The following is a 51,503-nucleotide window of genomic DNA, read 5'->3' as shown; positions in this document are numbered from 1 at the left end:
TTCTCAATTACCTAGAGTCGCTTCATTTACATCACTGATAAAACCGAAGTGGAAGAAACCGTGATTTGAATTTCTGCGGTATATGAAGTCAATGAATACATTTTTTTAGCATCACTGGCCATTTCTATCAATTCAAATAAAAATAAAAAATTGAGTGAAATTAATACCTGCAAACGTCTCCGAACTTCTTTCATCTCTTCGGTCGTCCGCTGTTCTTTCTGTGAACGATTCAGGAGTATATTCCATAAATCATCAGGATCATCTACGACAAGTTCCACGGATAAGTCCTCATCGAGTGCATTCTCACATGTACCATTAAAATTTCGACACATAATTGTGCAATTTAATCCACCGAAAACATCATCACATTGAATTTTAAATTTTTGAGGTATATTTTTAGCCCCATATTTTTACACAAGCTACCTTCTCTATGCGGCACTTTTTGACCCATGCTAAAAGCTTTTCACGTCATATTATGTGTTGAAAATTTTATAAGATTAAATCTTGAAGTCTCCATTAGCTGAGTTTTTGGCCCAAGAACGGATAAGTAACGAAAATAGGTATGCCCCAAATCTAGAAAAATCATTCCAGAAATTGTAGTAGTACATTCTTTAAATTTTAACTTTTTGCATTATTTACAATATGGATTTGTCGAAAGCGTAAATAATGCAGGATTGCACTATTACAACATCATTCCATCCATCCATATCCGTAGTTTCTTTAGATATACAAGGAAATTTCAACATCATTTAAGTAGGTTGAAAATTGCACTATTTTATTACGTCGTTCGTTGTCTACTAACCTTTACGTAGATAAGCACACCTGGCGTTTGGATGTCGCAGAGCACCAGGGCGCGCCATGGGAGCAAATTCTACGTATGTATGTTGACAATTTTATAAGATTGAATTTTGAAGTCACTTCAAATGATTTTTTCGTACAGGAACGGATTTGTTACGAAAATATGCTGGAAAATCGCGATTTTCGAGCTTTTCACGGCTTTTCACGGCTTTAAAACCGCTCCCAATGGACCTATAATGAAAAAATTGGCATCATTTTTGTCTTAAAAGTAAGCAGCATTAATTTTTAAGGTAAGACTATCCTGAAATTTTGCGAAAGAACAAATTTATTGCACTCAAATGGCGAAAAACCGTGGAAAATCGCGATTTTACGAATTTTTAGAGCTTTCCACGGCTCCAGCACTCTACCTAATGGACGTATGAAAAAAACCGTTCCGATCATTTTCATAGGAAATTTTATCAGCTTTATTTTTGGAAATAACTATTTTCTCGAAATATCGCACTGGAACAGAGATATCTCGGGAAAACCGCGGAAAAACGTGATTTTTCGCGGTTTTTCCGATTTTCCGGAGTTAGCACAAGGAAAATTTGTTGGGAAACCAAAAATTCGGATTCAGCGTAAAAAATTACACAGGAATCAATCATAACCTGATTTCACCTAAATTTTGCAAGGTAAACCCCTATTCTATCCTCTATTGCCTGGGCTAATAGAGGAATGTCAAAAATGTCAACCGCCTTTACCCCATCAGGATATACCATATTTTTTTGGCTCACCAAGTTTGTGGGTTAAAATTTCTTAATTTCTCTTTTCTTCTTTTTTGAGGATGAGGACCTTGAACATTTCTAAAGCATCCCAAAAGAGGAGCGCTTTTTCACATCGGCTTCATTTTTTGACAGCACACTTAATCCTGTGCATGTGATGTCGCATACGCCAACGACTGAAGGGGTCCCACTTGCCAACTTTCAAGTCAGCAAATTATTGCTCTTACTTGGCCAAATAAAGGAAAAAAAGTTGATACCATTGATTTCCTTAAACTAGAGGGTATTTGAAAGATAACAGTTTCTGGAATTTTCATTATTCGCGTTTCCTCAAATTTGCCGCCATGTTGAATTTTCCGAAATTTTATTTTGAAACAATGCCATCCAAACTTGTGACAACGTCAGTTGTTTTTCCTTGCCTTAAAGGGCACTTTTCAAACTTTTCATTCCAGGTTTGTTTTTGTTTTTTCGGTAATCGGGAGCTCAACGGTGATTTTTTGAAATGTGGTCAATTTAAAATTTTGACCGGCTGTAACTTTTGAACGAGTGAACCGATTTTAATTTTATTTGCGTCCTTTTTCTTGTCTTTTTAAGTTCTTTTTAACCATGTCTAAAAAAATGCGGGTTGCTATTTGAATTTTGAAAGTTGCCCCCCTTGGGGCCCCCCAGGGGGGTCCATCAAGAAAAACCCCCCATCGAAAAATTTCCCCCTCTGGATGATGAAGAATGCCACAAACCGCGACCTTCTATCTTTTTTGTTCAAAAATTATACCCACTTTTCAGTTACTTTACGGACACCCGATAGATAGGTAACGGCTCGAGGTCGAAAAACCTTTTTTTTTCCGAGTTAAGTCAGGCCTCTAGATCGATGGGTGCGAGAACGACCTATAAACGGGCCTTTAAACTTAAGGGCCTAAGGTGCTAGTTACCCCTTTCTTTACTCACTATCGATATTCTTTCATTTTGCGTTAATCATGCGTGATTAAAATGATTTATACTTCATATTGCCACCAAAATGACTGTTGGGCGTATTAATGGCCTATAAACCGTTTTTTTAAATTAAATATATTAGAGTGTAAACCCGCTCGTCTTTGACTCATGAGCCCTGTTCACAACACTTTTGTCACATGTCCACGGCTCACGAGTTAACGGTCAGTTCCTTTTGATTTACTGTCAAATCCCGCTTTTCAATTTTCTCAAAAGGAACTATATCCACTTTTACATTGTCTCTTAGGCAGTCTCCACAAGCACACCCCATCTTTGCACTGGCGCATAGTTCCTTTTAGCATAAATACGTCCAACTGTCTTCAAAAATGCGTGTTTTATCGGAGGAAATTTAGCAACTATCAAATAATCATCCGGCCTTTTTCCTTATCACGGCAAAGTAGGACATGTTTTCTTTTTTTTTCCTCATTTGGCAACTAATGAGGGGGTGAGTAAGAGTAATGGTCCCGGGGCGTGATAGACGGGCGCTCTGAGCTGAGCTGACCGGGGAGTTATCGGCACCGAAAAGCTTCCAAAGGTCTGTTCCTCGAATCGGTTCCCTTCGGCCCAGTAATTTATCAAGGCCTTATCTGCGTGATCCAGTAGTCCTCGAGTCCTTTGATTTAGTTTAGGTTGATTATGAAACATTTGACTTCGTTTTCCTCGATGGTCCGTCGCCTTTCAAATTTCGCTGAAAGCTCGATCGGCCCGACGATTTGTAAGTGATGGGACGATTTAGTGACCCGGTCACATCGTGTTGCTCCTCCGTCAGGAAGACAAAGCGTTAATATCCATGCTCCGAGTCGAGAAATAAGTTGAGCGCGGCACCAAGAATAGAACACAATTAACTCAAGAACGTAACACTTGAATAAGCTCAAAGTTTCGACTTTCATAACTACTCGGCGATTAAAAACATGTGATGCCGACGCGAGATGAAATCGAAAGTCTATCCTGCGAAAACTTTCGACTTAATTGCTCTGGGTGTAAAAATAAAATTATCTACAGAACGTCTCTCTTACGAAATTTGGTGGAGACAAGGAAATACGAGTCGCTGGCTAAAGTAGAAGTCTAATGAGTAAAAACGGAACCACACCAGAATAGAATAAATCATCTTATGATCCCCCCAAAAATATAGGTACTTCTTTTTTGATGTAAAATTTTTGGGGCTTCACAAAAGCTGACTTTAACTCGGTTTTACCATGTATTTTCGTTAAAAGGTTTTACTTTGTTAAGATGTTCATGGTCCATTTCAACATCAACAAGTTTGAGTTGACGGAACGTGGTGCACGGACTTTATGTCCACTTTTGTTACGTCCACAGACTTTTCGTCCACAATTTTTACGTCCACAGTTCTAAAGCCCACACTATTGTTAAGTCCATTACTTAAACGTCCACTAAGTTAAGTCCACAAATGTAAAGTCCACTAAAATCAAATTCAAGCGTCATATTTTAGTCCGTGTGTAAAATTATAGTGAAAATATCGAATTGAGAAAATTAAGAGAGAATGAGGTGTTGTTATCGTAACTCATATTTTAAATGAAATGTTAATTTCTTCTTTTGATTCATTTTTTCAAATTGTCTTTGATAAATACTTGGTTTCATTTCTATCCTTGAAATTTCCGATATAAAATGGACTACATTTTGCAATTCGGAACTATAATTTCTGGCTCACTTGTAAAAACACTTATGTGCATAAGGAAACTAATGGCACATTCGCTGTTTCTAAACTGAGCCGGAAATTATAGTCCCGAATTGCAAAATGTAGTCCAAATATGCCTTAAATGTACATTCTTTTTTTAAATGAAATTGATTACTTCATTTTAAAAACATTTATATTTTAAAACGTGGTAAATATTTGTAAAACCTTTTCCAAGCAATGGCATCGATATGAATCTCAATGAGCCGTAGTTGTGATGAAAGAAACTATACAAAAATTAATAAGAGAGGAAAAAAACTAAGAAGCAGGTAATTTTTTGTTTTTAACTTATTTGTACATCGAACTCATTGAGTCAAATACGTCCAATTCTGAGCGTTTGGTTGCGCTTACACCTCGCTGCAGCACAGTAAAAGCCCAAAACATCATCATATACAGTATTCAAAAGTCACGCACCACTAGCCATGAATAGCCATTTGAAATGTTGAGTCATCAGTGCCAAAACATAACTCTCGATAAACGTCTAAACCGCAAATCGATATCATAATTAGTACGTTATCTGCGTGACGAATAACTGTATATAAGCTCCAAGACCTCCTAATTTTGCGTTACTGGTGACGCTTAGTTCCAGCGTTCTACCGGGCCGATTTTCATGATTTTTGCGACTATCGACGGGCAATTGTCTCTAGATAAGCCAACTCTTTTCACATTTTCAAAATATGGCCCAGGTTTTGTTATATTACGTGGTAAAGTTGCAAATTCTCCCATTTAAACAATGTAAATTTATACTTTTTGTCATAGTTCGTTTGAGCGTTCTACCGGGCCGATTTCTATGATTTTTGCGTAAATCGACAGGTAATAGGCCCTAGATGAGTCCGCTCTAATCAGATTTTGGAAATAGGACCCAGGTTTTTTTTTAAAATCACGTTATAAAATTGAGTGAATTTACGGAATGCTCCGGGACTGCTACCGCTGTGCGCGGGAGGATGCGCAGTGGTCGAGAAGGTTGCGCAGTAGCTGGGTAGCCTGCGCATCAGCTCTACACGTATCTACACAAGATTCACGCCTTGTACCTTCATAAGAGCGGTGGCCGAGTCGTCTAAGACGTCGGATGCATCCGAATGCATCACGGAGTGGGTTCGACACCCATCTCTTGACTATTTTAAGTATTACCTGATTATCATTATTCGTTGTTTTACTGCAATATTTCATCAAGCAGTCATTCCAAAACGCGTCCTTTTGACTTCAAAAAAAAAAAAAAAAAAAAAAAAAAAAATTCTTTATTCATCAAAACCAAATATTATTTCATTCTGAAAATAAAGTATACCTCATATCGTAATTTTTTAGGGGAAAAATAAAATCAACATTGATAAGGGGTAAAAGGGTAAAAATAGGGCCGCGAAACGGCCTATTGACGGCGCGAAGCGCCTTCAAGGGGTTGGGCCGCATAGCGGCCAGTGGGCGTAGCCCCCTAGTAAAATAATAAATTTGAATGCTTTGGAAATTATTAAATTTGACATGGAACCACTATTATCTTAAAAAAAAAAAAAAAAAAAAAAAAAACATATTTTCCAGTGGTACATATTTCTTTTTCATCAGTTTAAAAGGGAATAATCAATGCAGAGAGTGCATCAAACATTTCAAAATCATGAGTTGAAAAACGCTGACCCTGCGAGTTTAAATATTAGAGCCTAACACAGAACGGAGCGGCGTGTTAGCAGCGCAGAACGCGCACTGGCGCCTACAAACCTAACGGGATACTTCACGCATTGCGCAACGCTTGAAGTATCCCGTTAGGTTTGTAGGCGCCTATGCGCGTGTCACGCTGGTTGTCTGCCGCGCCGCAACGCTTTAAGCAATTATTTCGCGTCAGAGGCGTTGCAAAGTATCCTGAAGACGCACGAAATATCTAGTTAAAGAGGACTTTCAATTTTGACTGCATCTGTTACTGAAAAATATTTAATTTGGCATTGGAGCGTTTCCTAGGCTCCCGCTTTGGTTTTCATCTTATTATATGCGTACAGTGTACACATGAACATATCGACGGTAAAACTACCAAACCACGTATCTCGTTTGCGGTGTTTAAAAATCTACGCTCGCATTTTATTTTTTTGAAGTCGACCAAATCAATATCATTCCTTGAAATTTTCACAGAATTTTCTCCGCACAAAGAGGAAAAATCACAGAAATTTTCAAGACTAGACGTTAATTAGTTTTTCATTTAAAAAATAAAGTATGACAGGAAGTCTGCGACGTCGCAAACCGAGATACGTGGTTTGGTAGTTTCACCGTCGATATGTTTTTATCTGCTCTTAGAGTCTGTTCATGACTTGATTCATGAATGAAATAATTTTAAGAATGAAGGTAGTAGTAGTATGCATTTATTTTTGAGGTGGTTCCTGTAATTTAAATGAGAAGAAAAAAATGTGGACATAACATGTCCACAATTTGGACAATTTTGGACATATTCATGGTTGGACATTAAATCATGTGGACTTAATAAAGACCGGACTTAATGTTTAGTGGAAAAAAATAGCGGTGGACATTTATTTAATGGACGAAAGGTAGGTGGACATAAAGTCCTGGAAGCCGGAACGATTGTCACGCAAAGGGTGATGATCGAATCATCGTTGCAAAGAAAAAAATCCATTATCATTGCCAATTTGGGTACCTACTTATCGATGATTCCCGCAAATTCTGTATAGTTCTACAGTCCTCCTTGTAATTTTACTATGTTTGTGGTTGAAAAAACACTAAAATTACCGGAAAGACGGTGGAACCCGTGGAATTACCAGTGATTATTGAACACTAAGAAGAAAACTTCTTTTTTATCGGACTTTATTTTGTAGAGGTTGGCATCGTTTTTACAGTAAGTTAGTTCGATTCGTTTCGATTCGATTCGTTAGTTCGACTCAATTTAACAGAATCGATTCTATGTACTGACCATTTAAAATTTTAATCCTCTTGTGTGACCTTAAAGGCCCTAATAATGTAAAAATTCCTCCTAACAAATTTTTATAGGGTGGAAAAATGTAATATCTTGGTGCGTCTTTTTATTCTAGAAAAGAAAGAACAAGTAAATCCAGACCATAAGCGTTTCGGCGATCATCAGCCAAGTTTGATAAGTTTTTGCTGGCCAATTTTCTTGGATACGCCTCTCCTTCGGCTATCATTGTCCGATTTGATTGTCCGTCATTTACCTCGGCTCAGTAACGGATACGTGAATGAAATACTAGCACCATGCTCATTGTTGCCGGTTTGTACATTAAATCCGCTTGCTACCCGTTTTTAGTCCAGTGTACAAACTACCGCACCATTCGACGAGCGAGTGTGATAATGACACATTGCTACCACTGATCATTGTATTGATATTCCAGTTTTATACATTCAAATGTGTTTGTTCCTTTTTTTGAGAAAAATATTTAATTTACGACCTAAAATGTTGCCACTTTTGGCCCGAGGGAGTAAATCTCTCTCTGTTTTCATAAAACTCCTGAAATTTAAATGTCTCTGCCTTTAATCCATAAAAAACAAGTTCGATTTCTATCTCTAAATTTAATTTGATCCATATGCAACCCAGTGCAATTTTGAGAAACAAATTTTCGTGCATTAATGTTAAAGAAAGAATATTAATAACAATTTTTGAGTATAGTAAGTTCTTTAACCCATTCAATACTGCAACCCCGGAATGCGGAGGGCTAACGTGATAAATGGATGAAAGGTCATGGGAAGTAATTGATCACTGCACAACATGTTTATTCGGACTTTTGGTTATGAAATCATTTTAAAAACAATGATATCCAACCGCTCTTCATTCAAATCGATGATTATAAATAAACTTGTGCATGTACTTGAGGTTAAAGTCATGGAAAAAACTGAAGTCATCGTTGCAGGAAATACGCACCCTGGGGGTATTTCGGCGACGGGGTAACACCATGTTGGAGGGGAAGGGGGCTTAAAACATTACACTAGCCCACTATTTGCTGCCCTTGATTACATTTTTGAAAGTGAAACATAAGCTGAGCTTCTTCATCTGAGAGAAATGCTCCTGCAAAGTAAACTAAGGCCAGCGATAAAAGTTTTGGTAGTTGTCATTGGCATATTTCCAGGTAGTTTTTAAATAAAAGTTAAGAAAAAAATAAATAAATGGGAGTAGTGAGGAACAGATAACATATAACGATAATTACATTTCTTCTCGAAGAATTGTTTTTTATTTTGATGCGGTGTTTTACGTGCGTCTACAATAAAACTATTACAAATAGTCTATCCCCTTCGAAAAATAAACTGAAACGATAGTTTGGTCTAACTACTATTTTTGGAAACTATTTTTTTAGTGGAAATTTAGCAACACTGATAAAGAAGAAGCCATGAGAGGGGGTGTCACTAGTTGTTATATATTTCGAGCACGTATTTCAAGGTCGCAGCTTGCTCTCTGCGAATAATTCATCCACTGTTTTGCCAAGCCACAGTATGACCGAAACTTTGCTGTTGAGTACAGTCGACGATCATAGATGGACGCACAGACTCGGTGGATACTTACTCCGGTACTTAGTGAATTTGCATAAAGTCATAAGGAAAAATGTGAGGCCAGACAGAATAAAACATCATATTTATAGAATTTGAAAAATCCAGGTTTGATTGTCCATTCACGCATGACAATATGGTTGGTAGCTTTCTAGCTGTCCGATGATATTTCGATGACATTTTTTTAAAATCCATTTGTGAACTGACAGTATTGATCGGTTTTCGTTTTTCTTCTCCTCGTTTTCTTTACCTACTCTTTATGTTTTGATTTAATGCTGGTTTTTTTTTTGTTTTTGTTGTTGTTTTTTTTTTTTTTTTTTTTTTTTTTTTTTTTTTTTTTTTACTGCTGTGTTATTTTCACAATCCTTCCTTCGCAAAAAGCTACAGTCGTTGAATAGCAAACATTAGTGTACGTTAGGGGAATTTCTTATGTTCACGCACAAATTATTATTCTTTGATTATGAGATTAACCAGAAAAGTGAAAAATCCAAAGATTCAGAAAAAGAGTTCAAGACTGACAAAAAACCGCCGAAAAACATGACATGGCGGAGCTATGGGGCTTTACGCACATAGTAGGTAAGTGAATCATCGTGAACGAATGAGGGTTTTTGAAGTAGATCTGGAATATTTTGGCAGAGACATGTTGAAAGGTTGGTTGCTGGGTTCTTTTTCGTTGAGTTTGGTCCAATGCCAATCGTGGTCTGAATGAAATACACCCTTTCTGAATGGAACCCAGAGTTTATCTTGATAGCAATCCTCGCTTTTTTCAACCTCGCAATTTATTTACACATTCCGGCCTCCCTCGATTTAACTCCACAGTTACTTGAACGGCCTTCGATTTTTTATTTAGCTATTACATCGCTTTTGCGGGGCGGAAAAAAATGTTTCCCTGTCTCTGCACCAGTGGAACGGTAATGAACAGGCGCCGAAGCCCGCTTTTTCCGGTCACCGGCGGTAACGGTTGAAATCACAAGATTGCCATCAATTTTTTTTTTTTTTTTTTTTTTTTTTTTTTTTTTTTTTTTTTTTTTTTTTTTGCTGCAATTTTATAATTTTCGGTAATTTTATATTTCCATTAATTACAGTTTTAATGTCGTTTATTCAGTTTTATTTTTCCACGCCCCCTTTAAATGTGTTCCCCGCGAGGAATTATTTTTGAACTTTTATCGATCTTTTTTGCTTATATAGTGACGTGATGCAACCAAATAATTGAAGAGATGAAACCGAAGAAAAGAAAATTAAGAAGAGGAAAAAAAGGAAAAAACAAATCAGCTGGCATTTTTTTTCATTTTTTCGTAACTTATTAATAAACATTTTCCGGAAAAACCATACTACTCAGGCACTGTCAGTAAATTTATATCTTAATTTATTCCAATCCGATTCTTCTAGGAGATCGGGAAATATGGATGGTCTCCTATTAAGTAAAGGACAAAATGGAGGGAGGTATTAATTTTCGTCCTTTTTTCCTTTTTTCATTTTCCTCCTTCAAATGTATTCTCTGTAAACTGGTTAGGTTTTATGTAATTTTTTCATAGGTGCATCTTAAATTGTTTCTTTTAGAAAATGAGGCGCATTTTTAGTTGAGATGAGGTTTTGATACATAACATTTTATTGATGAAAAACAAATAGGTTCCGAAGCATAGTCACGATGTCCTCTATTTTGCCACAGAACAACCAAAGAACAACTGCCAGATTTTTTCATCATCTCTGACAACACTGTTTCGTCACTCGCAAACCCCAAGGCAGCAATGTCTCCACCAGAAAAATAGATGACCAAGGAGCCCCTTGGAGGTATTTATGTTCGCCAATTAATAACTACCGCACGGTTTTTTTTAAGTATTAATTAACCACTGACATCACCCACGGGTTTCCGATTGTTAATTTTCTTTTCCGTCTCTAAAACGTTTCCGCTTTCTATAAAACATGTTGTCTTGTTAACGTTGCTAACCCTCAAATCCTCATATCTACAAATTCAACAGTGCTACTGCTGGAAGTCAGAAATAATTGCCACATTTGGTATTATTGAAGGGTCACATCATCAGTCACATTTTTCGTTGCTCTTCTGACGGAAGGGCATATCTCTATTTCTACATGAGCCCTAGAAAGCATGGAGTTACATGGATAACAGAGCTCATGAAGAAATTGAGATACGCCCTAGTGTCAGAGGACCGACGATTTACCATCAAGCATCCATGAAATAATTCTTAGGGAAATCCAAATGTTAAAAACTGGTTGAAGTGTGGAGCTGGCTCGTCATTTTCAACTCTGATGTTACATCTGCACGTATGCTTAAATTCAGCCTTTTCCTCCAGAATTCAATCATCCTTCAATTATTTGAGCCGATTTAACAGCAGTTTAAGGTGTCTCCTGCGAAAGTTCAAAAAAAAAAAATCCATCCCTTTGCCACCGTTAAAATTTTGATCCCAACATTAACAACTATTTCAAATGCACAACAATTACAGTAAACATTAATGCTTATGTATTCGTATGTTCCAACAACGAATGTGTAGAGTGCGTCTGAAATAAAAAACGAGCTTGGAAAGTGCAATAATGAAGGTTAGAAATGTATCACCCTTTCTATTACGATTTCTCTCTTTTATGTTGATTTTGCTAACATTTGGTAGCTTAAAATGTTATAATTTTTTGTTAGGAAATCGAACTTGGTCGTGAAATTATTATTCATTTTATGTTTTGACCATTGGTACTTTTATTTTATACTAAAGTGATACTGATGAGTTAGCTATTTATGATCTTCCAAGAGAAAGATTTAATTCAAGAAAAAGAGCCAGGCGTGACTTGATTCACCCTATCTCTTACCAAAATTTGCAAGGCAATTTTTAAAAAGATCTCATTTATTTCCTGGAACACATGCTCCCTTTTTCTATGAGCCCCATCTAGTTGTTTTTTTTTTTTTTTTTTTTTTTTTTTTTTAGTTTCATCTGGCTACTCGTGATGGGAAAATACGTTTAGGGGGTGTATTGTTCAGTGTTCGAAACTCACAGGCGCCAACGCGCCAAATGCGCCTAATAAATCGGTCATTGCGCCTAAAAAATGAAGGCTCTGCGCCAAGGTGGTCCCTAAAAGTTGCCCTTACCCTTCCCCCAGAAAAAAAATCCCAAGTTTCCTGTTTGGAGATTTTTCGAAATGTCTACCAAGTTACAGTTACTTGTCCTGTAACTAAAATATCTTGCGTCTAACTTTTCATTGAGTGCACTGTGATATTTAGGCAAAAAGCCAATTTGGCCCCTAAAAATCGAGCTTGATGATCCACGTGGCTCCTGAAACTCAAAGATGAGTTTCGAACACTAGTCTTATCTCAGTCTGCGCATAGATCATCCTCTCTCAGTGTAGAATGAAGAACGACTTTCCTGCCTCTCTTTTCCTGTTACATTCCTCTCTACCCATGACTTTACAATAAAATCAAAATTGGAAGGGAAGCGATCTGTTTTAATGTTAGGCTCGTGTCGTTACTGGTCAAGATTTAGGTCATTCAGAACCGTAGGCCCACGCTGGATTTATCCGGCGACGGAAGGTCCCTAAAAGACGCGCAATCAAATCAATATGCGGGTCGAGTGCCGAGCGTTGTCTCTGAACATGCGACAATGACTGTCAAGTGTCAAGGCGACAAGAAATCGGCCGGCCGACCATCAACGCTGAAATTGAATATGGGGAACGCCGCCCCGATTTCGGATGGTTAAACGTCTATCGATTTGTAGGGGATTTTCATCCCATAAAAAGGGATGTAAAAATCCCGATTGAAGTATCGGAGAGGAAGGCAAGGCAGTGATGGCCTGAATGATTGGAGGCAACAAGGGTACAGAATAGAGTAAAGGAGGGTCGCAATAAACAGGATCGGTTTGATTGTTAGTTTTTGTGGCTATTGGCGAGATCATTGTGTAGTTTTGGAGTTCAAATATGTGGTCAGAGAATCATTTTATTAAAAAAAATGTAAGAGTTTGTGTGTGTAACAATTTGAGAGAAAATTATTTTGTTTTCCTCGCATTGTGAAGATGGAGTGGCTCTAACAAACTCATCGAAGTCTCAAAATTTCTCTCATATCTCCTTATTTAACCCCGGGAAAAAGTTCCAATTATTTGAATATGATGTCTCCTTTTTCTCATATGGAGTACCATGATTCATGAGGCTACTACTTTTGATGTTGGTAATAATGGGTCCTATGTTTTGCCAGCTTTCCTTTTGGCAATTCAATTGTAATATGCCAAAGCAAATATGTGAGTTAGTTCCACATCAAAGGAATGAGATATACGTTGCCTCTGTCAAAATGCCCCTATTCTTTATCAGTAGTGGCCCGATTGTAAAGTTAGTTTGTTTCGCCGCTTTTTCAACTCTTCGGGCCCGCTTACTTTAGGGACTATTAATTATAGATCCGCTTTTGTTTCTTAAAAGGCTCCTAATTATGCTTCTTTTCCCCTAAGAAACAAATAAAATACTTCATAATACAACTTTTGTTCATAATTTCTCATCGTATCTCGGCAAAATAACGGCAGATATGAAATAGTTCATTTTGATTTATCTACATAAAATAGAAATTAAAAATCTTGCAATATCGCAAATTGAGGTATGAATGATTTTTACATCACCATTGGTGATGAAAAGATATGCAACTGCCACTGCTCACGCGCTAGAGTGCCATTTCAGCGATAATTGTGATCTTCTGTCATCAAATCGTGCTTATATTGTTGAAGGCGCTCTAATAAGCAACTATTCCGCCACCACGGTATTGCACCGTATCTGACGAAAATGAAGGCGCTCCAACGTACGTGAATTGACTGGTATTATTAACCACTGTGCAGAGTCCTACTAATAATCCGATTAGCGGCTCCTGTTCGATCGATTTCTGTGAAACTAGGTATCAGACAGAATTTTTTGACGGGAAACTTGAATTTTGAATCACATTTTCAAAATCCGAAAATTCAAGATAGTGGACGTGGCCTTAAGTGTCATCTGGGCTTCTGTTCGGTCAAATTTTGTGGAACTTCACGTAAAAATGGAATTTTTCGTCAAATTTTCAAACTTAAAAATTTAATACACCGAAAATGTGATTCGGTAAAACGACAAGACCGCTTTTTCCGTGATGACATAAACTCAAAATTACGGCTTTACCCGCACTCTATATATCGACGGCGTAAGTCCGCAATCACATATCTCGTTTGCGCTGTCTATAAATCACCGCCTCTAGGTATGTTATTTTTTAAAGGAGAACAAATTGGCATCATTCCTTGAAATTTATGCAGAATTTGTTCGCTTAGAGAATCAAAATCACGGCAGTTGTAAAATATTGCCGTTGAAAGAGTAGTTTTCCTTTTGAAAAATAAAGTATGACAGGAAGTCTGCGACGTCGCAAACCGAGTCATGAGATTGCCGATTTACACCGTCGATATAAGGTGATCTAACGTGGATGAATAGGGAATAACCTTAATTTAAATGCGATATGTATGCTACAAATGTATTTCACAGCTTATGTTTTACAAATAATGGGAAAAGTGCGGAGCTATCCGGTGTCAAAGATGTCGATGGTGTGCGTTGTGCATGTTCCGAGTGCAGCATTTGTTTTTTGTGGGGCGGGGAGAGGAGGGGTGATTTTACCAGTTGAAGTGATCGTGAGGATCTTCCTCGGAGCAAGTGCAGCCTGGGCCGTGGGGGCCATGTGGGACGATTATGGAATCAACTCCGCCTCCGCCGCCTCCGCCTGCACGTCCACCACCGCCTGTTCGTCCACCACCGTTACCACCGTTACCGCCGTTACTGCGTCCTCCGTTTTTATTTTTTCCAGCTGGTGCAAAAGAATCAGTCGGGTCAAGGTCATCATCTAGTATTAGGGTACGAGTACCAGGTATTCTTCTTCTGAAATTATTAAATCCAACGACTCTTAATCGGACCGCGTTAAACAGAAAGGAACCAAGCCACATCAGCTATTGCCAAAGTTAACCGGGCCATTTAGTCTTTTACGAGAGGACGTTCGTGTGGATTCCTTTGAAATTTTTAAGGAATTTGCTTCGTACTATGGAGAAAATCCACTGAAATTTGCACAAAAACCCGCACAACCGTTTTCATGTAAAAATTTAAATTGCCCGGTTAAATTTGGCAATAGCTGATGTGGCTTGGTTCCTTTCTGTTTAACGCGGTCCAATTAAGTCTACGCTCACACTCGTCTCGCTTCTTTCGTGAGTTTCAATTAAACTCGACTTGGTTTTTGATACCTGGACGGATTTACGCCAAGTGGAAAGATGGAGTGTGCTCGCCGTTAGTTGAGGGCCATGAGAATGAATGGGAATTTAAAAGCCGGTTTTAAAAACTGATCCAGAACATGATCGAAGAATTCTTCGCAGGTCATATTGATCGAAAATTTTCCTCCATTCAAATAGTTGAATCTCTTAGAGACGTCGATTTTGTGTGATGTAGATCGCCTCATTTACAATGTATATATTAAAATACATATAATTTAAATGACGGGAAAACAGCGTTGTCAACTCGTAAGAATTGCCATCATGAAGCTCAGTCCTACATAACTCAGCTTCTGATATATTCAATCAGGCTCAAGTGCTCATGCTTGTTTTGAGACTCACTGTAAAATTGTAGGTTGGCGCCCTACTATATCACGGATAACTTACCCTGAGATAGGAGTGTTTCTTCGGGATGGGCGCCAGCTCCTGAAAATCCAATAAAACAGTATCAGTAAAGTGACTCATTGTAAGGCAGAATTTGTGGCCCCGGTTGGTCCACGAAGACTCAAAATCGAGTCTCTGATGCCAGATATAATAGATGAGCGCCTCACAAAGATTGCGGGGCATAGACGAAACGGACTGGTAAAGCAAAATCGGAGATGTGGGCTTTTGATGTTTATAGTTCAAAGAATGTCATTTTGAGAGAAATTTTTTGAAGATACTGAGGTGAATTTTTTAGAGAACGTGAAATTTTTGGATTATAAATTAACTTCACGCTATTTTCAGACACGGAAAATAACCCAGTTATTCGCATTTTATTCCTTGGGAAACTGGGGAAAATTTCCGTCGAAGTCTCCGGATCTGATTTTTCGCTCCGATGAACCGCAATATACGATAAATGACAATTTTAAGCATTCTAATACGCCTCACCTCATCAATAATTCAGGTAAAACACGATTTGCCCAACAAAAATTACTGAATTAAATCTCCGGTCAAAATATTAACGTGTTCATTTAGCATCGATAATGAAGTGTTCCATTTCAACCCGATGATTTTCAGACTGTAAACAACGAGCAACAGCAATGCCGAAGCTTTGAAATTGAGAATTTCATATATTTATACTGCAAAACTGTAACGATAACGTTTAGTGAGTGATTTTACTCAAGCAGAATACTGTTTAGGTATCTCATTGAATTTATGTATCGAAAAACGTTACTACGAGGTCTGTTAGATTAGAGACCGGATTTTGGTCATAACTAGCCCACAATGCGTCCAAATTACGTTTTCTTGAGCTTTACTGATAGCTGAAAATATATTTAAGAACTCTACGTTCACACATTTGAAAAATCATAATTAGCTTTGTTCGTATGTGGCTTGAAGTACACTCAAAAAAAGCTCCGGCCGTGGAGGCCATAAGCAGCGGACCTGGAGCACGGATGGATGGGCTATATGGCACTACCGTTCGCCTACGCGCCTGACGGCCGGATGCTACGTGCGGGGACGATGCGGAGTCCTACGGACATGAAAACGTAAGTCGCGGCCTCGAGCGGCATAGGCAGCTTGCGCTCTAGGCGCTACTTACGGGCTGGACGGCCGGCGGAGCTCTGCGCGCCGCCGCTGTCCGCGACGTGGTGGATTTTTTCGGAACTACAGCTGAAATTCACCATTAAAGTACATACTTAGAAAAGAAAAACTTTCCAGCAAAGTTTTAAACATTGAGTGAATTATCTTGTGTCAATTTCTGAACAAGATTTTTTTTCTTTCCTTCTTTTAAAAATAGGTATATATTTCTTTGTTGATAGTTCATAACAATTTAGTTTCAGGAAAGTGATGGATAATTCAATGTCTAAGAAGAAAAAGAGCATATGAACGTTAGCTTGTTGATCATGTTTCAGATATCAAGAGAGATTTGAACTCCTTGGCTGATAGTTCAGCAAGTCAATTTGAGAAAAGAGATGAATCTTAGAGAGAGATGATGCTTATTGAGAAAGAAAATCAGCATATGATTGTTAGCTTATTCATCGTGTAGGATATCAAGAGAAATTTTCAAAAACCTAACTTTAATGTTGCAAGCCTTCGTAGAAATAAATAAAGCACTGGGGAAGCACTGGAAGGAACAAATGTAGATAGATCAAAAATTCATGCTACCTATTTTAAATGTAGAACAGACTGTCCAAGGTATGATAAATTGCTAAAACTCATTGCAGCGAAAAAATGTAAATTGAAAAATCATTTATATCACTTGGCAGCCCGTTCTCAATAAATGTAATTACTTTCACTCAATGAGAATTCAGCATTTGTCAAAAACAAAACCTGGTTCATCCCTCAATAAAAAATACGAATGCAAAGTAGGAAATCACCCAAATGATTAACAAAGGAAAAGCACAGGCGTAGGTCTAGGTACTTACAGATTTTTTACTCCTTACGACTAGAAAAGCTTCAGAATCTTGAAAATGAGGTTGAGAATATTTCAAAGTGTAAATTCAGTAGTAAAAGTTGACAAAACTTCAAGATATAACTCTCCGCAATAACTACCGGATACAATTTCCACAAAATATTAGCGAAGAAATATACCACCGAAAATTGTCACACTTGTTAAAATTGTAGATCTTCCCTTCAGCAAACTGAAGCGCGATTCACACAAAATTTTACCACTATTACAGTACACTGAGCTCCCTAGAATTGGGATATGGAATCAGAGAGATATTCACAGCAACAATGTTTGCACTGGCTCTTATCGGATAATCAACGCAGGCAAGATTGGCTTATAGCTTCCGCTGGCGGACAGCTATTTTGGCAACAGAGAAGGGAGGTGTTGGATGTCGGAGAGTGAAATACTACCTACTCTCAATTGAAAACATTTAAGTATAAGCCAGAGATTAGATTGAAATGGAATAAAAAATCAACCCAATCTTATGAGCAAGCAAAGGTGGCACAATGAAGTTGCAATCGGTAAATAGACATTCTTGTGTCTACATTATCAGTATTTTAGTGTGGCGGTAATTTACTCTGTGGGAAGATGCGTGGCAGGTAATTGATTGCTTTTCTTGGATTTAAGTTCTTTCCCTTAGTAGGGGGAAAATAAGTGAATTGCAAACGAACTTACAGGAGGAGAGGATATGAGCTCAGTGTGTAGGTAAAACTGACAATTTTCACTTAACTCTCGTCGCATTTCCGAAAGTATTTGACAAGCGTTATCACACAGAACTTTAGAATCAATCGTGCACCGCACAGAATCAAGAAAATATATCGAAAACCTCCAAAATTAAACGAAAAAACGAACACACGTAATGAGCAATGACCAACAATGACAAGCAATTTACTAGATTCTAACCTCAATAAACAACGCTGAGTGGTGGCTGCGATCGCTCCCGAAAATGTTCAAGGCTGGCGGCAACTTTAAATTCACGCACTGAATAACATTGACGTAAAATATTATAATTTTCTGCGAATATACACGTAGCCGTCTCAATTTTAATCTGATGGTGACGCCATTTTCCGAAAACTGAATCTCACCTCACTGCCAACGGCCGTGGAAGCGGTTGGCTCCGATCCTGAAACCCGTAACTTACGCTCGGCTCCTAACCGGTCTTACGGCCATGAAGGCCGCGCGGGGTCCACGGGACACCGGCCGCTGGGTCCAGTACTAGCTGGCGCACAGCGCGTTAACGCCGGGATCACCAGTGTCCAGAGCAACCGGGTCACAGGGCCGTAGTTTTTTTTTTGAGTGTAAGGCAACCTCAAGGGTGTTTTGCGATTTTTATGTTTGACCGATCTTATCTCTCTTTTTTCGGTCTTGCACTACATTTTTCAACCCACAAGGACGATTGGAGTTTCGTCTCCATATCGTAGCCGTACACTAAAGTATTGTCACCGAAAATTATCCTATCCAAAAATGTAGGATCATTGTTAGAACGTTCAATCAGCTAAAGGGAAATTGGCATTTGGTTGAATTTTCGTTCAACGGACAACAATCAAGGGGCAAGTGTACCTGAAACTCGATGCGTGTCTACAAATTCTATCAAAATTGTATGTACATGGCCTTCAGAAATATTACTCTGTTCAACAAGCTCGAAACGACCATTTTCGAGCACTTTTGCCCGCACTTCTTCCACGTGACAAATGTCAGTTGCCGTTGAGGGTAGATTCCCATACTCCTCATCTTCGACGAACTTTTGACCAGTTTTGAATCGTTTAACCCACTTAAAAAGTGGGAACATCTCATACAATGATCTTGGTAAACTTTACTTAGCATACCAAAAGTTTCGGTACAAGGTTATACCGAGTTTAAAAACAAAATTAAATGTTGAGTCTTTGCTCTATCAGTGATCGCATGCTGAAAATCGCAAAACGCACCTGACTTACTCGTATTCAAGATGACACAGAATAAACACTGATCAAAATAAACAAAATCTGTAAACGTAGCGTTCTTAAGTATATTTCCAGCTATCATAAAACTCAAGAAAACCTAATTCGGACGCATTGTGGGCTAGTTATGACCAAAATCCGGTTTCTAATCTAACAGACCTCGTACATTTCTTAGGAGTTACTTTCAATGATTTCCGTTGCTCATATCGTGCTCTACGTAAAATTTTGATGAGGGAGCTGGTATTATAATGTTTAAATTCGCACCCTAACAAGATTGAGGCTCATTTCAGAAAAATTCCGGGTCCCTTTTCTCCGTATAAAAGGCCCCCTGTGCATGCGTTATTAATCAATTATAATACGCCAGATTGTTTGCATATATTTAATCGCTCATATTAGACGTGTAGCCGTCATGCCCCGCTGTTTGTATAGATTTGCACTTTACGGCGCTTCACTGATGAGTCGAATAATGCGTTGAGACTTGAGTGAAACAGTTTAATCGCTTGCAGTTGTTCGGGAGTCCCCCGATGGTTAGATTTTAGCGGTTAGCACTCAACTTCCTTTTATCCCTGCATTAATTGGTTTTACCTTGGTTAATTGACATGCAGGTCACATACGTGAGCGGAAACTTCCTTGCACTGGTCTCAAAAGTTTAAGTTATTAAGAGTGTTTAACTCTGACCTCATAGGGGCAGACTCTCGTATTGCGAATTAATCTTTATCCATAAACTGTCATTTTAAAAAAGGACGCAGTAAAAATATTCAAATATTTCGAAACACTGCGTGGAAAAAGAGGGTTAAAGAATAACAGGGAATAAAATTAAAAGTCTCGTGTGAAATTTCCGAATGTCTCAGGGTATCTCAAATACAATTCAACAAAAGGTTTGAGGTAAAAAATTGAATACTTGTACTCATATCATTGATTTTTTTTGTCTCATGGAGAAAAATGGGAGGGGAGGAGGAGGGAGAGAGAGAAAGAGAAAAATGTATAAAATTCGTGGCAATTCAGTGCACAAACGGAAAATATTTGTCAGTGAGTGGAATCATGTCTAAACTAAAGTCCCTTTATAGGGAGGGTTGAGACAATGCGGCTAATGGATGGCACAAACGGGAATAAAGTTTACACAAATTGAACGATTCTCGTACCGGTTCATCCCAGTTTATAATCTTTGCAATTGGTGAAAATTTAATCTTTATTCCCGTTTGTGATACCGTGGAGGCTTAAAATACGGGAGCCAAACAGAAATAGATTCCTATTGTCTGTACTCTCAGTATACAGGGACTCAACAAGTCGAAACGGAACTTGGTCATGGCGGAAAACTGGTCTTGATCACTCCCGGTCCTACGGGTTTGCATATTAAATACAAACCTATCCATAATGGAGTTTTAAGACCCCAAAAATGGGGAAAAGACAAGACAACAGGTACTGAGAAAGGAAATAAACGCACTTGTGGAAGAGTGGTTTGTGAGTACTGAATCCCAAAATCTCCTCGTTTCCGGATGAATTCTTTGGGGCTACGCTTGGAAGAGCTCTGAGGGGTCTGGCAAGCTGACGTCCATTTGAAGGCTCTCTAAAAAGCACGGAAGCTTTCAAAATGCTCCATCAACTTACTTTTTGAGGAGTCAGTGGTGGAACTAGAGAGTTGCAGAGAAAAGTTTTCGTGATTGGTGAAAATAAACTTGGTAAATCAGTCAGAGGTTACGAGCCTAAACTTAAATATAACTGAAGCAAACGAAAGTGTCTGTTTTGGTGAGTTTTTCCTAATAAAAGCATGCGACTTTAAAAAAGAATGATCGAAGTGGAAAACATTTGGAAGGAAGATTGGGCTTTATGATAGGTGAACTTGAGAGGAGGAAAACGGTGAAGGGGAAAAATATAGTTAAAAAATATAAATATAGTTGTGAATCGAGTAGTTATCTTACTTTCTGAAGGCGAGAACCATTCCTGATTTCGGTGGCATGCTCCATTCACCAGAGGTAAGACTGTCGTAACAGGAAGAGCTGCAAGTTAAAAAACAAACAACAAAAAAATTTTAATAATAATTTTCAAATATACGTATGAAGTGCAATACAGTTGGAATGCTTCATGGTTTATAAAATGTAAGCGTAGAATGCATTTTTGATGAAGCCTACAAAATTCGTTCTTTAAGGTTATGGTATTTATTAATTTGAGGAATTTAACGGGTTTACTCCAAACGCATACTACAAAAGTCTCGATCTTTATAGTCTTATTTTTCCCTCAGTAATCACTCGAATGAAATCCCTTTCTGAAAAATATAAACTTGCAGACGTTTTGAAAAGAATAAAGTGAAAATCGATACAAATGAAACTGCATATAGAATCGAGACCGCGAGACTAAAGGGATACATGTGAAACATCATCGCCGCGAATTCTATCATTATACATAGGCTGTCCAAAAAGTACCGAGACTGGTTCTATAACTCAAAAACCAAGATAGCTAGAGGCTTGATCTTGGTCTTATTTAAAAGATCAACTCAATATCTGTCGATTGAGACCAAAATCAAAACTTTCGGTCAAATATTTCAAAAGTTACAACACTGTTTGTAGAAAAATATATGGACCCCCTACCGTTTTTTACGACTATTTTCTCTTGCCGGGAACACTCTCTAAATTATTGATGATCAGTGCACGGTTCTTTTGCAACTAATCATGGCGAAATCTAATTGATTTGGAAACACTGTCAACCGTCGTCGTCCGACTACGGGTATAAGAGTTCAAAATTCCACGGGAAAGAATGAACCATCGGTCAGCCACCCCTAAAAAATCCAGGAAATTTTCGGCAGTTGCTGACAATTCACATTGCGTGCGTGGTCTACGCTGCAAATAGTGAGTGATTTTGTTTCTGTGTTAGATATTTTTGATACCTATATGGAAAGAGATAAAGCAGTGGTATTAAAAATTTCGAACACAGAAACAAAACCACTCACTATTTGCAGCGTAGACCACGCACGCACTGTGAATGGTCAGCAACTGCCGAAAATTTCCTGGATTTTTTAGGGGTGGCTGACCGATGGTTCATTCTTTCCCCGTGGAATTTTGAACTCTTATATCCGTAGTCGGACGACGACGGCTTGACAGTGTTTCCAAATCAATTAGTTTTGCCATGATTAGTTGCAAAAGAACCGTGCACTGATCATCAATGATTTAGAGAGTGTTCCCGGCAAGAGAAAATAGTCATAAAAAACGGTAGGGGGTCCAGATATTTTTTCTACAAACAGTGTTGTAACTTTTGATATATTTGACCGAAAGTTTTGATTATGGTCTCAAATCGATAGATATTGAGTTGATCTTTCAGATGAAACCAAGATCAAGCCTCTAGCTATCTTGGTTTTTGAATTATAGAACCAGTCTCGGTACTTTTTGGACAGCCTATGTAACTATCGAAAGTAAGAGCGCCTTCAAAAAAAATAAGGTTGTTCCACCGCAACTAATCCAACTCAAATGTGCGCTTATTGTATCCAACATTTTTGAAGGAAAATATTCCCGGGAGACCAGTCAATGGGTGCAGATTATGATATTTTGAAACATAGCTTCCGCATTGCATGCAAATAATATGATCGTAAAAATATGATAATGTTTATCATTTTATATTGGCGGTGAAACTTCCAAACCACGCATTTCATTTGCTGTGTTAAACAATCTTCATTCGTGTTTGATATCATTAAACGAGAACAAATCAACATCATTCCTTGGAGTTTTTTTGAAAGCTGCCTCGCGCAGGAGAAAAAACCACAGAAGTTATTAAGTATTGACGTTTAGTAGCTCTCCTCTTAAAACTTGAGGTATGACAGGAAGTCTGCAACGTCGCAAATCGAGATAAGTGGTTTGGAAGTTTCACCATCGATACTCGAAAACTCGAAATGCCAGCGAGAAATCAAATTAAGAGAAGTTAAATTCGTATTTTTCTTAAGGTTCTTTATTTCATTCAAAATCGCGCTGAAGGAGACCCTCAGAATAAGTGGCCGGTTGAAAATTGTATTTTACGAATTGAAGATAATCGGGTTTCATTTAAAAAGAGTGCATTCTTTAGATTATCAATGTACTAAAGGCTTCGTTTGACATTCCGAATGGTTTTTGATTATACGGCATTGCTAACACGTAAGAGTAAAATGACCTGGTACTTACACGTTGCTGCATTCGGACTGCAAGTTGACACTTCTCATCACGATTTTCCGAGGGGAAGCCTGTGCCAGATCCGGGATCTCTCTTTCCAGAACAAACGGATCACTGAAACCTTTGCCAAGATTCATTATGGCCAGGTAGATGTTATTATCGTCCTGTCTGTAAGGGAGAGTAATAACCAAAATCAGTTCAAATAATTTCGAACGCAAATGAATAGTAATAAAAATTCACAAGTTCGACTGAAGGAAACAACTTTTTGACTAACTTTACAGTGACTGTGTGAATGAGGAACAAAATATGTTTGCATTAGGGGAGGCCCGTCTACCTTAAAACTCTTTTTTCCTCCGGTCTCGTCATGTTTCAAGACGGCTCTGGGTAGAACTAGAGCATCCAAAAAATATTTTACCAGAAATATGGTGACATAAATATTTTTGAGGCTTCTTACCTTGTGAAAGCGAAGACGTATTCGGTTAAATCGTACATTTTAAGTTCGCCATACATGAAAGCATTTTCTCTCTTGAGGGCTGCGAGACTCTTAAAGTTCTCCAAGTGAGAGGTCTGATATTTAGAGCGTAAAGTTCTTTCCACCTCGACATTAGTGCGGTAGTATTCGGGGTTCACCGGTACCCATGGTTTGCTGGCCTGCGTAAAACCTGGTGAAGTGAAAGAGGGTAATCTTGAGGATTATGGCTTAATTAGCGGTGCTAGGTCATTTTTCCTAATTTTTTTTTTCCTACTGCAAGTTTTCCTAGTACTTTTTTCCTACTGGTGTTTTGTCCCATTACAGTAAGTCCTACGAGTGAGATCTCCTACTGGCTTTTTTCCTAAGGGTGTTTGTCCTAATAATGATAGAAACGTAAAGATGAGTAGAGCAGAGAGAAATTTTTCCGTCCTAACCTCGCAACTTGTATTTGTCTCTACGAGACACCCTTACTGATAACCTAAATATTTGATAACCTGTACTTTTCTAATCAATTCACATTTAAAATTTTCCGTAAAATCCATTTTGTAAATTGATTGTTTCTAAATTTTCCATGAAAACCCTTTTGTAAATTGATTGTTTCTAAATTTTCCATGAAAACCCTTTTGTAAATTGATTGTTTCTAAATTTTCCGTGAAAACCCTTTTGTTAATTGTTTTTAATTAATTAATTAAAGGAGGAGTTGCGTTTTGGGCCTTTTCCGGCCCCACCTGGATTTTGCTAAATGTTTCATATTTTCAAAGTACTAGTCTTAGGTAGACTCTGTGCCAAATATTAGACCGATCGGAGCCCATGCAAGGGCGCAGCAGCGCCTCAAACCCAAAATCCTGGAATCGAAAAACAATTATTTTCGTCCACTTTTTCGACTGTTATCACTCTTCCAGCACATGATTCTTATGTATTTTTTTTGCGTACTTTTCTTTTCTGGCCTTTTTAAAGGCCTCCGATAAATTTTAAGGGGCCTTATGGCCCATTGTTGCCATTTTTGGCCCATTTTTAGGGGTTTTTTCCATTTAACACATTCAAAACTCAATTTAATCCAAAAACTGTGTACATTTTTGAAAAGTACGTAAAGAAATGAATAAAAAAGGTTCAGTAAAATTTTTTCCTATGTTGCCAAATTTCCGAGAAAATTGGCCCCAAAGTGTCAAAAACGGCAAAAAATCGATAAATCGCCGCGTCTAAGGTTCAAGAAAGTGGAGTACATTTTTCATACTCTACCAGATAACAGCTCTTATCCATCCATACAACATACTAAAATATCATAGTTGTACCTGGATTCCCACGATGTGAAAATTGACCGAGATGTCGATTTTAGCGGCCTTTTTATACTTGAAGGCAGCTCTTTTGAATGTTTTTCGACCTTAGTCACCCTCTATGGGTGTGTACTATATGTATTTTTCTACGTACTTTTCATATCTGGCCATAAAAATGGCTTCCTGTGAATTTTAAAAGGCCTAACGGTCCATTGTTGCCAATTTTCACCAATTTTTAGGGGTTTTTTCAAGTTTACGTGTGTGAAACTTAATTTAATCTAGAAACCGTGTATAATTTCGGAAAGAACGTAAAAACAAGCAGGAAGCTCCAACGCATTGGCGTCGGAGAGCGGCTCTGGGGGCAGTAGTTGTAGTCAAGAATGAGGGCCTAGACACATTTTGTCATTGATGTACAATCCGACAACTGTCGATTCATGTTTTGTAACTTAGCAGATTTACGTAGCCGGTGTATAAATGTGTATTGGGCTTTGATATGGCGAATACATGGCATTATCACTTGTATACTTTTAATTTTGAAAGCTCTTTGGAGGTCCGCTTCCTAAAAAATCTCTGGTTGATAAGTCGTTTAGCGAGGCTGCAAAAAATTTGCATTTTTATATCTGAAAGTGTAGGTATTGGTTTTTTGTATAATTGTTTTTTTGGATTGCTGGAAAAGTAACGCATACTTCTATAATTTAGGACTGAGTCAGGGAAATATAAGGTTCGTTAAATAGTAAATATTCCTAGTACCGTGTGACACTATTGTTAACGAAAAGTTTTTGCAACTTGTCAAAGAGGTTGTTGAATGATCTTCGAATAACTTTTGATGAGCTAGAGGTAATGGTTCCATCTGCAGCCCGTGGACTTCTGTACGATATTGTCCAGAATCATCTAAATTTTCAAAAAGTGTCCGCTTGTTCGATACCCAATTTGCTCATTCATGCATACAAGGAGAAGCGCATGAAAGCTTTAGCAGACATTTTGGAGATGAATCAAGAATTAGATGAAGAATTTATGACTTAAATCACGGCACCTTAATCACGGGATGACCTTAATTACGGCAACTATTTATTGTCCATGAGATGCAGATGGTTCCATTTCCCTAGCTCATCAAAAGGTATTCGAAGATCAATTTCATCAGCCACCCGTACGAACCACGTTTCTAGTGACCCGTACTTGCTTCGCACGTATGAAACATACAATCAGAGAAAACAGAATTCATCTTACAATAATCAATAATCAGTAGGACATGAATCGTTGCGATGTATAATACGACATTATAATGCGGCATTACTATTGTAATTCATTTTAATGTTTAGGGGCATTATAAATCATTATTGCCACGTCGGAATGAAATGTTGTAGACTGAATTGAAAAGCATGTTGGCAAAATTTATTATAAAAATAGTATAACATACATAACATAAAGGTAATACAAATTAAATGATTAGAGCGTGTATATTTCATTACATTATAGGTATATTACAATCATTTTTGTCATTGTTGGAAATTTTGATAGTTTGAATTTTGATAGTTGATAGTTGATAGTTTGAGAGTTGAAAATTTGGTTATTTTATTTAGTTAAGGTGATTCGATAGACGCCATATTTTGTGTCAGAATGGCATGCGACTTTTCCATCAATTGGTTCCATTTTTTCATTTACTCATCATTTTTCTCCAATTTTAAGTTTCGCAATTCTGTTTTCAGGAGACTAAAGCACTCACTTATCAATTTGTATATTTATATTGAGTTAAGGGTAGAGAAGTATTCCTCACCGGAATTGAGGAATGGAGGTGTTACAGTATGTCCGGCATTAGGTTCCATTTCGACATCAGCGACGATCAACGCTGCGATACTGGAAGCCAGTCTTCCGATATTAAATCCCTAGCGGGGAAGAAAAAAAATGCCTAGATTTCGCTAAAAATCCCTAAATCCCCAGATTTGCTCAAATATACTTAAAAAATCCCTAGATTTTGCAAAAAGCGCCATTTTTTTATGAAGAATCATGATGTCATTCGATGTAGCGATTTGCAATATTTAAATCTGATTGGCTCGTTTGAATTTTGGCGCTCTCTGAAAGCAGTGCTAATCCAGACCAATAAAATGAAAGAATATTAGTTGATTTCTTATTATTAACAGGTTGAATGCAGTTGAATATCAAGTACATCGAAGGACACAATCGTTTTAATTTCCGGCTTATTTGCGGGGAAAATAGTGTTGCCAAAAAGGCCTACAAAATATAGATGAAAAAATGTTTTCGATTGTCGAAGCTATAATTGAGGTTAAAAAGTTGATTTTTGGTAACTTTACCTCATCAAAAAAAAATCCCTAGATTTCCTGAAAAATCCCTAAATCCCTGGAAATTCCGGAAAATCCCTAAATCTAGGAATAAACCCTTAGACATCGGATGGCTGTTGGAAGCATTAGAGTCAACATTTGAAACGCTGCTGCAGAATTTGCCGGGAGTATAATCGAGTGTTGAAAGTCAGTAGAATTGAACAATGTAATAATTGCTTTCCGAAATAAGCGTTATAATAAAAAAACCACGAATCTGAACTGTTAATACTGGAACACACCTTCTGTAAATGTACCTTGCGAGAGATAAGTAACAAAATAGATGTACTGGAGGAGAAGTGCTTCTCCACAGAGTTTGAAGAAGGAAAAAAAATGCCCAAATTTACTTACTTCAGCATTTTCGGCAAAATCACTGCAATTTCCGAACCTTTTTCTGGCCAGGGGCCAAAATTAAATGATTATGAAGGGCCACTTAGATGTTGTAGATAAAAATAGGACTGTTGAAAAAGTCGCCGTTTTCAATAAATATGTTCCCGGAATGGAAGAGTTAGGTTAAAAAATTTAGAGTTAAAAAATTCCCATGAGCCGAGTGCCGTAGGTTAAGGGCCCGTTCGCCAAAACTAATCGGAACTGTATGAATGAATTGCTCCTTTTAAAAATCAAAACAATATCGAATTGCGATATATTACACAGTTAAGATAGGGCTATGTCCTGTCGTAAGCGGCGACATACAGTCGATATCATTTCAATAATCGCCCCAATGGCCACGATAGTTGTTAGACGTTTACGGTTTCCCTAGTAACCTTTGTTTGCTATCAGCTGATATCGAGTAAATGACTAGGAAGCTCCAACCCAGTGGTTAAAGCTTCCTTAACCGCGAAAACTTTAAAATTCAAATTTTCAAATTTTGAACGTAAAGTACATTTTTTCCATCACGAGATAAAAGCACAAACAAGTTTTGAATTGTTGACTGTATCACCATGATTCCAAAAATACAATACACAACATAGCATTGACTAACAATAAAACAGTATGCAATAAAATAAAGTCATGACAAGGAACATAGCCGAAAATGGCGCCGATTCCCATCAACCAACGCGCGGTCTCTACAATGTAACATGCTGCATTGATACTCCCCAGCTGGGACCGTCCGGAATAGCAGCTCTAGTGCAAGCACCAGAGCCGCTAAAATACATAGGAATGTGATTTGTACCTTTTCCCTACGTTGCCAAATTTTCGAGAAAAATCGTCCTGAAGCGTCAAAAATGCCAAAAATTGGATTAATCATCACGTCGGAGGTTCCAGGAAGTGAATTTCAAGTTTTTTTTCACTACAAATAACGTATCGAAAATGGAAAATTGCAATGCATCTCAAGGAACATGTAATGGCGTAGATGAACCTGACAAAACGGGCCCTCAAGGTGCTTTTACTTTATCCTTCACTCCAGTTCACCTCTTTATTCCTGTAACCTCGAGATAATCCTTGGTTCTCAAGATGCTTGCTACAGGCCAAATATACCGAAGAACAGAAAATGCGTGGAGAAAGTGTCCCACGATCCACATGAATGTCATAATTCACTTCCTGGAACCTCCGACGTGATGATTAATCCAATTTTTGGCATTTTTGACGCTTCAGGACGATTTTTCTCGAAAATTTGGCAACGTAGGGAAAAGGTACAAATCACATTCCTATGTATTTTTTTACGTTCTTTCCGAAATTATACACGGTTTCTAGATTAAATTAAGTTTCACACACGTAAACTTGAAAAAACCCCTAAAAATTGGTGAAAATTGGCAACAATGGACCGTTAGGCCTTTTAAAATTCACAGGAAGCCATTTTTATGGCCAGATATGAAAAGTACGTAGAAAAATACATATAGTACACACCCATAGAGGGTGACTAAGGTCGAAAAACATTCAAAAGAGCTGCCTTCAAGTATAAAAAGGCCGCTAAAATCGACATCTCGGTCAATTTTCACATCGTGGGTGTTCAGTCAGGGACTGATTTTTATTTTCATCCTTTTTCGTTGCAACGCGTGCGAGCAGCCACCGTGACCGCCGCGTCGGCCAGCGCACTCCTTCCCTCCGCGCTCGACCGGCAAAAGGCTAGTACCGCGCCAATCCGCTAGATGGCGCGCGGGTCTTGTAAGCCATGCCGTCCTTTTTGATCCCGCCTTTCCAGGAAAAGGCTCGGGAAAGTTTTATTTTTACTTTTGTATCCTAAGGAGGATACCATACAGTTACTTTTAGTTCACTCAGATTTTCATTTTGTTTCGTTAAGAAGTTCAGGTTTTAGTTTATTGTTTGATCTCGCGAATATCGAGCCGAAACAGCTCCAAGTAGGGTCCCCGTGTGGCCGACTAATCTTCGCCTACGTTTGCCGATCTTCTCCCACTGGTATTCCAGCGGTGCTTTTCATGTTTCCTTCGCTTTTCTTTCGCCATCTCACTGGTGTCCAGTGACGTTTAGATTTCCTACTGGAGTCCAGTAGTGTTTCTTATAGGTTTCTTGCTATCTTTTTTTATTTTCGTTTGTTAGGTTCCTGCTGGTATTCCAGCAGTGTGCCCTACTGGTATTCCAGTAGCGATTCAGATCCGCGTCTTAGTATTAAGTTTCTACAAAGCTCTTCAAGCTTTAGGTAAATTGTAACGTAGTAAAGCTCTTCAAGCTAGATTTCTTATTTCATCAGTGTTTTTCTCGGCAAAATTCGTAACTCTTGATCTTTTCTTCTTTTTCAATAGCGTAAGTATCAGTTTCTCCATGTTCATCTAAATTAGTTTAAATCTTCCGTTCATGAGTTTCTTTTTCGTTTACGTTTAAGATTCAAAATTCTCGCGTTTCCTTTTTTTTCAAACCCAGACTCGCTCTGAAGCCGGCTCCGCGCAGCCTGGTATTCCAAATCGTCTCGTAAGACTCAATTAGGGAATCCAGACTTGTTCTGTAGCCGGCCCCGCGCGGCCTGGTAGCCTTTCGTACAATAAAACATACAGTCCACTTTCCAAAATTTGCTCATTTCTTTCTCTCATTTATTTTTCTAATTTTATTTTGGGCCTCTGCCCAAACATTTGGTCCTGCTCGGTCCGGATCCGCTGATCCATTATCTTTGAATTGTTTGAAATTTTAAATGAATATATTGGTGATCTGAGGGACCTCGGAACATTTGATTGTCCGACTTGGATCCTCTGATCTATCATATTTGTAATTTTTGCAGTTTTTCTTTGGTGTTTGTATTTGTTATTTGTTTGAATCTAAGGCAAAAGGTCTCTCCTGTCTTTGTTTGAAAATTCTGATTATCAAAGAAGCAGCATGGCATCCGATGATAGTAATGCCTCCCAGGTAAAAGCAAAGAAAGTCACTGACTTAGAGATCGAGTTGATCTGTCTAAAAAATAAGCGGAAAATCTACGGTCGGCAATTAGAGGCTTGTTATGAAGTTGCCGAGCGCTGCCTGGCAGTGAAAAAATTGTCGCCTGAATTCATTTGCAGGCAGGAAGATTCAAGACAATCTCTAAAGAACCTTCAAGAAACGGTCATGTCCTGCTACGAAATAGAGTTACGATTAAACCCAGAGGCAAGTTTTGATCAAAGCAGCGAGTTGATAGAGCATTTCACCAATGTGTATTTCAAAATTGCGGAGATTAAGAAAAGGCTGACTGATGCACTGGAGTCCACCGGCACAGCTGATAACTCTAATCCGCTGATGAACAACACTACGATCATTTCAAGCAATGCGCCCACACTGCCTCGAATTACTTTGAAAACTTTCGACGGCACAATAAGCGCATGGCCGGAATATCGCGCGAATTTTGAGTCTCTGATCCATCACCATGAGTCCCTGACTCCGAGTGCCAAGCTGAACTATTTGAGGACCACTCTGTCTGGCCCTGCTTTAGCACTCGTAAAGGAGTTACCCATTACGGACGTGAATTATCCAATAGCGTGGGATGCTCTTATTGGGATGTACGAGAATAAGCGCATGATTGGTTCAAGCTTGCTGAACAAACTCCTAAGTTTCTCCACCATTCAAAACGAAAACAAGGATGATCTGTCGAACTTCATGTCGACTTTTGGTGAGTGCGTTTCAGCGATTAAAACTCAGGAAATTGCTGACCTCGGGGACTTTATGACTCTACACATAGCTTTGAAATGCCTTCCTAAATCTCTTGTAAAAACTTTTGAGAGAAGGCAAACGAGAGAGACCATGCCCACGACCAAGGATCTATTGAAATTTGTCCAGAGACAAATTGAAATTTTAGACTTGACGGCGAGTGCACCCATGAGCAGTTCTTCGAGTGAAAGTTCCAAGAAGTATAGTCATGACTCCAGTCCAAGGAGATCTTTCACAGCCACTGCGCACTCACCTACCGAGAAAACTAGGTCTCGGTGTCTATGTGATTGTGATCATTTTCTTTATAAATGTCCAAAGTTTATTGAAGCCAGCGTCGACGAACGCAGGGATTTTGTCGAGAAAAATCATTTGTGCACCATCTGTCTTCGCAGTGGAAATCATCAAGACCGATGTGATTCTGGTCTAACCTGCAGAGTGTGCAATGACGGACACAATACTTTGCTTCACTGTGACATGCCCAAAGAGGCCGACCCTCAGCTCTCCGACCGTAAAGAACGAGTCAAGCGCAAGAACTCCTCGAGCTCTGAATCCCAAGCGGAGCAAGAGACTGCAGACTCTTCAGGTGATGAATCTAAGAGAGTGCATCAAGCTCTCAAGTCCAATTACACCGAGACAGTATTACTAGGTACTGCGGTCGTTCGAGTCAAGGGTGCCGACGGACGCTTCCATAAGGTCCGGGCTATGATTGACAGTGCCTCGATGACGACAATCATTCGAGATGACTGTGCCCGACGGCTAGGTTTACCCAGGGACGCTACCTCTGAGCGAATCATTGGATTAGCTGACCAATCGATCCCTGGCGTAAGTGCCTCTACTGTTTGTATTATTAAACCCAACAAGTCTGGGAAACCAATATTCAGAAGTAATGCTGTAATTATGGAGAAAATTACCACGCAAATGCCGACCACGAGTGTGCCCGAGCCCATTAGCTCCAAGTATAGGCACCTACAACTTGCGGATCCTCGTTTCTTTGAGCCTCAGGATGTTCAACTCCTGATCGGTGCGGATATTTTCCCGTACATCTTCACTGGAAAACGTGAGACCACAACCCCAAATGAACCGGTTGCTCTGAGCAGCGTCTTTGGTTGGGTAATCGTGGGTCCATGTTCAAAAGGATCTGCAGCTCTTCCGAAATCTGAGCCCTTGTCAAAAGGATCACACCTGGTCGTCATCAAGCGACCCCAAGGTCCTAATTGCGAGGCTACCCCTCAAATGTCCTCAACCAATAAGGGACCCCCAGATGAACAGGTGTCTGCGAAACCTGCATGCAAGAGACGACGCAAGCGCTCTCCTGCGAAAGGCGTGATGTCAATCAGACCACCCTCAAATAACCACTTAAGATGGAAGTCGACATCTCGCATTCTGAAATCTCTTTGAGGCCTTACAACCCTCCTAAAGATTTTTGGGTGTCAGTCTTGACTTTTTTACGAGGCCTTACAACCCTCAAGCAATTCTTTTTAGTTACTCTTTACTTACTACAATACTCTTAACTTCATGAACCATATTAACCATGTTCTTAATCGAAGCTTCTTTAATTTCTTCTCTTTGTACCCCCTCCGACTTAAGGAAGTTTTTTGGTTTAGAAACCGGGTGGTTTCAACGGGGCGGGTATGTTCAGTCAGGGACTGATTTTTATTTTCATCCTTTTTCGTTGCAACGCGTGCGAGCAGCCACCGTGACCGCCGCGTCGGCCAGCGCACTCCTTCCCTCCGCGCTCGACCGGCAAAAGGCTAGTACCGCGCCAATCCGCTAGATGGCGCGCGGGTCTTGTAAGCCATGCCGTCCTTTTTGATCCCGCCTTTCCAGGAAAAGGCTCGGGAAAGTTTTATTTTTACTTTTGTATCCTAAGGAGGATACCATACAGTTACTTTTAGTTCACTCAGATTTTCATTTTGTTTCGTTAAGAAGTTCAGGTTTTAGTTTATTGTTTGATCTCGCGAATATCGAGCCGAAACAGCTCCAAGTAGGGTCCCCGTGTGGCCGACTAATCTTCGCCTACGTTTGCCGATCTTCTCCCACTGGTATTCCAGCGGTGCTTTTCATGTTTCCTTCGCTTTTCTTTCGCCATCTCACTGGTGTCCAGTGACGTTTAGATTTCCTACTGGAGTCCAGTAGTGTTTCTTATAGGTTTCTTGCTATCTTTTTTTATTTTCGTTTGTTAGGTTCCTGCTGGTATTCCAGCAGTGTGCCCTACTGGTATTCCAGTAGCGATTCAGATCCGCGTCTTAGTATTAAGTTTCTACAAAGCTCTTCAAGCTTTAGGTAAATTGTAACGTAGTAAAGCTCTTCAAGCTAGATTTCTTATTTCATCAGTGTTTTTCTCGGCAAAATTCGTAACTCTTGATCTTTTCTTCTTTTTCAATAGCGTAAGTATCAGTTTCTCCATGTTCATCTAAATTAGTTTAAATCTTCCGTTCATGAGTTTCTTTTTCGTTTACGTTTAAGATTCAAAATTCTCGCGTTTCCTTTTTTTTCAAACCCAGACTCGCTCTGAAGCCGGCTCCGCGCAGCCTGGTATTCCAAATCGTCTCGTAAGACTCAATTAGGGAATCCAGACTTGTTCTGTAGCCGGCCCCGCGCGGCCTGGTAGCCTTTCGTACAATAAAACATACAGTCCACTTTCCAAAATTTGCTCATTTCTTTCTCTCATTTATTTTTCTAATTTTATTTTGGGCCTCTGCCCAAACAGTGGGAATCCAGGTACAACTATGATATTTTAGTATGTTGTATGGATGGATAAGAGCTGTTATCTGGTAGAGTATGAAAAATGTACTCCACTTTCTTGAACCTTAGACGCGGCGATTTATCGATTTTTTGCCGTTTTTGACACTTTGGGGCCAATTTTCTCGGAAATTTGGCAACATAGGAAAAAATTTTACTGAACCTTTTTTATTCATTTCTTTACGTACTTTTCAAAAATGTACACAGTTTTTGGATTAAATTGAGTTTTGAATGTGTTAAATGGAAAAAACCCCTAAAAATGGGCCAAAAATGGCAACAATGGGCCATAAGGCCCCTTAAAATTTATCGGAGGCCTTTAAAAAGGCCAGAAACGAAAAGTACGCAAAAAAATACATAAGAATCATGTGCTAGAAGAGTGATAACAGTCGAAAAAGTGGACGAAAATAATTGTTTTTCGATTCCAGGATTTTGGGTTTGAGGCGCTGCTGCGCCCTTGCATGGGCTCCGATCGGTCTAATATTTGGCACAGAGTCTACCTAAGACTAGTACTTTGAAAATATGAAACATTTAGCAAAATCCAGGTGGGGCCGGAAAAGGCCCAAAACGCAACTCCTCCTTTGTTTAAATTTGTCGTTTTTTCCCCAAAAAATCTTCCGTCAATTCATTAATATGTTATTTATTCAGTAATTTTTTAATACTTTTTAATTTGCCACCATGCCTCAATTCATCAGCAATGCGAGGGGGGGGGGGGGGGGGGGGGGTAAAAATTTGTGAAAAAACTGTGTCATTTTTTAAAATTGAAATTAGGACAAACACCCTTAGGAAAAAAGCTGTGTAATTGTAAAGAAACTGTGCCATTTTTTAAAATTGAAATTAGGACAAACACCCTTAGGAAAAAAGCCAGTAGGACATCTCACTCATAGGACTAACTGTGATGGGACAAAAGACCTGTAGGAAAAAAGTACTAGGAAAACTTGCAGTAGGAAATAATGTTTTAGGAAAAATGACTTGCCACCTAATTAGCAACGGTTCCAGGTCACAGGACTATGTTTTACATACAAAAAAGAACTAATGGCTCCGGAAATTAGGAAATTGTTTGTTGAAAGCTGTTGTCAGTACTTTAAATCAGTTATCACGACCAAGGCAATGTTTCGTTCGCTAATTTATTACCTATTTAACCATGCTATCGTTTTGTTACATTTGTTTGAAGACGAAACAAGCGTTGTTAGTCTACACTTTATGTCGTCAGGACATTCATTGCTTATTTAAAAATAATTTCAGTATACAATGTCGATTCTTTAAGAAAATTTCACACATTGATGGATGGTTCCAATCCGTATACCTCAAAAGATTTTTCAGTATGACCTAGGAAATTTCATGGTGGACCACATTATCCGATGCATAGGTCAGTATTTTAAAATCTCTCTATGTCCTGTCCTGGCAATGGGCAACTCACTGATTATTTAAAAGTAAACAGGTAGGTATACAATACCGGTAAAGGATATGAGACAATTATAGTCATTGCAAAACATTTTCGTAAATGACTGTGTAATTTTCACATCGAGATATGAATACAAATTTGCCATTTAAATGTATTAAATGGAAGCAAGGAATCAGTATTCACTAAAGTTGCTTAGTGTACTATGTTTTTACCTCGTTCAAAGGCAGAGGAAGGGAGGGGGGAAAAACATTTAGAGATAAACAGAACTGATGACTAACATTAGCACCTGGAAGATGCGGTACTTTTGTTCAACGGTTTTTTGTGATTTATTTTTTTTTCTTCTTCTTCTTAAAAAAATGGTGTGCAAAGGATTCAAACCTGCATTTTTAGAGGAGTTCCAGTGGAAGGGAGTCCTGGCGGGAGTACGGTAGTCGTCCCCAACACCAGATGGACAAGCTTCCCTGTCCAAGTTCCAATAACTGTCCATTCCTAGTTCGTCACCCATAAACACTGTGGATGTTCCAGGAAGGAGCAGGCTCATGATGTTCACGATGTCCGTGGCAGACGATGCACCCATGCGGGATGGAATTCGTGGCCAATCGTGATTACCAGACTAAAAAAAATAATGAAATATGGTTCTTAATTATTTTTCTGTGATGGTCTCTTGGAGGTGGTCTGTCCTGCATGAAGTAGTTCGACAAAAGTTGTTCAAACAAGTTGGAAGCGTTTTGTTTAAGGCAAAATGATCATGATGTATGATTAATTTCAGAAACCACGAGGCATGGCAATTTTTCAAGTTTTCTGAATATCAACTTCTTTTTTTCCCCCAAACGAAAACGAGCCAACTTCATCGTTTAAAAGTTTTAACAAATATCTATCGTGATTACCAGACTGAAAAAATAATGGAAGATGGCTCTTAATAATTTTTCTGTGATGGTCTCTCGGAGGTGGTTTGTCGTGCATGACGAAGAAGTTCAACATAAGTTGTTCAAACAACTTGTAAGAAGCGTTGTGTTTAAGGCAAACTAATCATGATGTATGGTTAATTTCGGAAACCACGAGGCATGGCCATTTTCCAATTTTTCTGTAATTCGACTTCTTTTTTTCCCCCAAACGAAAACGAGCCAACTTCATCGTTGGAAAGTTTTAACAAATATCTATTAAGAGAGGCAAAATTGGGAATAATTCAAGAAATTTGGTTAGTTGATCTGCTTGGTCTGACGGAAAGTATACGTTGCTTTGCGCAGACCTATATACGACGTTTTTGAGTCCGGCCATAGAAGTGTGTGATTGTATTCTCTGTGAACTTCCGCTCTTGAAATCACTTTGAATTGGAGGCTCTAGAGTACATACCACCCAATTGGGGAACTTGAAGTCATCTAGACGATCCAAGTAGCTCTGAATGGTGTTCTTGATGTTCAGTGCTTTTGTCTCGGCATTGAAGTCAGTGAGAAGTAAGAAGTTGAAAGGGAAATGTGCTCCGACGCGACCGTCTGTGCCATAGTACTTGACTGTTTCTTGAGGTCCAGCGTAGCCCTCGGTTGTCAAGAATCTGAAAATTCCACAATATAAATCAGTGTAACAGGCGAATTGTTGCAAGCTTGTGTCGTATTGCACCAACTCTTACAGCCCAGCCCTGTCTCTACGATTAAAATGTAACCTCAAAATTGAGGAATATATCGAAAACTGACCAATCATGTCGCAAACTTCCAATGAATGCCTGTACCTTGAATTTCCGAATCCATCTTGGAAACAGAAATTTATTAGATTTTCATTACCATCGACACTCGAGATTTTTAAAGGCGGCCAAAAAGAACAGTAAAGTCAATGATGAGCCTTCAACGTAAAATTAAGACAGAAATAGTACAAGGCATTGACGTTGCGGACCGCAACCACGTATCTCGTTTGCGGTGTTTGAAAATCTCCGCTTTCATCCAATTTATTTTTTAAAGGAGAACGTTATTGCAAAGAACTATGCGGGTTCCAAACCTTCATTTCTAATACAGTGCTTGTAGCAAGTAACTATTTGCTTTAGTTTTGAGCATGCATGTGAAGACGATAAAAATTGCTGACGTTTTGGTTTCTTTACGTACATATTAACATAATTCTCTTCGCTGTACGCATCGATGAAAGCTCTGAAATCTTCGATGATCTTGTAAGTCTCGGGTAGGTTTTGAGTTTTGTCGTGATTTCCGTGTTCATCCCTTAGTTCTTCGTCTTCAATCAAATGAGGTACAGCATCCAGCCTCCAACCTTGCACACCTTTGTCCATCCAGAACTTCATGATATCCTGAAACCCAGCGAAGTAAATCAAAGTCAGTATTCATATACGCGCTTGAAAATACTAAAAGCACTACAGCATTTAATATAATATATTGGTAAATGTTTTGTTAAAATAAAGTACCATATCGCTGTGATGAGGGCACTGCACATTTTTTACCAAAAACTCATTTATGTTCAGTACATAAGATATTTTAATAACTACTTAAAAGAGGTAAAACTCAGTTTAGCTTATAGGTCTCAATGTATTTTGTCCTTACGCACAAGCAACTCAAATAGTATACGAATAAAATGTTACAAAAAAAGCATAGAAGTTTATAAAAAAAATATATGAATAAATCCCACCGAGGCCAATACCACCTGGGCATGTGCCTAAAAAAACATTTCCCAAAAAAAAGGGGTAGCCTTGATATTTTTTTGCCGCTTTTTGACTCATTTCCTCATATGAGTGATTGCAACACTATCCAATCCACAGCAACGATTATGGAAATCAATTCGGTTTTCGTCGCACGTATAAGCCGAGTGTGCGGAAAGTAAATTTTTCCTAGTGAAAAGAAAAAAATAGGGGAGCGAGAAAGTAAAAATAAACTGATTCGCTGACGCTTGTAATTTGGCAGAAGGATGTCATTTTTGGTGGATTTTCCTCCATTAACATTCGAATTTTCATGTTTTAAAAGAGTGCTATAACTTTTTTGTAATTTAGTGCATCCAATAGTTGACCCTCACGTCAAAAAAATACTTCCATTAAAATTCCCTCTTTTAATGAAATTTTTGGGCAACAGATACACATTTTAGCGGGTTCAGAGATATTTCAAATTTATTCGAATATAAACTTCTGGAAAACCAACTTAATATAGTTTTTTTAAAACTATCTTAAAATTTACATTCTTCCGGAAAACGTGCATGGTTTTGAGGTCAATGCGACTTTGCAGGGTTTCCTAAAAAACGATCAATTTTAAAAATGATGACAATGTTTCCACTTTTTCTTAAAAGAAAACTAGAGATTTTGTCCTTCTTTTGTTTCTCTTTCTCATGGACCGAACAAGTGACAACAAACCAATAGTAAGATTTTGATTCTTAATCATCGGATCGTACGCACCATGCACCCTCTCAAATTTGTTGTGATGAGGTTGTTACCAGTGTAACATTTAACTCACCTTCCCTTGAATCAGTTTAGCCTGTTGTGCGCACCCCCAACTATTTTATTATCGCGGATGTAGCATGAATACTAATCGCGATGGATTTCGAATGCATACTTAATTCTAATTTTATAGTGCAAACAGTGTAAATTAAGTTCACTTTATGCACTTTTACGTGTCTTACGCGCAGTAAACGTGAAATTCCACTGAGGCCTACCTTTAACTCTTCAATGACTTTTGGGTTACGGAAATTCAAATCAGGCTGCTCAACCATGAAGGCGTGGTAGTAGAATTGCTTCCTTTCCGGGTTCCATTCCCATGCAGACCCGGGTCGACCGACGGCAAAGATGGATTCCTGCCCAGACAGAAAAATACAAGTTAATATTATAGGAGCTGTAAAATATACTACCTTTTTGCAAATTTTATAGCATACTATGAATCCCAATATCGAGCCGAAACTTAATTTTCTCAGCTTTCACTCCACTGCAGCAGTCAGGAAGCATGGAGTCTTAATATTGTGCTTCATGAACAATTCGTCGTCCCTTAGACAAGGGGACTTAACATTGTGAAACTTACTCAAAGACTTTACTTTTATACGAGAGTAGAACTGTGTGCTTTCCATAAAATAATACATTGATCTTTGTGTTAAATCAGAAGAAAAATCAGTAATATCTTTAGTCAAAAACTTCCAAGCTCCACGAGTAAAAACTCAAGTTGTGGGTGGAAATTTTTTAACGTTGAAACGTAGATATGCTTTCCGTATGGGAGCCGGCAAAACTTAGCAAAAATAAATATTCAGCTCAGCATCAATTGTTAGATGGTTTTACAAAAGCTCACTAACATGATGTAAAAAAATGAGTTCTGTATTCAACTAGACGTCACTTTTTCATGCCAAAAATGCAAGTTTGAGACATCATGTTTGAACGTAAAACTAGACGTTAAACTAATCATGATCTTTCGGGGGAATACATCTTCAAACTTTTATCTCGGTTCAAACCTGACGCAAACACCGTGCCTACGTTTCTGTCAAAACTTGATCCAAGTCGCATTGTTCGTATCTCAATTGGGTTGAAAAAGGCGCTCCTTCCTGGAGCAACCCTCTGCACAAATCATGTTCAATGCTATTTTATTTCACAAAGCACCAGAGTTCAATTTAAATGTATGGACCGTGGTCATTCTGATTTTGCCACAATAAATGCTAGTCCGCGTAGGTATTCCTCGGAAATACAGGATTTGGTCTCCTGCTGAAGTTACACAAATGTTAGTCAATTTACCCAGTTATTTGGTGGAATAGGTTTTCCTTCCCCGTCATAGCCCTTGGGATCCTTCCATACGTAATAATCTGTGTACGGCTCTATTTTCTGTACGGACTTCTTGAACCATTCGTGCTGATCGCTCGTGTGATTTGGGACGAAGTCCATGATGAGTTCAATGGCTGAAAATTTCCCGTTAAGCCATTGAATTAGTTAGTTGAATGTAAGAATCAGCGAGTTCATAAATCGGAGAGTGTCCAAGAATTGGAGGCTGATTTATTGAAATTAAAAACTGATGATATCAATCGAAAAAATTGATAACATCGTGCAGTAAATCAGGTCCAAGCAGCTGGTCTGGTTCGACAATTGAACATGCACAGGTTGGCAGACGATCGGATGCACAACAGTGGCGTGGCGATAATTGCGATGTATCGATTGTTATGTCATTCAAACCTACGGAAAAGGATCGATAAACAGGGTGTTTGCAGCGAACACCGTAATAATCGATTCTTAACCATATGTTTAAATGGCATAAAAATCGATATATCGCAATTCACGCCACGCAACTGATGCACAAGCAGGTTTTCGGTTGCGCTCCTCCCGGGAGGAGGCGACGTGGACTTCTTCTGAAAGGTTGGCAACAAGGAGTGGAGTAGGAGATCAGGAGGTGTTAATAGTGGGTCAGTTGCGCTGGTCACAAAATCGTGTTTTAATGCTTGATTCTTGCAGGTTAGCTGACAATTATAGGATCTGTCCAAACCGGAACTTTCTAAGTTCAATACTAACCGAGATATCGCCATTCAAAAAGTCGAGGTTTTGTCGTCATCCACCGCGGTATTCTGCTGTGCTAAGGAAGAACGCCGTATGAGCCTCCAGGCGTTGCCAAATTTCCCTTGATAAAACACGAATTTATTGGTCAACCTGTGAATATTTTTCTTCCAATTTTTCAGATAATTTTCTCGCAATTTCACCGAAAAGTCCTTAAAATTTCGAAGGAAAATATTCGTAAGTTTCCTCGGAAATGAACATTTTTTCGAAGGAAATTCGGCAAATCTCGAATGTTCGTGCGGCGTTCTTCCTTAGCAAGGCAGTATTGACACCCATGGTTTCTTCAGATGAAAGCAAGGTGAAAGGAACCTTGGAACCAAGGATGTCACTACCATCATCGTCAAGACCAAAAGCAACGATTCTGTGACCAGCGCAACCGACCTATTTTCTAGAGGATAGGGGGCAATGACGATTGGGTGTCGCAGAGCGCGAGCAGCGCTGCAAAATCAGATGTGCTGTGATGCATGTAAAAATTGACGATTGGTTATATCATAAACGCCTAACCGATGGGGAGTTTTTTTTTTTTTTTTTTAATGTCAACCTGCACATAGAATTCTAGTGTACTAGTGAAAATGCGCTCAAATGGCGCACCGGCTCAACATCAAGATGACGGATAGGGGTTTCACATATTTAGAATAGATTTAATTAGTATACATTTATTTAATGCTTCTGATATCACAGAGCGAGGGAAGATAATCGTTTTTCTATAGTTCATCCCTTAACGGTGGCGTGATTTTCTCAAAGTTGAAAATTGAAATTTTGGTGAGGGGAGTTCATCACTCATCATTGCTCATCTTCATCAGGGAACTTAAAAACGCACCTACGTAGAAAACAGCTGAGCGCCTTTGTAATACAAACGTATTACAAATTTCTGGCTTGTTTTTAGTTTTTTTCGACCTGCGTATTACGCATGCTGGTATTGTAATATACTTCGGTATTGTCATTTTTCCATCCATATATATGTATTTTGACTGTTTAATTCAAATTTACAATGTTGCAAGTTGTCCAGCCCCGGGCGCATCATCAGCTTATAAAGATGATGGTATCATTCTAGTAATTAGGATTTTCTTTAACGGAAAATATTCTTTACTAGAAATAGCCATGTTGGTATATGAGAAACACGATACGAAACTGAGGCGAACATGCCATAATCATGATATCAACACGGTATCATCAGCGTACAATGTTCAGACCGAGTCGGTTGGTACCATGCTAATACCATTTTGGCGTCTCACTAACATGGTCGTTTGTTGAAGGCATTTTGGTCATAACATAATCTCAACATAGCATGGGTATATTTTACGTTTGGTAAATTTATTTTGTGGGAAAGAAGAGTATGGTGAAGAAGAGCTGTTTCCCAGCCAATGTGCTATGTAAAGAAATTTGCGAAAGAGGTCGAAGCTCTAATTAGATTTTTTAAAATATGTATCTGTTATAAATTATGAATGAAGAAAAAAACACTAAGGAGTGGCCCACCTTGTTATAAATTACGTAAAGCTTGTAAGATCATTTAACCACTTACGATTCGATCGCGACGTGTACTTGAGAGTTTCCAATAGATACTCAAAGTCCTCCATGGTGCCGTATCTTTTATCTATTTTTCGGAAATCACTGACATCGTAACCATTGTCCTTCAACGGTGACTTGTAAAAGGGATTGAGCCATATAGCTCCGACTCTCAGTTCCTGCAAATAGCTAACTTTTTCCGCAACTCCTGAGAATCAAAATTTTAATCCAAAATTGTATTAGGTATGATTAAGTCAAATTTAAAAAGGCATGTTGAAAGTAATTAACATTATATTCCAATGTCTAAACTTCCTAGGCCTTGTCTCCCACGAGCCGTTTCACGAGATTTGTCCCGGGGAAAAATCCCACTTACGAAGTTGGGAAAAATATTGAGTTAATCAATATTTTTCCCAGTACCAAGTATGGTACTTGTACCCCTAGGATCCACTGAGAGAAGAAGAAGAAGTGAAAACGAATTGTGCGATATTTTATTCATTACTACATCGTTAATGTTTGTTTAGTTAAAAAATGTGTCTAATTGTCAATTGAGTGCATTTATTATTTTAATCCCGGTTAAATACTCGACTTTAACTAATTTATCTTCCCGCGCAAATTAGTCGCAGGACTGTATGAGCCCTGTCCCGTAGAGACGGTAACTGGGAAAAATCCCAGAAGTTTCATTCCTGCGATTCGAACTTGGGACAAATTCCATGAAAACGTCCCGTGGAGACAAGGCCCCAAAGTGAAAAAATCAAACACTGGAGCAAGTTTTACACTGCAAACGGTACGCAAAGAAGACAAATGCAGGGAGAGGTGACTCTGTGGAAGTTGTTTGTTGATCAAATATTGTGACACTTTGTCACATACGTATCTTTATATTCGGTAATTTGTTACAGCAGTCAGATGCACGTTGAAACGTTCACTCAGTCGCCACCCTTCAAACAATTTAGAGATTGATATTTTAACTATCTATAGGACTTAACTACGTTTTGGTATCTATAAAAATTGCAATTGCGTTCATTGACCGACAAGTTTAGAGTCAAGCAAGGGCTCATATACGCACTCACAGCAACGAACACTGCTATAAAATCGTTAATTCTGCAATAAGAACATAGCTACAACAGCATGCAACTAAATAGTCCAATGTTGAAACTACAGCTAAAATGAATATGTACCCACGACTTGCAAACAACTTTAATCTAACGCTCATGATTTGGTTTTCCGTCTCTCATCAACCATTTTATTGTTTCAAGTTAGGTTTCATCCATGGAAGATGTTATTAATATACGATCTTGAAGGAATGACGAAGAAATTTTTTTAATTTTGGTGCATATCCAGCACGCATCCTTATAATTCAACTTTTGTGCTATTTCATTGACTTCTAAAACCATTAAGTAAATCAGGGAACCTGTGATTCAAAGATAATTGGAAAACTTTTTAACTTCGGACGGTAGCAGGAATTTTTCCACGAGGACGTCCTCGGTATCGCTTCTCAGATTGTGAGTGTGCACTGTAAAAATGTGCGTGCGTGTGAATTTCAGTTCATGAAAAACCTCCAGAAAAAATTGATTGAGGCTGGAATTTTCCAAATAGGTATGCCAAAAATGAGCTGGTGAGTTCTCATTTCTATCTCGAGCGACGCCATGAGTCACGTTTTTGAAAGTTCGAATCGGGCAATGCTCCCCATTTAACTTACATTTAACTGAATTTCATAAGGAACAAGCAGTGAACTCCAACACAATGTGTTGATAAGGCGCGTCATTAACTCGCACATATCAACCCCTTTAGTTTTCATTTACAGAGATTTCAAAAAAGGCAAGCAGCACAACAAGAGAATTCACGATCCAACACTGCAAGGTCAACGACGCACCTTGACGAGACCGTGTATTGTGAATCTAGAAAGCTATTCGAACAAATTTAAGTTTTTTGATCCGCCTCAAGCAAAATCTTATCAGATTCTTGAAGAAAAGTGGTACGGAAAAATTTAAGCGAAGAAAGGAAAAATTCTGTCGAATTCCTAGAAGATAAAGTCGATTTAAAGGTATTTTGGGGCTAAAATACCCAAATCACCGGTATTATAAATCCCGTTATTGAAAAGAAATTGACTCGATATAAATGCAATTGTATTAAATATGTCTTGATTTTGTTATTTTAAACGTCTTTTCATGCAAAGAAGCTCAACCATGTCCATGCTTTATTCATTCATGAATTGAAAGTAAGCAATCCAACATCCCGAAAATCTACCGATTTGCCGTAAAAAATCGCAGAAACTTGATATACCAGGTCGATGTACCCACTCTTTGAATTTACCAATCAATTTAGTGAGTGCACGTAGGTATGTGAAAGTCAAAATGCTATAGTCATTTTGGGTGCATTCATTTTTCATGAAACAATTGTAAGTAATTTCAATCCCGAAAAACCATAAATTTCCCGTATAAAATCGAAAAAATCAAAATATGTCGACTCCCTGACGTGAAAATTGAATTCTACGTGTGAAAATACTTATGTATCGATATGCTGAACAGAATGCCCGCCTCTCCTCGTTATTTACAAACCGTTCCTATTCTCATCTTAAAATTGTTCTCAGAGCTTTGTGTTATTATCAGCTTCCATTTAAACCTCGGTTTGATGGCCGAATCGGCTGCCCAAAAAGCAAGCCATTTTTGAAGGGCTCTATGAGAAATTCGTGATATTATCAGCTCTCAGGAAATCACCTCATGGGTAAAATTGCTGATATAAATCGAGTGCTTAAAATAATCGTATTCAAGAAACTAAGGCATTAAACTATGGAGCCAATTTCGTTTTAATAATATAACGGGATTTACTTGTCTTCAGGTCAAAACTCATACAAGGAAGCCCCTTGCAAGAGGCTAATTTTTTGTAATTTCACTCAATTTTTTCTCCTTTTTATAATTGAATTGCTTGTCACATTCTGAGGTCAATCATATTAAATTGTAATTTATACATTCCCCCCCTCCCCTTCATTTTATTTTTTGTTTGGAGAAGTTTTGTTGATTTCTTCGGATTTCGAATACTGTAACTTCTCTTCTATTTGGCCGATTTTTATGAATGAGACCTCTTTTAATTCGTGTTTTAACGGAGAGTAAGGAAAAAATTGCTAAAAACTCGCGAAACAATTTTTTTTGAAAATTGGACGAATCCTAGCGTGACGGTGAAATGGTTAATGAAGCGTAAGTAATTGGGCGAGGGGCTGAGGATCCCGGCATCGCTTGGCAACCGTCATTAGCTATTGTTCGTCGAGACGCCGACGCAGTGAGCAGGAGCGTGGGAAAGAGAGGGGTAAGTGGATTCCTGTATGAGCCACGTTTAGCTAATGGTCTAATGAGTCTCGAGGCTCATCACAGATTGCACTTACACAGATTGCACTGTGAAAATATACATTTTATCAGCTGACACTGACAATGTTGTCAGATGAACAGCACTATCAGAGCACGGGTACCAACTTTTGAAAAGTATAATCGAGGTTATAGATCTGTCAAAGCAACGTTTTGAACAAAACGGAGGAGTTAAATTCTCATTTCGAGAGTGCCGACCTGCTCAGCCATCCTCGAATCAATTCGCTTGATTCTGCTTATATATGCATATTTTAAATCAGCGCGTCGTACTCTTAGGCTTTTTTTGAAAAAACCAAGTAACGTAGACTCTTGGTATTCACTGCACATAAACTAATGAGCCCCAGAATGAGAAACAACTTTAAATCATAATTATTGATGGATAAATAAACTTTTTACACGCTTTGGAAAATCTCAGAAGTTCGCGGTAGTCACTTTTCGGTAAGGAACTAAGGGACTCGGTTATTGTATCGAGCAGGGTTCGAAACGATCGCAAAGGCGGTATACTACGTATACGCGCCAACACAAGTGACTTAAACTCACAAATAATACCCCCAAGATCAACCTTAAAATGATGTCTAATCAGATATGGTTTGAAAGGTCTAGTGATTTTTATGAGGATTTGTAAACATTATGTCTTTAACCGGGTTGTTACTCGTTTTTTCATGAAATTCATTAGGAACCCTAGTTATGGTCATTTTCTACACATTGAGGCCTCACTCAGTCATAATAATTGGTTAAGGAGGCCTAATACTTAAAGGAACGAACACCAATGCGCATGCGCATAGAAAAAATACAGAAAAAGGCAACGAGATTGTCACTGCCACCTTCAGATTCAGTTGTGATGTAGACGTATACATTGGCCTATCAGTCGATAAGAGTGAGGCTTCAACAAAGAGAACCTACACATTGCTTCACCCAAATATGACCTAATTTTGTCACAATTTTTACAGACCTACCTGTGCTAGCTGTGATGTAGAGATGAACATTCCTAGATAATACAACTAGATTCCCAGATGATACAGCTAATTATCTACAGAAAAAAATTTACCTCTCAAGTCTCCAAATCCATCATTATCCGAGTCATAGAAGGATTGCGGGTAGATCTCGTAAATTATAGTGTTTTGCCACCACTTGGGAATCTGCCCAGCGATACCGTAACTCCAGCAGCTTGGCGGAGCGGCCGCCAAAAGCAGCACCGTCGCAGTGACGGCGCTGCAGATCACGTTGGAAAACATCGCCCGGAGACCAGTCACAGACCCGAATGGTGTACCTCCACTAAACTGATGCATCGCTCAAAAGCTCGGGATTTTATAGGTGCGACTTGACATGATTTCGTGATATATGCATGCGTTCCATGCGTGGGTTCTAAAAATGGGGGGCAGAAAAGTGACAGTTCGCGAGAAGTAAAGCAAAAACACCTCAAATGGATTTGACGAAAAAGCGAGCGGAACGGGAGAGATTATCGGGAAGCAGCGGTATAACTGCGTCATCTCATGCATCACGAAAAAATAATTATACTAGGAACTGCTATCATTACAAAAAGCATCTTCATTATCATCCGTACTTTTTCTGGTAAAATCTACCATCGCGTGCGCTCCGATGGCTAATGTATTTCTCGCCCAAGGACAATATCGACGGTGAAACTACCAAACCACGTATCTCGTTTGCAGTGTTTAAAAATCTACGCTCACATTTTATTTTTTTGAAGTAGACCATATCAGTATAATTCCTTGAAATTTTCACAGAATTTTCTCCACACGAAGAGGAAAAATCACAGAAATTTTCAAGACTGGACGTTAAGAAGTTTTTCACTTAAAAAATAAAGTATGACAGGAAGTCTGCGACGTCGCAAACCGAGATACGTGGTTTGGTAGTTTCACCGTCGATATTTGGCATGAGCTACCCGGTACAGATTGCAGTGCGTTCTAGAGAAATGAACTTCGACCTCCTCTATTACGAAAAATTCGATAAGTCGAAACCGTAGAGTATAATCTATGTGGACACTAGTTCCGTGCATAGTTGAAAAATTCTGCATGCAAGTGAACAATTGAGCGTTCCCTTATTGAGAGTCTGGTATTCATTTGCACGCAATATCTGACGAATAAACTAGGAACATATTGTTCCACTGGTATTTGGGCCACTAGGCCCGCACTACCGTGAAATTTATGGGTTACTAACCATACCGACATTTTTCATCGACTTATGGAGTTGAAGGCCTGGATTGAGGCTAAAACTTCATCCCTAAGAACGCTCTTGCTGCAGAAAAAAAATTTCAACAGAATGTTTTTACTTCTTGAGGAAAACATCACAAAAAGTCAGACGAATTTTTTGATTAAAAAAAATTGACATCAATAGTTAACAATCACCCTAGATTGTGTTCTCATAATTTTGACAAGTGCGAATAAATTCAACAGCTTTTACAGTATCATTATTATGTAAAATAAAACGATGAAAAAAATAAACCCTACAATAAAAATGAATAAATCATATTTACGATTAGAGCAGTCATTTTTGAGAAGAAACTAATATGTTCAATGATGTATGGCTCTTTTAAAAAAGAAAGACAGTTTTTTTATTATTATTATTTTGAAACGTCACAGGAGATTGAAATTTGCTATATCAGTCTATATTCATGGAGTATGATTGCAAGAAGACCTAGAGAGTAAGATATGGAACATCATGACGGTAAGTACCATTCGACACATACTTCGTTACTTCAAAGAGGTATCTTCAGGACCCTTATTTCATTGAAGTCAGAAAAAGATGAACACGATCATTTGGAGGGGAGCTATACAATAGAGAAACTATTTCTGAAATCACATACTAGGTTGAAGCAAAAGTAGTGTACGGAAGTTTAAAGGACTTGGTCAGTTACCCCTGCCACAAAATCTTATTTTGATGTTTTCACATCAGCAGAGCTTTAATTGCCTTTAAAAAATGAGGACTTCCCTAGAGAGAGTATACAATTAGGACCGGACTAAGGGTGGATGCGCCAGGCGCCATCACGACAGGGGTGCTAAATTGAGAGGAGAGAAAAACTTAAAAAACTTAAACTAAACATCAAAATTCGCAATGTTAGTTAAAAATTTCATGTCCAACCTCTCTAATTGACTCGATCCACTGTGCGACGCAACATCTTGCTCAATGTACCCAAATAAAGCCAAAAAGGGATGCGTTAACCTATATTGTTAGATATCTTCATTTGATATTAGCCTTCTATTTTCCCGTGTAGGCAAAGAAACATACCTGTGAGTGTGAATAGTTATCTTTTCAAAAACACATACTTATACTTCCCTCTATTACCCTCACCGAAGAAAAAGTGAAGTTGATTTAACATTCTGGATGTAAAAAAAAAGTGTGCGAGAACTCACAGAATGCTGAACTACCCGCAGCGGCAGTTAGTTTTACATCTTGACATTATGCTAAAGTAACTATGCTGTACCAGTTATTTCAGCATTTTGTAAGTTCTCGCACACTTGTCTTACATCCAGAATGTTAAATCAACTTCACTTTTTTTTTCAGTGTTCAATTGAAAATAAAGAATTCTGAAACCTTTGGCACCTATGCCACATATCCTTAACTCGAGGTTCCCCTTCGATTTCGCCGCATATGCAACAAACGTGCTGGGAACCGCGAAGAGTCATCTATTCAAATAACGGACATTCATCGTGCTTCTTAGGTTTTGAATGCTTGATTGAATAAGGCGATAAGCTTTTAATTCATTTCTCAGCTGCTTTAAAAATTTCGTTTCGATCAATTTGATTGAAATTTAGGAATAATATTTTCAAGTATCAAACGTCAATTTTGAGAATATAATTAATATTTGAACAGTTAACTCAGGTTTCAAAAATCTAGTTTTTCTTCCTCCAGCTAGCATTTTTGTTTAAATATCATGTCTGACGGCAAATCTGCTTTAATTTGCTTTACTAAGCTTTTCTATCGTATCATTGGCATCATGTTTCCGGTTTTTTTACTTTTTTTTTTGTCCTGAGTCGATTCATTCGAATGTCAAGTTGGATTAAGTACGATGAATATTTAGTCAGAACCATAAAATGCACCGCATTAAATGTAAAACCGTAGAAAGAATCAAGACTGACTAATGAGGACAAGTAAATTCGTGAATTATTTTCTTGTACTTTCCACCGCATGTTAGGTGAAGAGAGGGATGGATAATACTGAATATACTGAGCATGCCATATAAGAGGCTCTAAATTTATAAAATAATTTGGGGTTCGTCCACTGGATCCTCCTTCAGAATTAGGATGTTAGGTGTCTACAAAACATTTCACCTTCCATTTCTTATACGAGGGCCCCAAAATCAATCTCGCGCCAGGTAAACAAATTAACAAAACTGGCACTGTTGAGAACGTTAAAATTAGAGATTTATGCGAATGAAAGACCGGAGAAATGCATTTGGCCAGTTTAGTTTTCACTTGAATTTTCGGTCAAAAAATTGTGCATCGCAACAAAACCATTTGCAAGCCATTGTGATGTTAGTTAATCCTTATTAATAATGTTGTTTTAGGCAACTCATTTTTATCTCTATCTATGTCATGCGTGGTCTAAAGAGCCAAGACCAAGACATTTGGCCCAGGCAAATAACTTCTCACAGCCACAAGTAAAATTTTACCACAAACGAGTATACTTTTTTCCTTTTGAGAACGGATTGACAAGGAAACAGCTTTCTTTGCTATTGATGAACTGTCAAACATTAAAATCATTTTTATTCACCTCTACATGAAGTTCGATTTGTTCATGTACATAGGAAAAGTGGTTAAATATTTTTATGTGAAAGAAGACACTGAATTTCACCGTACTGATGAGAATCTATCTAAATACTGTTGTTTGACCAATGCAATCCATCGAGACACAATTAAATGGGTATAATGCTATTTATGTTATTTTTGCTTAATTTTGGATGGTGTTTATTAATTTTCAGACTTTAAGAGATGGAAAAAGTACACATTAGACCTTTTTACCGACTGAACATACATAACTGCTTGTCTTAACAATAGCACATAATGCTACAATTGAAGAAATTGGTAAAATTGTGTTGGTAAATGTGTCGTTTTCGCATTATCGTTCTTAATTCCAATACAAAGTTTAGAGCCGCATTGAACTAGTTTTAGAAAAGCATACTCACACCTACACAACTTGGCACCAACGATTTATTTTATCGCAAATATTCCAGGAATATGAGTGGGATGACTCGACTTCCATTTATTTCCTATGCGGAAAATTACAGATCTGACACTAATGCTTTTTGCGCTGTTACCAGAGCAAGGTTGAACGTTTCTTTTTTCCCCTGAAAGTAGTAAGTACATGTGTCATGCGTTAGTTTTTCCGTGGAATTTTCTTATAGACGCTTTTACATCTTTAAAATGTAGCACCAGATTCATCTTTATTTTTCGTCGAAATTTCATTTGGAGTTAGAAAATGAAAAAATATC

The 51,503-nt window shown here is 38.4% G+C and overlaps 1 protein-coding gene across 3 annotated transcripts; it reads right to left on the bottom strand.

The window, feature by feature from the left end:
- Window positions 1-14,171: 14,171 nt before the first annotated feature.
- On the bottom strand, window positions 14,172-47,358 carry LOC109032934 (maltase A1). 3 transcript variants are annotated; one of them, XM_019045284.2, is made up of 12 exons: window positions 47,103-47,358; window positions 42,715-42,906; window positions 40,386-40,546; window positions 39,329-39,466; window positions 37,786-37,982; window positions 37,046-37,244; window positions 36,071-36,305; window positions 23,856-24,063; window positions 23,414-23,569; window positions 21,191-21,268; window positions 15,351-15,389; window positions 14,172-14,583 (listed from the first exon to the last, which is right to left on the bottom strand). In XM_019045284.2, the coding sequence occupies exons 1-12, from the start codon at window positions 47,341-47,343 to the stop codon at window positions 14,322-14,324; spliced, it is 2,106 nt and encodes a 701-aa protein (XP_018900829.2). In that variant the 5' UTR covers window positions 47,344-47,358; the 3' UTR covers window positions 14,172-14,321. The 3 variants fall into 3 exon arrangements, with proteins under 3 accessions (XP_018900829.2, XP_018900831.2, XP_072154417.1); XM_019045286.2 differs by having other exon boundaries at window positions 14,387-14,512; XM_072298316.1 differs by lacking the exons at window positions 14,172-14,583; window positions 15,351-15,389 and having other exon boundaries at window positions 21,187-21,268.
- Window positions 47,359-51,503: the final 4,145 nt, after the last annotated feature.

The sequence above is a fragment of the Bemisia tabaci genome, chromosome 3, assembly GCF_918797505.1.
Source record: "Bemisia tabaci chromosome 3, PGI_BMITA_v3".
NCBI lineage: Eukaryota > Metazoa > Arthropoda > Insecta > Hemiptera > Aleyrodidae > Bemisia > Bemisia tabaci.
This window is presented reverse-complemented; position numbering and strand designations above follow the sequence as displayed.

What these genes read in the sequence shown, in the direction of transcription:
- LOC109032934 (XM_019045284.2), bottom strand. Translation starts at nt 47,343, where the DNA reads ATGCATCAGTTTAGTGGAGGTACACCATTCGGGTCTGTGACTGGTCTC. An exon ending in GTACACGTCGCGATCGAATC is followed by an intron (nt 40,547 to 42,714) that starts GTAAGTGGTTAA and finishes GGAAATTTTCAG; the next exon opens with CCATTGAACTCATCATGGAC. An exon ending in AAGTCATTGAAGAGTTAAAG is followed by an intron (nt 37,983 to 39,328) that starts GTAGGCCTCAGT and finishes GCTGGGTTTCAG; the next exon opens with GATATCATGAAGTTCTGGAT.